Here is a 72,089-nt window from a genome sequence, read left to right on the forward strand (position 1 = left end):
GTCAGGTGGGAGAGATTTTAAGAATCCTCCATATTGGCCGGATTTTAAGAATCCGAACTTTGGCCAGACTCTTAAGGAATCTGAGCATTTGTGACACTTGTGTGGAGAAGCAGGCCAGATTGAATCTGAGCACTTTAACAGAGGCAAGATAGACATTTTATACAGAAGACCGTGGGAACAGAGAAGGGGTCTAAATGGAATTAAGGAGTGGTGGTCTAGGGTGGGGTCAGGTACAGACAAGGAGGGAAAGGATTATTAACTGGGAAGGCCTGGGTGCTCCAGGCAAATGCCAGGGACCTGTGTCACATGGGAAAGTCCAAGGGCTTTTCCTTTTTGGGGTCCAGATCCCAAAGATGTTTTTTTTCCCTTTTAGGGGTTCAGATCCCAATTGATGGTAGAGAAATTGTCTTCTCCAGGGAGCTCAATACACGAATGACATCACAGGCCCAGCGAAAATAATAATAATAGCCACCAGCAATATAATTGAGTGTGGAAAGATAAGCCCTCCACCCTAACCCTTCTCTTGGGCCAATAACATAAGGAAAAAGTCAAGAAATTAATATTTTTCTCTCTCTTTTTTCTTTGCTTCTATGGGACACAGACTATGGAAGTATTCTTAATGTGTTTGCTACAGGCAGGTGCTTGTTTATCCTTTCGCTCAGAGACCTGGGGAGCACAAAGAAAGGAGGGGGGGAACCAGGGTCACATAGCGAGAAACAGGCACATGGAGAAAGAAAGAGTAAAGTCAAGCAGAGAGGGTGGACAAAGCTGAAATCAGAATGCATACAGCATGGACAAGAAATTTAGAGAGAATGAATAGAGGCTGAAGCTTTGCAGTCATTCCAAGAAAACTGGCTTGTGATTTTTTTTCCCTTTAAAAGAAGGCCAAGGAAGCAAGTCTCGAAAACTTCATACCCCTCACTGCTGCCACAACCACCACCCCACAAAAAAATCTATTACAGGTAGTAAAAATTTCATAGTTCACCACGAGGTGGTGCCAAACCCTTATTAACAACACAATACTTAATGGCCGAAGACCAGTTTGAATGATGAAGGAAATATAGAAGGCACCAAGATAAATTGAAGAAAAAATTGAAGACAAACCTCTCATTCCAAACCTTAGTGTCATCAATGACAAGCCCATAGAGTCATTTTTGTCCATTTTTTACCTCGTTTACTCCAAGAAGTTGGTTTGCTCTAAACCAGTCCAATCAAATGTTAAACAAAGCGACTTCCCGTATTGGAAGGATTCTCTCTCATGAGTGCCTTGAGGACATTTATTAATGCAGAGGAAGGCTTAATCTGGTCCTTTAAAATACTTCCTATTGAACCGATAGCTTCCTGGCCATAATGCAATGTGCTGAAAAGTCACCAAGGACAAGACCTTTGTGGCATTAAGGGATGCTTTTCAAGGGGAAGCAATAGGAATGTCTCAACCTCTTTCCAGACAGGATATTAAGTGAGGCCAGTGCCTAGTATTTTAGCCTATGCAGGCTTGAGAAGGGTAAAAGATTGTCAAATGTGGCCCAGAAGGGATAATAAACTAGAAACAAGAAATTAGAGAGCTGCCTCAAAAACCTCTTATCCTTTAAATTCTCTGAGTACATATACAGAATGTATGCCCCAGTTTGCAAAGATAATAGTTAAAAGTATACGCTAATAGAAAGCTTATTGCATCCTACCCAAACTCTTTTGTTTTGTTTTTTCCAAAGCTAGAATTTCATTGGTGTAAAGAACTCCTGGTAAGGGGGTCAATGGTTTAGGGAACTCCCAGAAGGGAAGCTTCTTCTACAAATCTAGATAGCAACTGTTTTGGTATTTCAAATCTTAGAGAGATGCCTAGTGACCCTGAGAGCTTAAGCACACAGGATTACACAGCCAATATATGTCAAAAGTTGATATTTGAATTCAGGTCTTCTTGACTCAATGATTGGCTCCCTATGTACCAGCCCACATTATGCCTGGATACATATTCCTTACCATTTTTGTCAAAAGGTCAGTGATTTCACCAGTATGAATCTTCCCATTGTGATAGGTGATCTCTCAGAAGTGAAGCCTCCTCAAAGAGTTAATTGTTTCTTGCATTATTAAAACACATTCCCTAGAACATCTGCAGCTAGCTAACCTTGTAGAGAAGCACACTTTGTAATACATCTTGTATTGTGCCCTACTCCCCCTTCATCCCAACCTTGTCTATGCTCTACCCCCCCTCTTTTTTTTTTTTTTTTGCTGAGCAAACAGTTCCCTGTTTCACGCCTTTTTGCCCTTTGTTCTTGGGGAGAAGTTACCACATTTAGACTTGAGCTCTGAGGCCCTGCCAATGGAAGGAGGAGACAGTGGATGGGTGAGGGTCCCTCCTTAGGGTCTATATAAACTTGCTTTGAGCTGTGCCTACTTGTACTCCCTGACCGGCTCTATTAGTGCAATGGAGGGGGGGAGGGGGGAGGTACCCCTTCTCATGAGAAAGCAATAAACTCCTCTTTGCCATTCCTAAGACAAGTCTCTGACTGATTATTACAAGGGGGTCAAAAATACCCCACACAGTTTTGGGAGCTTGTCCGGGATTCCCCCTTATTTGCCAAAGGATCTCCTAGACAGTCCTAGGAAAGATGCCTCCCGGCCATTTGCCAGCGATCCTGGAAATGTTTGGGGGTTTCCTTTCACTTTTAAGGAATGGACCCACAGTGATAAGGTCTTGAAAGTCAAAAATGAAAGTAGAACGACCGGGGAGGAAGAGAGACTGAATCAAGAAGGTCAGGTAAATTTGTGCGCACAGACCCAGGTAAGCAAGACCCATGAGTCCTTTTATCAAGGCAGGATCGGTGAGTTCCCTGTGTGACCATAGAACTAGGGTTGAGGCAAGACTGCTGAGTTTTTTTCAAAGGACAAAAATTCAGGCACCTCTTCCTGTTCCCCTAGGCAAAATCATTGAGTTTTTCTCTTGAACAAGAGAGGAAAGAAATTGTGAGCCATAGGGAAAATTCAAAAACAAAGTCTCTCTCCAAAACTCCAGATGATAGTCTTCCAAAAGTCCCATAAGACAAAAGTATCAGGGAATAGATAAGCAGAAAATGATTAAATATTGTTGTTTAGTTTGGGCAGGCACTCAGCTTGGAGGAAATGTCTTCCAGACAAAGTACAGATCCTCTGAGCACTGGATTTGCCAAAAATTTAAACTTACATGTGCACTCTTTAATGTTCTGTCAAATGTCGGCTGTATATGTTGTGCTGATATTTCTGTGTGAAGGAAAGTCTGTGTCTCTGTTTTATCTGGCACTTTTTAAGGTTGTAAATTTAGCTAGCCCCATCAAGAGCAGAAAGGCTGAGCCAGACTGTCCTTGAAAGGCAGGATCTTTAATCTGATTCAAAACCTTTTTTGTAGAAACTGAGAAGGTCTTTCTGCCTCAGATAGGGGAGTGGCAGACCATCCTCAACCTCACCTAAAGGAGAGTCTCTTGTGTAATGGAAATTAGTGGAGTAAAAGACAGGCAGTCTGGAATGAAAAGCTGAGTACTGATTTCATGAGATCTCAAAGCTAAAATCTGTACTTTATGTTTAAATTAAGCAAATATGTCTAATATCAGACAATGTGTTTAAAATTGCAAATTCATTTTAGAATTTCAGTGATTTCTTTTAGAAGCATTAACTCTGTCCTTGTGCTCAGACCACATGTACAAGGGGAAGGTTACTCCCCCCCATCTGATTTAAAAGCTGGAATGAGACTGGGAGAGCTGGTTTGGTGGGCCTTGAAGAGGGGGGAGGGGAGCTCTTTAAGGAAATAGAATAAAAAGAGGTTATGGGAAGTTATAAATAAAGTTTTCTTTTAAATAGCAAAAATATTTGATTTTTATTTTTTTTTATTTTTTTTATTTTTTATTTTTTTATTTTTTTAATGTTTAACAATCACTGCCATACAATTGCGATTTTATCCCTCCCCACCCACCCCCCACTACCTCCCTCCCTCCCCACGACTGCATACAATTCTGTATAGATTCTACATATACTTTCCTATTGAGTATATTTTCACTATAGTCATGCTATGTAGTCAGACTAAGATAAATGAAAGAATCCGTATAACAAATCAGAACATGATACACAAACAGATACACATACACAAACATGATCTGCTACATTATGTGAGTGACTTCCATATTTCTCTCTCTGAGTGTGGAAGGTATTTTGCTTTGAGGTCCACCATTGGGATTTTTTTTTTTTTCAGAAGTTCTTGTGTTATTACAAAAATCTAAGTCTACCAGAAAAAACTCTCACACACTGTGGTTGTTGCTGTGCATAAAGTTCTCCTGGTTCTGCTCCTTTCACTCAGCATCAGGTCATATAAGTCCTTCCAGGCCTAAAATATTTGATTTTTTAAAAAAAAAAGAGGGCTAAAATGTTTATCATTAGTGATTATAAATCCAGATTTGATAAGATTGAAGTTAAAATCTGTCCTGAAGGAATACAGAGCAGCATCTGAGAATGCTCTTCCCATCAGGATTAAGCAGAAAAAGATGTTATTATTCAACACTTATGATTGTAAAGTGTTTAATGCAAAGATGAGTATAAGGATGGGTATGTGTTAGGTGAAACATTGATATAACTGTTACCCAAGTTTCAAATTTGGATTTTGTTTCATATATATATTGGGATTTTAAAGGGATGTGACAGAAATTTGATAATTTGAAACCTATATTTGGTTATAAATAAGAAGACAGAAAAATCATGTAACTAAATTTGATAATTGATAAATCAATCAAATTTGAGATGACCCTATCTGAAAGGATATCAGGTGATAGACACTGTCCACGTGGTGGTAAGGAGATGAATTACTGTGTATTGTTAAATTAATGATAAATTGGTTAAGATGCTGTTTTGAATTTTGTGTAGGAGCTTCCTTGTAGAATTCTTATTGAGAAAATGAGAATCTTATTAAAAATATTTATATGGGTGTGATTTTCAAGCCTGTTCCATCTAAGGATGTATTAAGTATGTTAAAAAGTCTATTTCTGCTATTAAGAAGGAAGTTTTAACTAAGGTTGTTTTTGCTATAAATCAAGCATTTAAGTAAACTTGTCAAATGTGCAAAGACCTTGATTTTAGGTCTTTTCTTGTAATTTTTGTAAATTAGGTTCAAGAGGGATGTGATAAATTGTAAACTGTTCTTAAGAGAGGAAAATATTTGTTGTATGAAGTAATGCTTTGTAAAATCTTTTATATGATTTTTGGAAGGCCTACCCAATTTATATTTGTAAGTTAATTTGTTATATAAAGGTTTTATGGGGTTGGAAGATAAGGGACAAGATAAAGGAGACCAGGGGTTTAATGACTCCAGGAAGCTCTGTGATCATTTTAAGACAAAAAGCCTCCTGGCTCCATCCCCCTTTCCTTTTGAAGTACAGTCATTACAGAAGGACTTCTTAAGATCTAATCTGAACTCGGAGTTCCTAAACAAGGAATTTGTTTTCGTGATAAAAAATCTCTAGTGGTTGGTTTTTAGGACAAATTTAAGATTTAGGATGTGAGTTCTGATAAAATTTTTGATTAGTGAAACCTGTCATCTAATGAAAAGCCTCTGGGACCATTACTTGTTGTGGCCTACCACTCAGAGAGGAATGTGACTGTTAAAGGCAAAAGTTTGCTTCAGGGAACAAGCCTGTCCTCAGCCTGGGATAGGATCCTTCTGGCTCAGTTTCCCCATTGTGTTCCTTTGAAAAGGAATGTTTTCCCACTTGACTATTTCTGAGTCTGGTAATAAAGTGGAGATAATATCTAATTAGGTTCTTGCTTTTCATCTTCATGGGATGTTTCTACAATCCAAGCAGATAGTTTAGATGTAAGCACATTGCAAGTAGTAGAATCTTGCTGTTTTCAGTTAATTGGGTATAAGTTTATGGGCCTCTAGAGAGCCAGATCAAGTACAGAAATCCACGGTGCTTTCAAGGTGAGGTTTTTCCAGGGTCCTTTTAGACAAATGGGACTAAGACTCTTTTGGAGTAAAGGACAATGGTCCCAACTTGGAATAAGGTCTTTAACTATTACAAAATGATGTAAAAGCAATTAGTATTAAAATAATTGACTGAATTAATTACTGAGAGTAAATCAGAGACATCTTCCATTTGGGGAAAAGAATTTGTGTAGTTTCGTAGAGGCAGGTAACCTCTGGTAATATTTTGCATTGATGGAAAAGTTAAAGGTTTCTGTTTGGATTTGAATTCATTTCATGAACATAAGTTGAAGTTAGTGTTTGAACTTATCATATGTGTAGCTCATTCTTTTAGACTGAGCATGGCTAGAAAGATATAGAGAAACTTGGGAAACATGTAAATCTACTAGAGCAATAACTTATGGTTTTAATGGTAAATTTGATTTTATGATTGTTATTTAATCAGGAACTAGAACACGTAGAGAGAGGCCTGTAAGTTACTTAAGATTTGCTTCAAAAGATGTTCCTTAGGCAATGTGAAATTATACTCATATCTGAAACTGATTATTGGAGCTTGCTATTTTAAGATTTTATGGAACTATTAATTGAGTTCTTCTGAGTCTAACTCCAGGTGTGGATAGCAAGAAAGATTGTCTGATCCATTGATAAATGATACCAGTGAGCCTGTGAGATACTGGTATGAACTGCAAAGGGGTGACCTCATGGGAAGGTTGGGAGAGCGGCTGTTCAGCCTGGGTTGAGGTAGGATTCTCCTGACTCAATTTCCCCACTGACACCTGGTAGACTTTAAGCCTGGCTGGATGCCAGCTGACAATCTGCTCCTGCCTGAGACTGACATGAAGTTAGGGAGATGTTCCCCTGAATTGTCCCTACTCTTAATGGGAATTTCCTATAATCAAAAGTTTTGTAAGCATAATACAAAATCTATTAAATAATAGATTGTTGGTAGGGGAACATCTGAGGTTAAGTCCAAAAAAAAATTACGCTATTAGGCTTAGGATTTTAGACCAACAACAACAAGTTAGGGTTCTCTAATTCTTAGTAATAGTATGGAGACCATCAAGTCAAGGGCCTGTGAGGTTAGCATATATAGTCATTCTTTTTGTCTTAGTTGGTTAATGTTAAAAGAAAAATGGTTTGTGGTCTATATTGTAAATGCTTTAAAAGAAGTATCCCATGACCAGAAGTTGGAAGTATTTTATGATGGTATATGTACTGTGTTAACAATGATTATTTCGTATATTTATGTAAGTACTGGAGCCTGTTATTGACTCCTTAGTGAAATCTCATGAAGGGGACTACCCCCTACCCCTTGTAATTTGTCAATGCATCAATCGGCCTCATACCCGAGTGAAGGGACTGGTGCCAGCTCCGACCCAGTGGGCTGTGGCATCACAAGATCCTGGAACCTTAAAATTAACTTTAAAGAAGGGACCAATCCATCCATGACTGAAAAGACTGTTGTGGGTTTATTGTTCTTGTTAGTTGCTATACCTTTCCTTTGCTTTGCTGCAGGTATTTTCCTTTGCCTATGACCTCTAGGCCTTAGCCATTTCTGTTGCTATGCACAAGGTTATAGTGGAAGAAGTATTCCAACAAAGTTGTGAGGAGTCTTCAAATTGTAAGAAATAAGAAGGGGGATTGTGAGAGATGATCTCTCAGAAGTGAAGCCTCCTCAAAGAGTTAATTGTTCCTTGTATTATTAAAACACTCCCTTGAACATGTGCAGCTAGCTAACCTTGTAGAGAAGCAAGCTTTGTAATGTATCTTGTACTGTGCCCGACTCTCCCTTTGTCCCAACCTTGTCTGTGACCTACCCCCCTTCTTCTTCTTTTTTTTTTTGCTGAGCAAACAGTTCCCTATTTTCATGCCTTTTTGTCCTTTGTTCTTGGGGAGAAGTTCCCACGTTTGGACTGTGAGTTCCAAGGCCCAGACAATGGAAGGAGCTAGTGGATGGGTGGGAGTTCCTCATTAAGGTCTATATAACTTGCTTTGAACTGTGCATACTGTACTTGTACTCCCTGGCTGCCACTATTAGTGTGAGGAAGAGGGGTACCCTTTCTCAAGAGAAAGCAATAAACTCCTTTTTGCCTTTCCTAAGACAAGTCTCTTACCGATTATTACAAGGGGGTCAAAAATATGCCACACACCTTCACCATTATTCTTGCACTATTCTCACAACCCCCAAAACTCATACAGCTCTTATGAGACAATGAGAACCCACCTGTCTTTCCACTAGAGAAACCTGTCTCCAATCCATTGTAAGCTTATGGTAAGTCAGTGCTATCGGTATCCTCTCTCACTCAGTAATGGAGTCTGGTACTTGCATAAGTACTTCCTGCTGAGTCTGTTTTCAAGAGATTTAGGAGCCCAGAGACCTGAGTTCAAAACCTAACTTTGCTATTCACTTACTACCTTTATCATCTTGGAAAAGTCACTTCATGACTCCTCATTATTGGGATGTGCCAAATTCATGTAGAATTACATATATACATATACACATGCATATATAAGTAAATATATAATATATTGTCAATCAACATCACATTAGAAAATGTATTAATATCTATGCTGGAAATGCACACAATTACTATATCATATGCAAATTTGTTCAGAATTTTTATGGAACAGATGAGAATCTGTAAAGTCAGTTCAAAGTCTCTTATGGACAAATGTAAAGAGACTATCAAGAAACAATTCCCAAAATTACAAATAGTAAGCAAACATTTGAAGTGTTTGCCTTTATCAATAAATTTATAAATGTAAAGTAAAAAAGGTATGAGAAAGCACCTTAAATACATTAAGCTAGCAAACCGGGGGTCAGGGAGAAGATCACATGTAATGATTAGAGGAGTTAGAATATACAGTGTTCTGGACAGGAAGTCAGAGGACTCCTGGTTTAGGTTTAAATCCTAACTCAGCCCTTTACAACCTGTGTGACCTTGGGCAAGTCCCTTCATCTCTCTAATTGAAGGGGTTGCTACAGATGAATTCTAAGGTCCCTTCCAGCTCTAAATCTGATTCTATAAATGCATTATGCAATGCAAAGTAGGGCCATCTTTCTGGAAAACAATCTGCATATATCCAATAAGAACTATAACATAGGTCATACCATCAACATGCTATTCTCAGTTTTGCAAAAATACCCCAATGAAGCCATTGAAAAGAAAAAAATCGTTTGTGTAAAAATCTGAATGGATGATAGGGGAAAACTAGAAAACACCCCAGCTTCCATTTGGCCAGATCGCTTAGCTTTCTATAGACCTCGGTACATCAATATCATGGAGGGTTCTGTTACCATAAAGGATGATAGACATAAAGAACATACAAATATGAAAAAATACATAGAAAATCATAGAAAATTGAGAAAGTAAAACTATTGGCAACTGGACACAGTGATTACAATTATATAAAAAAGTGCTTATACATATATGCATATTATTTAATAATAAGGAGTACAAGATTATAAAGGGAATTATTGATAAATTACCATGGATACCTATATATTTGAATATATTTAATATAATAAACGCTAAAGAAAAGATTTTGTTGGAGAAAAATGTAGTAAATCTATAAACTATAGGGGGCAGTCACATCACATCAGTATTCAAATTGAGTACTTTACCCAGCTCAGCAGAGAAGTCCTCAAAAGTTGCGTGAGGCTCAGAGAGGTAGTGATTTGTACGTGGTCATATAACTAAATAATAACTCAGATCTTCCCAACTCCAAATCCAGAACATTTATCTTCTACTTGATGCTATCTCTCTCTTCACTGTCAATAGAGCAAATAGAAAAACAAAAGAAACAAAAAACCAAAACCCCTCGATTCTGAGCTAAAACAATCACAAAATGTATTGTTTTCTTATTAACTCATTGTTTTAATCTTTTATTATGCAAAACTGTGAGTTCTGTTTTATAATACAAAAATCATAATGAGTCTGATAAACAGTTTCTAAAGGTAAAGAGTTTGTTAAAAATTATTCCCAAAACAAGTACAGACAAGAATTGATTCAGGAAATACCATCAGCCGATGAGCCTTTCAAGAAAAACAAAACTGGAGAGTGATGACTCAGTTGGAGCATGATAAACTTGGCCTCATCTGGTTTTCATTAAAGGAAACCACACAAGATAGAAAGTGCTACCTGCCACTGTTGCTTCATTAACTTATCATAGCTTACTAAAAAATACTTTCTTATAGAATAAAATTAATTGGCTCTTCAAATTTCAATGTCATCCTCGACTCCTCACTCTCACTCACACTACATATGTGATCAGTTACCAAATCTCATCTATAACCTCTCTCACACATTCACTCTTCTCTACTCACACCGTCATCCACCATTTAGACCCTCCATGAGTCTCTCTTAGAATATTACGAGTCTTTCCCCATGCCAATCCATTTTTCACACAGTCACCAAAGTGATTTTTCTTAAGTACTTCTTGACAATGTCACCATCTTACAATTCCAGTTACTTTTGGGATCAGATATGAAGTCCTTAGTTTGGCATTTAAATTTCTTCACAACTGCCACCCCTACCCCAGTCTTCTTACACATTTCTGCCCTCTGGGCACTCTGAAATCTAGCCATGCTCACTGCTCCACACATTTCCCAGTTTCCCATTTCCCACCCAACTATCCCAATTCTTCTTCTCCTATGCCCATCCATGCCTACGCAATGACTGTCCCTCATGCTCACCTCTGTCTCTTGGAATCCCTGAAATATCCGGCTCAAGTTTCACCTTTTATACGAAGTCTTTTCTGATCCCCCAGCTTCTAGTGCCCTCCCTCCTAAAATTACTATGTATTTATTTTGTATGTGTGCATTTATATGTTTTTATATGAAATTATATAAATCTTACATGAGTGTATGTATACACACTTATTGTATGTGTTTATGTACGTACATATATGTACGTATACTTATGTAACTTTACATAAAGATATAGTTTGCAATTGAACATGGTATGAAACAAAAATATGCTTCTTGCTTCTGGTCAATCACAAGTGCAAACTCGCACTGGGGTATGTTAGGAATGAAGAGACCCTTGGCTGCTCTGTCCATGAATAAGCACTGATGGAACTCAGGGATTTTAATGATAAAGCAGTCCCATTATTGGCCACTGACTTGATACAATCAGCCAAATGTTATCCTTTAGAGTCTTTAGGGAATCCTTCTCTATGGACTTCGCATTGAACTACATATCTCTGTTTTATGTCTCATTGTATATTAATTAGAGGACCATCAAATCAAGTTTTCTCTGTTGTGGCAAAAAGGAATGTGTCAAGATGAGAGACACTTTGTTGGATAATAATTTTTAGAATTAATTTTAGAATTAACTTTTTGCTTTAATAAACATATTGGGACCAAATAGATGACTCATAGGGTAGAATGCAGGGCCTGGAGTCAAGATCTGAGTTCTAGTCTGGCCTTAGACACTTACTAACTGGGTGATCCTGGGCAACTCACTAATCCCTGTTTGCCTCAATTTCCTCACCTTTAAAATGAGCTGAAGAAGGAAATGACAAACCACTCCAGTATCTTTGCCAAGAAAACCCCAAATGGGGTCAGAAGAGTCAGACACAACTGAAAAACAACTGAACTGAACTGAAACATATTGATATTTGTATTCTCTATATTTTTAGTTAACTCTAAAGATGTAGCCTAGGTAAAATATCATTTGCAAAAAACTACTTCTCTTTTTCTCAAATTTTCATCAAAAATGCCCTTTATCCATTTATAAATTGTTTTCTTCAAGACTTTGAAGAGATGAGAAACTAGGCATATACACTAATAATAATAATAATAACCAGAATTTCTATAGTATTGTAAGGTTTGTAAAGCCCTTCATAAATATCTTATCAGCAGACAGAGAATACATAACTTGCCCAGGGTCATAGTGTGAGGCCAGATTTGAACTCAGATCCTCCTGACTCCAAGGCTCTCTATCCTAGATGAAGTCTTCTTAATGCCCTCTTCTTTTCCCATCCCTTTCCAATGCCAAATTTATGTTAAGTAATAAGCAAATAATATGATTTTCCCTGTCTGGAATCATAGATTACCTTAAACATTATTTATTCTAGCTCCCAAGATTTACAAATAAGGAAGATGAGGCCCAGGGAATTCCAGTAGTTCTGGTCCCAGAGACACATAATGAGCAAGTGGCAGAACTAGACCCATAACTTAGGTCTCCTATTTCCTAGCCCAGTGATCTTTCCTATACCTGTCAGATTTGTTATGAGGATATTATGAGATTTAGAAGCTATACATTGCCTTGCCTACTTAAAATAGTAAATCAATTCAACAAGAATCTGTTGAGTATCTTAAAGCATTGTTGAGGACTGGAAAGGTCAAGGAAACAAGACCTGGGGTCAAGTGCCACATCTGACATTTACTGGAAGGGACCTGGAAGGGATAATAAGTCACTTTATCTTTCTGAACTTTAGACAACTCTCCAAAACCCTAAATTATGCATTTTTCTGCTTTGGTGAAAGGCATTCCCACACCCAGGAAATCACAGATTAACAGCTCAAAATAATAGAAGAGATGCTACAAGGCCACCTATTATCATTAAATAAATTATGAGCATAATAGCTAACTGCCACATAAGTTTAGATGAAGACAAGCACTTCAGGATGGTGTGGTCAAATAAAACTTTAAGAAGGAGATGAGCCTTGGGCCTTGAAGGGTGGGTGGGATTTGAAAAGTAAGTAGACCACGAAGGCAGTATGAGCAAAATGGGAAAGTACTTGGGGGTATGAGTAGGGGTGTCTCTGTGTGTGTCTGTCTGCCTGTGTGTGTCTATGTATGTGTTTTGAAGGGAGAGGGGATTATAGAGTAATAAGTTTTTCAGAAGCTAAGACATTTGATGTGAGTAACCAGAGAGCTAAAGACTGGGGGTAAGAAATAACAGGGCCCTAGATCCAAGGCTAAGAAGTTTGCATTGTATCCTGTTGGCAGTAGGTAGCAACTGAGGGAAAAATATCAAAGTGGTGCCTTAGGAAGGTTCATTTAATAGTCTGCAAATCTCTTCTAAATCTTCAAACTCCTGACTCTTCTCCTACTTCCATCTCCCCACCAATGGCCTTGTCTCAAAATCTACAAAGACTCAAGTCATTTGATTGTGAGTTTCTTCAAGTCCTCTGGTCCATGACATTAAACCTCACCCTTTCCACACCTGTTCTCTTCTTCCCCTTGTTCTCAGAAAATAAGGTGGCCCTTCTCCTTATGGAGACTAATCCCCCCCCCCCACACACACACACACTTATGCCCTTAATTTTCTTATTCCATCTTTGTATCTTTGATACCTTGCAGAATGCACTATGCCCAGTAGAACCTTAATAAAAGATTTTTTGCTCATTTGTTTGTTCTTTTTTTTTACACAACATAGGTGTCTTAGAAATGCAATGATTTCAAAAATGCAAATTGAGTTCACTTTAAGTTTTCTACACCTAACACATTTTTTTCCAACAAATACTCTCCATTCATTCTCAAAAACAGTAATAACAAGACCACTTTTATCCAATTAATGCAATGGATTGAAATACTGTTTTAGTAGCAAGAAAATTCAGAGTATTTTCAACATTCTTCTTGGGCAGGGTAGTTCAGTGCCTGAGTTTTCAGCTGAACTGCAACAAGTCATACTGAAATTAATGTGACTAAGCATTGGTTAAAATGAGTTGAATTGATCTGGGCACGACCAGCCAATAGTAGTAGGGGGAGAGAAACATGAGAGGCCTGGAAGGAAGCTATTGAAGTGGTTCTGGGAGCAAACACCCCATCCCTGAAATCTCAACAGGGGTTCCCTGGAGTGGAGGATCAAGGCAAGTCCTTTTGCTTTCTCAAACCCAATGCCAGATGACTCAAATAGCTTTACCTTTGCCCTTTTCTATACTTCATTTGTCACAGGGACTGGGCTCTAGAATGATTCATACCAGAAGCTGAGGGAAACTTGTCAGGGACAGATACAGAGATAACTATGTACCCCCAAACAGGTGCGTGGGAGTAATTCACACCATGCTCAGTCATGTACCTTAGCAGCAACTTGAGCTAGCAGCACAGAAAAGAAAAGGGGGTGATGGTGAGACTTTTGAAATGAATGGTTACTGCCCTATCGCCAGCACTTAGCACCATGCTTTATACACAGTAGGTGCTTAATAAATGTTTATTGATTGACTGACTGATTGATTGCACTGGAGACTACATGACAGCAGAGGAGGTTGCACCAAAATTCAGGGAACCCAAAAAGCACCAATTGTTTGCGTGTATTTCCGTTGCTTGAGTAGGCACTTGTCACTGCAGTTAAACCACAACATCTGTGCTGGGGTCAACAAGGAAAGAGTGCTAAATTCTCAAATGTTGGCTATGTTTTCTCTCTACTATCTTTTTCTAATGGAGAAATGCACTATCCCAGGACACAGCACAAATTCACTGACTAAACAAGTTGGAAGGGGGCTTTCTGAGTCTTCTAGTCCAATTCATTCTTGAATAAGAATCCTGTCTACAGCATACTTTCTTATATATTATAATCTGGTCTGGGGGAGGGAATTCCCCCTCCCAGGAAATCATGACAGCTCAAGGAAACAGAAGGGATGTCAAAAGGCCTACCTTTATCCAAGGGTGTGTTAAACCATCTGGAATCCATTGTTAAATTTTTGTTGTTGTTGTCAGGTCATATCAGTTTTATCTGACTGATATTACTATGACCCCATTTGGGGTTTTCTTGGCAAAGATACTGGAGTAGTTTACCATTTCCTTCTCCAGATCATTTTACAGATGAGGAAACTGGGGCAAACAGAGTTAAATGACTTGCCCATGGTCACACAACTAGTGTCTGAAGCCAGAATTGAACTCATAAAGATGAGTCTACCTGATTCCAAGCCCAGTGCTCTATACAATTCACCACCTAGCTGTCTTTAAATTTTTAGTATACAGATTTATACCTCAGATATCAAGCTACTCCATCTTTTATTTTATTGATTGTCCATAAGTTCACAAAGTGGGCAATACTCACCCCTGGGGGGACCTCTGGAATGATGGGAGGTAGTAGTAGTCGCAGGTGCAATTGGGGGGCATTGAATGAAAATAAGGGAGCAGTGAAAGCATAAGGAAAGAAGAGAAGACAAAAAACTTTTGAAAAACCACTCATACATGTTTCATCCGTTGTGTAGCAGAGTTAAAGTTGTAGTGTAGTAAAATAAACACACAAAATGCAAGTTATAACCGATCAAGTCTTAACAAGCAAGTATTGGCAGGGGAGCAGGTTGTGCATTGTCAGAGTCTAGCATGATCAGCAAGAATATGTGCAATTACTTGTTTACAATAAAAGAATATATACATGACATGACAGTGTGCCATCAAAATTTCAATGCAGGAAAAAAACACAAATTTACAATAAATTATTAAATTTAAGATGTCATTTTAAAAAAATATACATATCTTATATTTTTTTTGAAATGATAGAAATTAAAAAGAAAACATTAAAGGGTTAAAGAAAGTAGATTTCCAAGAGGGGACTGAGTAAATTTTTTTTAAACAGAGCAATAGGCCAAATAGGTTTGGGAACTTCAGTTAAGAAAGTATTCATAATCTATATTCAACTTAAAAGCATGTGTATATACATTCCTTTTCCTTTTCTTCTAGTTATGAAACATTTACCAGCACACCCCAGAACTATTCTCAGGGGTGAGATAGAAGGCTCAAGAAATGAAGTCATCACCAGATCAAAGGCCTGGTGACTCTAGGATAACAATAACGACTGGCGTTTGCATAGCATCTTAAGGTTTGCAAAGTGCTTTCCATCCACAATCTCATTGGAGCCTCACAACATCCTGAATTTACCTCCAATATACTCTAAAGGCCTATGGTAAGAGAGCTCTGTCATCTTCCAAAAGCCCATTCTACTTTCAAATTACTCCAATTGTTTTTTCCTTATACCAAGATCTTAGTGGGCTTCCCTCTCACAGTTGTTGTTGTTTGTTGTTTGTCCTTTACATCTGAAGGAGGATCATGGCATCAGGGAAGTGATGTCATGACTTGCAAGTGAATTGGATTTAAGTGAAGCAGGGCCATGCAAGGTCACCAGCCTCACTTTCTGCCCCAGAGCATCTGGGCCCAGTGGCCAGATATGCATCGGGAGGACTGGACATAACCTGGCTGCCCTCCCTGTAGGTCTTCAAGCAAAAGACTAGATGATCTTTTATCAGGCACATTATAGAGAAGATTATTATCCAACTTGTCCCCAAATGATGACTGAAATCTCTTCCAATTTAGAGACTCTGTGATTCTGTAAAGACTAAATTTGCCTCTTGAAAACTACCCTCCTAGTTCAACCCTCTGGGACCTAACAAAAAGTATTCTAACCCTTCTTTCATTGGAGAACCATCCAATACTTGAACATCCAATACATCATCATGCACCACTAACTCTCCCCTCCCTTCACATCCTTTTTCCTCCAGAATAAATATCTCCAATTCCTCATATGATGTAATGCCAAGGCTCTTTATCATCTTGTCTGCCTTCTTCTGGACACTCTAAGTTAGCGCCCTTAGCTGAGGAGGCCTGAACCATTGACTATAATAAATTAAACTCATTTCTTATACTTTCATCTAAGATTTTTCTGTTTCTAAGTGCAATCCTAAAAATAATTTATTTAAAAGTTGTTATTTCATTTGTATAAATTTAATTTTAAATATTTTATTGGTACCTGGATGTTTGCTAGGTTTCCCAGGAAATAACACTGGCTTTCGTACATGTTTTTCTCTATAATAAAAATGGGATAAAACTTGAATCTGTGATTTCATTAGCATAGGGAGCTCCCAGGGGAAGGCACTTCCTCTTACCAGTGAAGACCATCACCTTCTCTGCAACTTACGATCTTAAAGAGTTGATGATACAGCGGTGTCAAACTCAAGTAGAAATTTATCATGAGGAGTCACATATTGATTTAGAAAATGGTGCCACCCTGCCTCTCTCATAATAGAATATGTTATTTTCCACTTGAATAACTACATGGATTCTTGATTTCATCAATGTGGTTATTCTTTCCAATTATTCAGATTTTAATCCCTCACCCCTTCTCATTCTGTGTACTTCTTATCCAGGTATTTCCACAAATCCTTCATTGGGTGACTTCCACCCAATACAGGGGAGCCCTTCATCTGTTTCTCTAATTATCTCTGGGATACCAACATGGTACTCAGCCTGTCAATGTGTTGGCTTTCATTCTTGCTACCACTTGACCAGTCCACCTCCATTTCTGGTAAAATAATAATAACAATAACAACGTTTACATAGCTAGCACCTACTATGTGCCAGGCATTGTACAAAGAGCTTTACAAATACTATCTCATTTGATCCTCAAAACAACTGTAGAGGGTAGGCACTAATTTGATCCTCAGTTTACAATTGAGGAAACTGAGGCAAACAGAGGTTAAGTGACTTGCCCAAGGTCACATAGTATGTGTCTGAGGTTGAATTTAAAGTCAAGTCTTCCTGATTCTAATCCTCAATGATGAAATTTACATGGCTTTTCACATGTAAGCCCTGCTCTATTACTTATAATATGTTGCAACCTGCTTACATCTACTTACATATGCAACTAGGTGGGGTTTTTTCTTCATTACCTGTTGGGTTACTTCTAAATGTCATTCTTTCAGAGTTAATGGCATTTTGTGAGTCTCAGCAGCATAGCCTCACCAGAAGAAAAATAGTGTTAAAAGATATGAGAGCTTTTGTGGTTACAAACAGCTTGGTATCCTTAGGAGACAGTGCCACACAATTTCCCAAATGTGATCCAGCCTAATCTTTGCCTAGTACTCCATCGACTGACAAGTTTTACTACTCAGCAGAGCAAAAACTCTAATTTCTGCAGCATCACACTGTCTACAAAATGGTCTGCATTGCAGTGCAAAAAGTAAATAATTCAAGTATTTATTAAGTATCCAGGTGTCGGGGACTCTCCATGTCATAAATGCTTAAATGCTATGAAAAGTAAATAAATAAAACTACCTATTATAAGTTCTTCAAAGAAGAGAAAATATAATGCAAGCAAACATTGAGAAGGGAAATAATTCAGACTTTCATCCATCCAACAAACATTTATTAAGTGCATTCTGTGCGCAGATCCCTGCTCTGGGTGATGAAAGGTAGAAAAATGTAAACAAGATGTGATTCCTGCCCTCAGTGAGGACAGAAAAATGTCCCTGTGACAGATAGAAGAACAAGAACATTGGACCCTTTACTGGACACTTCTCAATGTCCCACCTTTACCAGGACCTGCTCCAAGTCCTCATTTCATTTCACAAAGGTCCTTCCAAATGATTCTCTCAGTTTTAATGCACCCACAATAGTGGCAATCACCATTCCCTTTTTAATGAAAAGAAGTTGATTAGAAATTAATAAACTATGGCCAACATGTTTCAATACCTGAAAAGACCAAACAAATGTCAATATATCCACAGTAACCACTCAAACAGCTCCTGTATTGGTCAGGGGTAGGGAATATGTATGAAAGGACACAACTCTCCAGGGCTCAAGGTAAGAGTGTTTATGAAGCTAGTTAAGTAGAAGATCCCTTTGCCAGTTTTTGCTTGGCTAGCGTGAATGTCAACTTAGTATGTCAGAAGGCTGTTTCATAAAATCATATGGTCATACAGTTCAAACCCATCATTTTACAGATGAGAAAACTGAGACCCAGAGAATGAAAATGACTTGCCCATAATTTGTTAGCAGCAGAACTGAGACTAGAGCCTAGATCTAAAAATTTCTAGTCCAACAAACCTTCTGTGATACCAGGATATCTCTGGTAAGGGTTTTCCTGAAGCTATTTCTGCCTACCATATAGTTCCAGGCAAATAGACCACAGATTATCTATCCTTGGCTCTCTTGTTGCCTCTTCTAAGAGTGAAGTCTTCCTCTCTGGCTGCTCCTGGCATCTGGCTGATCTGTATTTCAGCCAGAGTCCTCTATAAAGCCTCTTGGATCCATGAACGGAAGAGCTCTTCTTGATACATCACCCTTGTAACGATGTCACAGGATTCGATGTCTTCCTTTTTACAGCTTATTAACTTCTGGGGTGAATCTGTTATTTTCTGGAAGGGAAAACATTATAAAGTGAACGTTCATTAGCATTAATGAATTTTCCTACAGAATGAAGTCCCAACTGTATCATTAGCTATGGGTAATCCTTAATCAGGAAGAGACCTAAATTGGGGCTCCCCCAAAAGGTCCATAATGATCTACTAATTAATCTTCATGGCTTATCTGGTTTATCTTTAAACTTCTTTCTGCCATCATGCCTCTTTTCCCACTTCAGTAACTTGGGCTGTCACAATTATTCTCTTCCCCTCTCCTCAAGCCCACACTGTCAATCATAAAACTGAGAAAATCAAAACTAGACCTATGTGAAATCTGTACCCTAGAGGTCATCTATTCCAATTCCCAGATTTTGCACATAAAAAAAACTCAAACCCAGAAATGGGAATGATTTGTCCAAGGTCATATTGCTAGGAAGTAGTCAAGATGGGGATTGAACCCAGGACTTCATAACTTTAAGACTAGAACTGTTTCTACTATAACACAACTATTTCCCCATGCTTAGAGATTCTTTTCCTCCCAATTAAGAAAAGATTGGAGAAACCTAGACCAGATCATCCCATCTAAATTTTATCAACAGTTTCCACATTCTACCAGTCAAATCTTTAACTAGAAAAAAAAAAAACTAAAAAATCAACTGACTTGAATTTCTTCTCTCTATATTGCCCAGATCCACCCTGCCGTGGACATGACTATGAGGAATCAAGAATTCATTGTATTGCATGACTGCACATGTATAACCTATATCAAATTGCTTCCTTTCTCAATAAGAGGGAAGGGAAGAAGGAGGGAGAGAATCTGGAACCCAAAATTTTTAAAAATGAACATTGAAAGTTGTTTTTATATGTAACTGGAAAAAAATAAAATGTTATAGTATTTTATTTTTCCAAATTATATGTAAAGACAAGTTTTTAGCATTCATTTTGACAAGATTTTGAGGTCCAAACTTTTCTCCTTCCGTCCCTCCCCTCCCCTCTTCCTAAAATGGCAAGCAATTTGATATAGGCCAAATAAAATATTTTAAAAGAGTTAAACATCTGCTTTTCAGATACAAATACACAAATTTATCAGCCTACAAGTAGGCTGCTTCATTCTGTTTCCAGATGCCCTAGATAGTACTGCACAAAGAATAAAATGGACAATGCCCACTTTAAAAAAATTTTCAAATCGAGGGAATGCCAATCAATTGGAGAATGGCTGAACAAGTTGTGATTTATGAATGTAATGAAATACTATGGTGCTATAAGAAATGACAAAAAGGAGGACTTCAGAAAAGCCTGGAGAGACTTATATGAACTGATGCTGAGTGAAAGGAGCAGAACCAGGAGAACATTATACACAGTGACAGTCACAGGGTGTGAGGACTGTTTCTGATAGACTTAGCCTTTCACAGCAATGCAAGGACCTTAAACATTTTTGAAGAACTCGATGCAAAATGCTATCCACATCCAGAGAAAGAACTGTGGAATTGGAACGCAGAATGAACAGACTATTTTCTCTTGTGTTATGCTTTGGTTTGGTTTGGTTTTTCTCATGGTTTCTCCCATTCGTTTTAATTCTTCTATGCAAGTTGACTAATGTGAAAATGTGTTTAATAAGAATGCATGTATGGAACCCATATAAGATTTCATGCCATCTCGGGGAGGGAGGGAGGAGAGGGAGAAAATTTAAAACCTATGGAAGTGATTGTTGAAAACTGAAAACAAATTAATTTTTAAAAATCTTCATCCCTATTATCTTCACCTTTCATTACTTATCATTAGAGGTATGGAAAGTACGATGGATAGAGTACTGGGCCAGGAGTGAGGAATACCTGAGCTCAAATTCACCTCTGATACTTACTAGTCATGAGACACTTGGTAACTCATTTAACTTCTATTTGCCTCAGTTTACTCAACTGTAAAAGAAGATAATAATAGCACCCACCTCCCAGGGTTGTGTGAGGATCAAATGAGATAATACTTGTAAAGTGGTCAGTACAACACCTAACGCTTAATAACCACTTAAGAAATACTTGTTACCTTTACCTCCTTTTATTCTTATTAGCCCTGGCGTGGGCCAAGATTCAAGCATTTCCTATAACCATAAAGTGAAACCATTGTTTTCTACACACATTGGTGTTATCCAAATCATGCCCTTGTACCTACAGTATCAATCACACTGTTGCTACTCAGACCAGATACCAAGAATCACACAGCATCTGGCTCTGCCTCAGTTATCAGTCAAATAGAACTAGATGCTGATAAATAGTGCTCAGTACTGATTCACTCAAAATCAGTGAGTCACTCCATCAGTGAACATTTATGAAGTACTCACTTGCACCTGCTACTGTGCTAAGCAAAAGGGATACACAAAAAAGGCAAAAGACAGGCCCTGCTCTCAAGAAACTCACAGTCTAATGGGAGACACTACATGCAAACAGCTATGCACAAACAAGATGGGGACAGGGTAAGTTGGAGATAGATTTCAGTGGGAAGGCAATAGCATTAAAGAGGAATTGGAAAAGTCTTTTTTGCACAAAGTAGACTTTTAGCTGGAACCTGAAAAAAGTCAGGACATCCAAGAGATGGAGATGAGGAAGGAGAGCATTGAAGGCACAGAGGATAACCAATGAAAATAGGTAGTCAGGGGATGGAGTGTTTTGTTCTGGCATCAGTAAGAAGGCCAGTGTCACTGGCTAGCAAATTACATGAAGAAGAGAGAGAAGGGTGGGTGAGGTGTAAGAAACCTGGAAAGGTGGAAAGAGGGAAGAGTCAAGTTATGAAGTCACAAGATGTTAACACTAGAAGGGATCTTAGAAAACTGCTATCTCAAATTTCATTTTACAGGTGAGGAAACAGATCCAGAAAGATAAAGAAACATCCATAGGTAGTAAGTAGAGGAGCTGGGATTTGAACCAGCATCCTTTGGCTTCAAGGCCAGGGCCCTTTCTGCTACACTCCACATTCTCCTACTCCTGCTAGTAAATGGAGTACAATGGAAACAACATTCAGGTGAGTCTTTACACCTTTAAAGACCTGTTTCTTCCTTTGAAATATGAGGGGTTTTAGACTAGATGTTCCCAAAGCTCCTTTCTAACCCCAACAATCTTAGCCTGAATCAAAATTTCACCTCATCTGCAGCTACCTAGACACTTGAATTTATTGCTTTCTGATTATTTTAAATACTAGGGAGAGAATGAAATAAACCAAAAGGGAGCTTCTTTATAAACTATAATCTTCCATTCATCCAAGTGCCAAGTAATTTGCAATCATTCAAACAAAGCAAGACAAGAGGGAATAATCGGGATCCCACAGTCCTACCACCCACAATCAAACAGGAAAAAATCCTGAATAATAAAACAATTTTCCTCTACGTTAAAGAAAAGAAAGATAAGAAATAGTGCCATGCCATCATATCATTATCTGGCATCAGATAACATGGAGTCCCACAAACATCTTGTTTTCTCCCTACTGTTTGTGCATGTGCAGGCTGACTGTCATAATATACATATGCGCCCCAAGCATATGTTCCAGATGAAACCTAGTCCCAGCCCCATTGTAAAGAAAATAAGTAAATACATAAATACCAATGTGTCTGGAAGGACAGCCACAGGGCAGCAAGAATACCGAAGCAACTGACTCATTTTCCAGATGAACAGAGGCAGACCCACCAGAAACAGTATAAAACCAGCCGAGGAGACCACGACAATAGTCAGCATCGGGGATTCGTCTAGAAACAAAGAGACAAAAGACAGGTTTATCAGAGCTTACTGAAGACATTTCTTGTTCCAATCCTAGAACATTCCACAATTTAAGCAACAACAGTAGCAACTAAGACTGCTGGTGAAGGCCAGCTTTATTCATGAGTGGGACAGACAATTACATTTTTATAGTACAAATTCAGATGTTACCTTGACAAATTCCATCATTCAAATCATTCCTTTGACTTAAGGAAGAGTTTACAGGGGGCAGCTAGATGACTCAGTGGAGTGTCAGATTCAGTCAAATCAATCAGTCAGAACTTTAGGTCAGGAAGACTCCTCTTCCTGAGTTCAAATATGGTATCTGATAGTTATTAGCTGTGTGACCCTGGGTAAGTCACTTTACTCCACCTCAGTTTCCTCATTTGTCAAATGAACAGTAAAAGGAAATCTCAAACCACTCCAGTATGTTTGCCAAGAACACACCAATAAGGGTAACAAAGAGTTGGACACGACTGAACAAGTAGTTTACAGAAAGTCTTATTAAAATGCAAAGGATGTAAAAGGGGATGGAGAGCATAAGCTATTGAGGTTCATCAGTATTTGCATGTGGGTTAGTTTTTCATTTTAACAGAGCCTGATAAAATGTTCACATGGTATAGAAGCTCCATTAGAAGGGAAGGGAGAGGTACTAATTACTAGCAAGGACAGATCTAAGTGGCGTGACAGTGTAGGTCCTGGGCATGCAGGGAAACTGAACAAAGAGTTCCACTTTATCAGATGTCTTCAAATAAAGGCATGTCATGTTGTGGGAAATTTTTTTTTTTCAAGAATGGGTTGGATGGAATGGTTCCTTCTAACTCTCGAATTCTGTGAAAGCAACTAGAGACTTTGTAAGGTCCTTGATTCGTATTATAGAAAAACAAATTTCTGGATTCAGAGCAAAAGAAAAAAAATAAAGGTCTATATGAACCTTGCAAATCAACACAATGCAAAAGAACACAAATGGTCTAAGTTCCTTGAGCTCGTTCCTGTTACTATCACTAACTAGCTTTATATAATGTGGGACTTGTCATTTCCTCTTCAGGAGCTCAATTTCCTTATGCAGAAAATGAGGTTGAGAGTGTTAGACTAGATGAATTAGACCTAAGATAATAGTTTCAGAGGGACCAATTAGATAGTGCAGGGGACAACAGCCTTGGAATCAGGAGAACTTGAGTTCATATCTGGCCTCAGACACTTATTAGCTGCATAACCCTGGGGAAGTCACTTAATTGCCTCAAAAAAAATTTTTTTTAAAAGATAATAGATTTAGAGCTGGGAGCTCTAAGTTGTGTACTGGAGTTAGTTCAAATGAGACCTCAAGAGCGAATTATTACATTTTTCATGTTAGAATTTATACCTCAGAAGTTGGCATATTTATAAATCAGATCTTGATTTATTGTTTTATTGATTGTCTGAATAGACTTGAGAAAGTGTTGGAGAAGATATTCATAATGCAGATTAAATGTAAAAGTATGTTGAGTGAATTTTTTTTTTTTGAGAGCCAATTGCTAAACATTTACCAGTTCATCCCTGGCTGGAAAGGACAATACAAGTCATCTAGTTCAGTCCTCTCATCATACTGATGAAGAATTTGGGGTTCATACATTTGTCCAAACCTAAGTACTCTGCCTCCAATTTCAGAAATCTTTCCACTGCACCACTTTTCTTCTGTTCCTTCCAGCTCTGAATTTTTGTGAAATAAACCAACATGGAGAGTGTTGCAGTGTAGCTAAATATACCTAGTCACTCTTTCCACTGATTGGCATTTGTCCAAAAATTTAACCAATGAAACTGATGACATCTACATCTTTAAAGGTCATCAAGATGAAATTGCTGGAGAGATCCTGTCAAATAATGATCTCCTAAATACCTACTTTATGACCTGGTTAAAAACCAGGTCACCTCACAAAGACTACATTAGACAAGCATGAAGCCAGACTACAGATCCAGCCACAGAGAGTAGCCATAGTCAGCTACTTAATAATGCCTCATTCTGAAAGTTACACCCAATGATTTGGCATAATTGGGAAAATTACTCAGTCTTCCCTGGTTTTCCCAAATGAAGTGAAATGAATTTTCCTTCCTAACACACTTTGACAAAATCTCTCCTTTACCTAAATCACAACCTACCTTGAATTAAAACCATTTGAATAAATGTCATAACCTTCCTATTAGAATGTCAGTTCCTTGAGGGCAGGAACTGCTTAATTTTTTTATCTTCATATCCCTAGCATCGAATACAATGACTTGGACATAGCTGGAATCTTAGAAATGGGAAATTGTAATTTGATCAACAAAATTAGTCTGACCTTGGGTATGGAAAGAGAAATATAAATGTGGCTAGATTATTCCTAAAGCACATATCCAAAAAAGTTAGCCACTCATCCCAGGTAAGTGGTGATGTTTTTTACCTTGTGCTTTGATACATTCCATCTGATTGAAAGCACTGCTTCTCTCAATAACTTCCACGATGGTCTGGGCTTTCACACAGTACTCAGCTCCTGGCTCCATAGTCTCCAGATGTACTAAACTGCCACCTTCCCTCACAATCTTGTAGAGTTCCTTCTAGAAATTTGAAGTGCATATAGTTATATTCTGAGAATGATGGATAGGGGGAAAATGTCTCATTTCTATTCCAGGAATATAGGAGAAAAGGAAAGATTTTATTGACTTGCTTTCCAAGGACCCATTGAATAATATTCTAACTCTATCAGAGAGTGGGTTTAGCCAAGAGACTTATTTTTAGTGGTTATAAAGCCAAAGACATTTGTGCACCCTGGTCAATGAACTTCCATGTGTATTTTAATGGAAAGTACTGAACTTGAAGTCAGAATACGTGCATTCAGGTACTGGCTCTATTGCTAACAGGGCTACGTGAGTATGAGTGACTCACATTAACTTGGTGAGCTCCAGTTTCCTAATCTGTAAAATGAGAGGTTAGACTAGATCATTTACCAGGTACCTAATTGCCTGTAATATTCTGATATTAACAACAACAATGTAAAGAAAAACAAACTTTGAAAGACAAGAATTCTGATCAATATAATGACCATCTATAATTCCAGAGTAGCAATGAAACACGGTACTGGCATCCTACCTCAAGGTGCAGAAAGAGACATACAGTTTTGGATAAAGACAGTGTGGAATTAGTTTTTCTTGACTATACATACACACACACATATGTCATAGGCTGTTGATTTCTTTTTTCTAATGAGGAAAAAGAAGAGAGTGACTAGGAATACGGTTCTAAAACAATGAGAAGAGAATGAAAAGACAACCCAAAGGAATCACTGACAACTAGAAAGACTTTGAAAGCTATGTATCAAAGTTATCATATACTTTGAAGGGCAAGCAAGTTGTACGTAATATCAATTCAGTTTCACATATATATATATATATATATATATATATAAATACATATTGAAAAGTATCCCTCATTGTTCTGTTCCCACCTCCACTCCTGTCATTTGCACCCAAGATAGCTGTCTACTTTGGCTATTCCAGCCTCAGCTCAATTAGCTACTAGTAGGAAAGATTCGGACCAAAATTTGCTGCTTGAAGTCAACAGAAAATCCTCACATGACTCTGATGGATGTTATGGGAGCCAGCAAAGTATCACAGTGGATACTGTATGGGAGCTAGAGTCAGGAAGACTTGAATTCAAATCCGGTCTCAGGTATTTACTAGCTCTGTGATTCTGGACAAGTCAATTAAATGGTGTGCCTCAGTTTCCTCAACTGTAAATATATAATATAAATATAATAGTACCTTCCTCACAGGGTTGTTCTGGGGACCCAATGAGACAGTATTTGTAAAGTGCTTAGCACAAAGTAGGCCTTTAATAAAGGTTTGTTTTCTCTTCCCTTCCCCTCCATTTACCCCTTAAGATTTGTAAGCTTCTTGAGGGTAGGGATTATCTTTTGTCTTTTTTTTTTTTTGCATACCTAGAGCTTAGCATAGCACCTGGCACATAGTAGGCACTTAATAAATGCCTACTGATAAATAGTTCGCATGAAAAAGAAAGCCAAGAGAAGGAAGGTGACTGAGAGGATGCTAGCTTTCAAGATGAAAGGAACCTTAGAGACCATCTAGTACAACCCTCTCATTTTAAAGAAAAGCTAAGTCTTGCCATGAGTTATATAGCCAGTAATATCTGAGAGAGGATTGAAACACACACCTTCCTGACCTAAACTCCAATGTTCTATCTATTACACTAGGCTGAGAAAGGAAAAGTTATGGGGCTTCCAGGAAAAGCTCCATTCCAAAAAAATATAGATTGCTTGCATGTGTTCTCATCACACATTTCCTGAAACAAGTAATTCACATCACCAGTACCCTCATGGGGTTCTGAACAATACCATAGTATTCATTCATGCACCGGATTGTAAAAGTGAGTACTCAAGACCAGCAGCTTTCAGCAAGTTGGGTTTTCTCTTCATTTTTTGGTTATATCCTTCCTTCAGGGGCTTCTTCTGGCTGGTGTACTGGTTCCCCTAGTTAGTGTCTGGCTCTCCCAAGTCAAAACTGCCCCAATACACACATTTAAGACTTATCTCAGATTTGGTGATTTGTAACCCAATTTTAGCACTCTAGTAGACAGCCAGGTTGTAATGCCAAACTTCTCTCCCTTCAGAATCTTAATTATCATAATAAGACCTGGTTTTCAAAGGCCTGTTCCTTTTCCCACCCTTTTTCCCAGCATACGCCCTGTATCAGTTTTCACCTGTGGGTATAGATGTCCCACCTCCAGGTGCATGTTAGCAGATCAAGGCATTTATAAGTCAATTTCAATGAGATGAAAAAGATTGGGAAGTGTTTTGCCATGTACCCAACTTGTTAGGGCACAGTCACTGAAGAGTAACACTAATGAATAATAAAAAACTAGATCAAGTGAATGGTACAGTTCAACAGCAGCTGGTAGTTAAGGATGAGGAGGTGTCATCCCTCCCTTTTTCACAACCTCCTCCCAAGAGATTTGTGCTGCCTCTACTGACCTAAAATGGATTCCTCATTGAAAGGCTAAACCACTCCAGTAATAAATGCTACATTTCAGTTCTACAAATATTCATTTCATTCATTTTGTTTTTGCAAGGCATGCTGCCACCCAAACAAAGGGGATCTCACAAAAATATGCCTCACAGAAGAGGTTGGCCTAAGGTCCTGGTAAACCAAGCAGTAATAAAGATCAAGGTACACTGTGTCAGAGTGCCAGGAATATCCTGCCTTAAAGAAATGGTATGCCTCAAAAATTCATTCTGCTGGCCAATGACCAACCTCTTCAGCAGCCTTTCACATAGTAATGGATTTCAAAATTTTCTGTACAAAGGTGCCAATCTCTGAGCCAACATGCCCTTTTGTCTTGAGCTTAGCATCTCCTTTTTTTCATTTTGAATGAGAATTCATCGCTATGGTCTTCTCCTCTACATCTTATTATGCTGCATAAACTCTGTCCATGTTTTGTCATGAATGCTCAGTAAGAGCTCCTCAGCATACTGAAAGCCTGGTTTGGGATTTGTTGTTCATTATTATTATTTCTACTGGGTTGTCGGGTGTTAACTTCATTCATGCCTGAAGAGTACTACTGTACCTCATGGGGTTATCTATCAGAGTCTGCCTTATCATGTTGCATTACCACCATCCCCAGCCCATTGCAAATGATGGTGGTGGTGGTGATGGTGATGGCTGTGGTAATAATAACAACAATAATAATAGCATTTGTCTAGTACTCTGAGGTTGTTGCCAAAGCACTTTATAAATATTATGCCATTTTATCCTCAAAACAATTCTGAGAGGTATTCGACTCACTAGGGTGGCACAGTGGATACAGTACTGTGCCTTAAGTCATGAACACTCATCTTCCTGAGCTCAAATCTGACTTCAGGACCTTGATCCTAGGCAAGTCAGTTAACCCTGTTTGCCTCAGTTTCCTCATCTGTAAAATGAGCGGAAGGAAATGACAAATCACTCCAATATCTTTGCCAAGAAAAACCAAAATGGGGCCATGAAGAGTTGGACAGGACTAAACAATAAGTGTTATTATTATCCCCATTTTATAGACGAGGAAACGAAGGCAAACAGAGGTCAAATGACTTACCCCAGGTCACAAAGCTGGTAAATGTCTGAGTCCATATCTTGAACTCGGTTCTGAGTGATTCCACAGACTTTAGGACTCAAAGTCCAAAAGATTATCTATCATCCTGCTGAGCTGCACGAATGAGGTAAAAACCTTCCAGAACAGCTCTTGTTCCAGATCTGTTTCCCTCAGAACAGGACTGATTTGTCAGGATATTGGTAGAACCAGAGAACATCAAATTAAGCAGAATGGCAAAGGCTTTCCTTAGGTCAAATATAGGAAGTCTAACCTGAGAATTGGGGCTCTTCTTCCAATAAGTAACGTTGAATGCAAAATATGGTCCCATGTCCTCAAATTCCACTATTAAATGATATCCATCCTTGCTAATTTTCATTCTGGGAGAGGTAAGGACAGCTGTGAGAAAGATAAAACAAAAAGTGAGTGATAGTTTCCCCTCCTACAGGAACAATCTTAAGCTCTTCAGAAGACTGGGAGAAAGGAAACAGATCCAGACAGGTTTATTTCTCAAGAAATATCAGCATACAATGTCTTTAGTGGTAATAGTGAGGGTTACATACAGAGAGCATGTGCCTGGGAGGAGTATCTTCATACTTCTTGTATCTTAACAAGATTAACTCAAGCTCACAGAATCTAGGATAGACCTTGATCCTTTTACATTAATAATGAGCGAGTGATTGATAGCTAATTCAAATAACTGAGGTATGAACATTTTGTTTTTTCCTGCATATCCATACTTATTGTAATCTCTTTCTCTCTCTCTTTCTTTTTCTCTCTCTCTAATTGGGAAAAAAGGGAGAGGAGGAGAAGAGAGAAAATAAATGCTTGTTAATTGGAAAAAAATAAGGGAGAATAGAAAAAGATGGAGAGAATTAGAGCTGGTAGAGATGCAAAAGCAGAAGCTACTTAGAGAGATGATGGCCAAGTTCCCTGGAGAGTGCCCTGTGCATGTCTGAGACCCCAGAGATGGTAATGAAAAGGCCACAGGGCAGTAGCCATTATCAGTAGCAGACCAGCAGAGAAATTCCTAAACCCACTGGCGAACTTCTAGTGCAACAGAGGAATTCCTAGATCAAGCTAGCTAGATATAGCAGGAATTAGATCCAAGGAGCACCAAGGGACAAAGTTATCATGAAGAGCCAACTTAGACTTTGCCTTTTACAGATCTTACGAGTTATACAGACTATGCACCACCATATTGACCCCAAGTCTCTATCAATTCCCAGAAAGACCAGGGTAGGTACCTAGGGGAGGTGGAGGCCTAACAGAAGGGTAAAGGGATTGCCTAGACAGTTTATGGACTTAGGTGTGAATACTCAATAACTTCTATCCTAAATGTCTTCTACTTCCCTTTGCACAAATAAAAAAAAGCCTATTTGTCTTAAAGGTTCTTCCAGAGAGCAGGCATTTTAATGACTCTAGTTATGTGGAGTTATTTTTTGTTTTTGTTAAGAGATATTAAAACACTATCCCCAGCTACACACACACACACACACACAAAAATTAGCTCAGCTTCCTTGGGTTGCCTCTTGGCTCTTCCTTAGTTCTTCTATCCAGAATGAATAGCCTACATTTTCATAATACTGTAAGGTAATTCAACATTTTTGTATCTGTTGCCCAATTCAGGTCACTGTGACCAGCTCACATTCTTGAAATTTCTGTTCTCTTTCTGCACCCTATTCCTCTCTGGTTGAGAAGGAGGTGGGGGGAAAAGCCCTGGGCGCAAAGTTTGGAAATAATATTGGTTTCACTGGGTTTTAGTCTACAGAGAAGGCTCAAGTTAGAAGGGCCTTCCTCTCTCCACAAAACTTAAAAAAAAACAAAAAAACTTTAAAATGCAAATAAGATTCATAAGATTCTCCAAGCCTTCAGGCAATCTGTTGATTGCCAAGACTAGATGTTGATCCCTAAATTGAATTTAGCAATCAAATATACACAGGTTTTCTTTCTTTCTCACATTTTCTCTAGCAAAATCCAAGCTCAAGAGGCTACTAAAATTATCTTTCATCTGACTTTTGAATTTTTTCAAAAAAGAGCTAGTAGGCAAAAGTTTAAATGTAAAAGCAACTCAGAAAATAATCTTGTCACTCATTGTTCTGCGTAATGAAACAGTAGGAAGAAAGGAGAGCAGAGCAGTTTCATAGAGAAGCAGCTGGGACAGTGTCACCACTGTTCCAAGTATTCCTCCAAGAAGTTGAGAGTCAGTCACTCTAATTTAGCTGCAAACAGTGGTATGCTGGTATATGTTTAACAATGGCTTTCCAGAATCAAAGTTGGAGGACGTACTTTTAAGTATAATGTACATTATTAACATTTTCTTGACTTTCTTAAGGCCAGGCAAACAGGGGCTCCAGCACACCCCAGGGAGTGATTCCAACTGCTAAGGGGCTTTCCCCCTCCCCCAGTCACACAGCTATTAAGTGTCTGAGGTCAGACTGGAATTCAGGTGTTCCTGACTCCACGGCCAGTTCTCTATCCATTGTACCACCTAGCTGTCCCCAGTCCAGACCCTCTAGATGAAAGTCCTCCCTTCTCAATTGAAAGGAGTGCATCTTCCCAGGTCTTTAACCATTTAAGGTCTCTGAGATTCAGACTGCCACAAGAGCTATTATATGTGTGTGTGTGTATATATATATATATATATGTATATTATCTCATTTCGGTCAATTGACAATCATGTATTAAGCATGAGGAGAGTACCAGTAACTCTTCAGAAGTGGCTTCAGAAGTTATTATATATTAATGAGAAAGACTGAGAGGAATACAGTTGAATGAATAAATTTATGAATGAATGAATGAACTTACTATGTGCCATACACTGTGCTAAGCACAGAGGATACAAATCCAAAGTACAAAAATAAGATAGCTCCTAAGCTCAAGAGGTTTAGATTTTAATAGGAGACAACCCCAATAAGAGAGGGATGGTGAGAGAAGGGTACTTAGGTTTAGAATGCCACAGAGATAGTGAGAGGAGCCATAAGGGAAAAGAACGGCACAGCCCTTCCAGTGATGGTATCATTAATTTGGTTATGGTTCCAGAGCTGGAAGAAGAGAAGAGAGAGCTAGTGGAAGCCAGTGAGAATATGGAAAGGAGAGAGAGAGATACAATGAAGTATAATGGATATATTTGACTCACCAAGCAGGATAGCATGGGCTCCAGGGCAGGAATTAGCAATATAAAATACATGTATAAAGCTATTTTTATTTTACTATATATCCAAGCTTTGGAAACTATGAGTAGAGAATTTGTGGGCACCATTCCTGAAGCTTCAAGGTGAAATAAATAGATAGATTAAATAGATCGATCATAGATAGATAATCATGATGATGATGATGATGAAGAAGAAGAAGAAAATAGATGGCAGATAAATAGATGAAATATGGAATAAATGAATGAAAAGAATTTACTTACTTGCATTGCGATTGAAAAGCTCTTTCAGGGTGCTCCAGGATGAACTCCGAGTGCCCAATGTTGCCTTGACCCGAAAGTTATAAGCCACAGTGGCTGTGATGTCATCTGTCACATTACATTCCAGGGTACTAATGGAAGAACACCAACTGCTGGGGATCCAGATGGAGCTAGTATAATATCTTTCATATTCTCTGAGTAAAATGATTTGTTAATAATTTTATGTGAGTTTTAGAAAAAAAACATTTTCAGAAAGCACCATTTTCACTAATCTATGCAGTTTTCATGAGACCTACCTTTCTCAGTCTTCTCAGATGCTAATGTCTTTTACTCTTTCTGATGACTTTCCATCTACTCTTTAGATATCTTATCGCATACTGCACAAATGCTAGTTATCATTATCATTATTAGTAATTATTATCTTGTTAATTGCATGTTGTATCCCACATTAGACCATAAGCTCCTTAATGGAGAAAACTGTGCCTTTGTCTTTAGTTGTAATCTGAGCTCTCAGTACAATGGTTGGCACATTGTAGGCATTTAATAAATGTTTATTGATTGACTGAAATGTCCCTAACTGAACAGGGACATCCCCTCTCCTCAACCATTTCTACTTCCTCCTTTGATATCCATATCATTATATCAACAGAGGGACAGCTAGGTGGCCCAGTGTATAGAGCGCTGGCCCTGGAGTCAGAAAGACCTGAGTTCAAATCCAACTCAGATATTTACCAGCTATGTGACCCTGGGTAAGTCACTTCACCGTGTTTACCTCAGTTTCCTCATCTGTAAAATGAGCTGGAGAAGAGAATGGCTAAGCACTTCAGGACCTTTGTGAAGAAAACTCCAGAAGACTTGGATACAACTGAAAAATGACTAAACAACAAATACTAAGAGAATATAAACAAATCAGCCCATCACTGACTGAATGCCTGGTACACACCTAGATCTCCCCCAAAGGCATAAAATTGCAGCAAAAAACTAAATAAATCATCAGAGAAGGCAGAGATAAGATTTATCTCTATCTCTTATCAAGCTATCCAGGTGTCTTCAAACTAACACTGAGCTTTCAGCCAATATGCCCAAACTAAATTTAAAACCTAATATTTGTACAGAGTAGATTTATCATCCCTTCCCCTCACTCTGCTGATGTCCTTCTGGCAATGTTCAAAAGCTCTAGGCCTAAGGCTGCCCATATTGAGCCAAGAGTTGAGAACAAGGTAGACTGCCAATACCATGGAATCATGGATCTAAAAACTTGAGGGACTTTGTGGTCGTTTTTGTTCAGTTATATGTAACTCTTCATGACCCCTGTTTAGGGTTTTCTTGGAAAAGATACTGGAGTGGCTTGTCATTTCCTTCTCATTTTACACATGAGGAAACTGAGGCAAACAGTGTTAAGTGACTTACCCATGGTCATGCATCTAGTAAGTGTCTGAGGCTGGATTTGAACTCAGATCTTTCTGACTTGAGGTCCAGCACTCTATCTACTGTGCCGTCTAGTCCCCTAGGTACTTCAAAAGTCATCTAACATAGCCCCTCACTTTAACATTGAGGAAACTAAGACCCAGCCTAGTTAAATGATTTGCACAGGTACTGAGTTACAGAGGCAAGATCAAAATCTACATCTTCTAAATATAAATTCAATGTTTTGTGGGTGTTTTCCCCACTATGTCCAGGTGTTTCCAAAATTCCAGGAGAACCTTTGGGGTATAAGGTGTTGCAAAGGACTGTGTGAGGAGGAAGATATCATCTAAGTGATTTCTGAAGGAAAAACATCTGCCAAAAAACAACTTACCCCTGGTACTCAACTGAATAATTCACTGTTTCTCCAGAGACATTCACCGGACTCCAAGTCAAGATGTGCTTCATGTTAATAGAATGCACAGAAAGGTCCAGAGGGGCTGGCAGATTGACAGCTTCATCTAGGATTGGCAGACAGACAGACATGTTTAGAGAACTGGATTTAATATCGGATGACCTGGATTCAGATCCTGACTTTGTTCCTTGCTGTATGACTTTGGGTGAGCCTCTTTCAGCCTCAGTTTTCATATTTGTAAAACAAGAGGGTTGGATTAGATCATCTCAAAGAGCCCTTGAGGTTCTACAACCTATGATATACTAGGATTTAACTAAACATCAAGGATTCAAAGTATGTCTAAATTTAGAGTCATGGACCCTATGGGCCAGAAACAACATCTAAAGCAGGTTGAAATTATCTCCCTTTCTTCTTCTTGTTGTTCAGCCATGTCTGACTCTTCATGACCCCATTTGGGGTTTTCTCAGCAAAGATACTGGAGTGCGTTGCCATTTCCTTCTCTAACTCATTTGACAGATGAGAAAACTGAAGCAAACAGGGTTAAGTGACTTGCCCAGCGTCACACAGCTCCTAAGTGTCTGAGGCCATATATGAACTCAGGAAGATGAGTCTTCCTGACTTCAAGCTTGTCGCTCTATCCATTGCATCAAGCCTGCCTCTAAAACAATCTGTAGACAATGAAAGTACTGGTAATGAGCCACCTGAACAAAGAAGACAGGATTTCTAAAAAAAAAAAAAAGGTTCTTTCTACTCCATAATTTGTGCTCCTACTATACGCTCTAACTCATTCTTCTATTTCTAGTAAGAGTGACTCAGGGTTTCATGCACTCCATCCTTACAACCAAAGCATATTGGCTAACCTGCAGCTTGTATAATAATACATTTCCTTTATTCCTCAAACCCTTTAACTTCTCCTTTTCATCCTCCCTATCTCCCCATCCCTTTTCTGGCCTAATATCATCAACAGCACAAGGAAGTTTCTTTGGAGTGAGGATTTTTCATTCAGTTTATTTGCATCCTCAGCACCTAGTAAAGTGTTTGGCACATTGTAGGTGCTTAATACATACTTACTGATTGACTGATTTAACTTGATAATAGAGAGTGATAAGAGTGATAGTCATAATATGAATTCCTAAAAGAAGACTGAATATGATCTAAACAACAGCAAGGATCAGGTACAATCACACCAAAAGAGAAGCCAGATTCTTACATTCACATTCAAGAGAGTATTTAGGTGAAAATTTATGTATGTAACAAGATTTAGAAAGGTATGTATTCCATTTGTGTATGCCACATGAGTTGTGAAATTTGAAAACTTCACGAATGTAAGATAAATTTGCAGCTAAGTAAAAACTAGTGTATTGTAAAAGACATCACATACAAACCCGTATTATATAAGGCTTTACTTTCACCAGCACGTTTATTACGCTGTCTTCAACTTTTCTTTAAAATTAGATTTAAAATTTTTTTTCAATTAACAGTCATTTATTTTTTTCTTCCATCCTCTCCCAATTGAAAAAGGAAAAAGAAAACCTCGGCAACAGATTTGTTAAGCAAAATAGACTGACAAATGAGCCATACCCACAAAGGATGTCTAATTCTGCATCACCAGTCAACCTCTCAATTTCTTCAATATTAGCCATTCTTTTGCTTATATCACTTTGCCCTTGTTTTCATTAACTCTAACTACAGCTAGGTTACACAGTAGATTGGGTGCTAGTCCCATCAAATGGGGACATAAAACCACCTATCTCCCAGGGTGGTAGTGAAGATCACATGAGATAATCTTTGTAAAGCAACTGGAATACAGTAGTGCTTAATAATTGCTTCCTTCCTTCCTCTTTCACATCTTCAATTAAGCTAAAAAAAATTAAGCAACAAATTAACAAAAATGTCAAAAGGTGGCTTGTCAGGAAGGCAGGCACACGAGTATACTGTTAATGGAACTACAATTTGTTCCAGTCATTCCAGAAAGCAAGTGGAATTGTGTGTGTGTGCATTTTACATATATTTCATTTTTCCCCCAATTACATGTTAAAATACTTTTTACATTTGGTGATTTTTCAGATTTTGAGTTCCAAATTCTATTCTTCTCTCACTCCTTCCCCTACCCTCTCCTTAAGACAGCAAGTAATCAGATATAGGCTATACATGTGCAATCGTGTAAAACATTTCCATATTAGACATTTTGTACAAGAAGACTAAAATTTAAAAAAAGAATGAAAGAAAGTGAAAAATTGCATGCTTCAGTCTGTATTCAAATAATATCAGTTCCTTCTTTGGAAGCAGATAGTATACTTCATCATTAGTTCTTTGGGATTGTCTTGGATCATTGTATTGAGGAGAATGGCTGAATCATTCACAATTCTTCATCATATAATATTGCTGTTACTGTGCACAATATTCTCCTGGTTCTGCTCACTTGAGTTCACACAAGTCTTTCCAGATTTTCCTAAAATCATCCTGCTTCTCATTTCTTACAGCACAATAGTATTCTATCACAATTATATGCCACAGTTTGTTTAGCCATTCCTCAATTGACAGACACCCCCTTTGATTTCTTATTCTTAGCCACACAAAAAGAGTTGTTATAAAAATTTTTGTACAAATATGCACTTTTTCCTTTTTTTATAAATCTTTGGGATATAGACCTAACAGTAGTATTTTTGCAGCAAAATTTATAGCCTTTTGGCCATAGCTCCAAATTGCTCTCCAGAATGTTTGGATCAGTTCAAAGCTCCACTAATAATGCAATAGTGTCCCAGTTTTCCTACGTTTCCTCCAACACCCATCATTTTCCATTTTTTGTCATATTGTCATATTAGCCAATTTGATAGGTGTGAGGTACCCGAGAATTGTTTTAATTTGTATTTCTCTGACCCATAGTGATTTAGAGAATTTTTTTCATATGACTATAGATAGCTTTGATTTTTTTATCTGAAAACTGCCTATTTACATGCAATTGGGGAAGACTTGTATGTTTATATATTTGACTATTTCTCTATATATTTGAGAAATGGGGCCTTTATCAAAAATACTTGTTGCAAAGTGGGTTTTTTTCTGTTTTTTTTTTCCATTTTTCCCAGTTTTCTGTTTTCCTTTTACTTTTGGTTGCATTGGTTTTGTTTGTGCAGAAGCTTTTTGATTTTTAAGTAATCAAAAGTATCTATTTTACACTTTGCAATGCCATATCAATTTTTTGGGTGCTAGATTCTTTTCTTATCCATAGATCTGATAAACAATGTGTATATTTTTAAATAACTAAACTGTACATACCCTTTGACCCAGAGATGCCACTACTAGGCATTTACCTCAGGAGGGTCAAAGACAGAGATAAAAGTCCCACATAGCAGTATTTTTGTAGTAGCAAAGACCTAGAAATAAAGTAGGTACCCATTGGTTTATGAATTACTAAATAAATTATGAATGTAATTGACTATTAGAGTGCTACAAGAAATGACACCTACAAAGATTACAGAAAAGCATGTGATGATTAATATGAACTAATAAAGAGTGAAATACACAGAACCAAGAAAAAGACACCCATAATAAATAACTACAACAATTGTAAAAAGAACAAAAAACAAAAACTGAATGCTGATGAAACTTGATCCCAGAGAAGAGCTAAGATAGTGTAATTCCCTCTCTTTTTTGCAAAAGTGAAAGATAATGCTTGTGAAATATTGTGTATATGTCAGATACAATTGAGCTATTATTTGGTATTGCTGAATTGTTTTTCTTCTTTGTTCTTTTTATTTGTAATAAGGAAGAGCTCAGTGAGTAGGACAGGAGGAGACATTCAGAAATGAAAATTATGGGAAAAATAAAGTATATCAATAAAAATTTGTTTTAATTTCAAAGGTCTAGAATTTTGCCAGGAGTTGAAGTCTGACTCATTGTTCTGTAGTTCATAGACTCCAACCTTTCCCTTTAAGAAAAACAAAACAAAACAAAACAGGACATTTGATTTTTTTCTAGTCCTCTGACATCTCTCCCATCACCTGCAGCCTTTTCAAGGTTACAGACAGTGGCTTAGTAATGGCATCAAACAGTTCTTTCAGAACTTAGGATGGAATGAATCCAGGACTGGAGGCATGAACGCACATCAGTCATAGCTAGGTCCTCTCTGCTAGTATTTGTGTTCTGTCTCTCCCAATTCAAAGATCATGCTTCCTGGAGGAAGGAAAAAGGACTAAAAATAGGAATGGAGAAATTCAGCCTTTTTGACATTGTTTGGAATCATCATATCATGTACTCCCAAAGAGTACCTTTATCCCTTCTCTGTTCTTCTCCTTGCCCCTAGAACAGCTTTTTTCAAAATTCTCTTGTACGTAACCAATGTGAAAATATATTTAATATGATTACACATGTATAGCCTATCTCAGATTGCATGCCATCTTGGGGAGGGAGGAGCAGAAAGAGGGGGGAAAATTTGGAACTCAAAAACTTATAAAAGTGGGTGTTGAAAAGTAAAAATAAATTTTAAAAAGGAAATCAAATTTTAAAAAAAATTTAAAGAAAATTTTTTATAAAGAAAAGAAAAAATCCTTTTGGATTATCCGTACCAAAGTAGTCATCACCACTAACTTAAGCTCATTCTGAGCTCTAGCGACCCTGAGAGGAGCAGGTCACCTTTCTGTATTCATCCTTAGTTCCTTTGCCCTTACTTCCAACTTCTGTCAATTCATTTTGAAAATCCAAGCTGGTCAGCAATTCCTAGTAACTTTCCCTATTCTTTTTCATTGGAATTGTTTCTATTTGTATCTTCAGAATTTCCTTTTTTGAGAACTACACTTTACTCAAAATGGGGAAGACCAGTGCCTTGGGATTTAGGAGACATCAGTTCTGTTACAAGTTCTATTACTTCTCTTCTGTGGACCTTGTTCTCTTCCAGACCTAACATTCTGTCACCATATCTATCCAAATAAGTAGTCTTCAGTCCTCCATGCAAATGTTCCAACAATTTGACTTCATAGGTCAATTTCTTCTGGCTTAATACCCCTTTCATGAAATGCTTTTGAAACCCTTTCCCACTTCAAGAACCATGTGTCATTAAAAAAAAAAAAGTACTGCATTTGGAGTCAGAAGCTCTGAATTCAAATCCTGGAACTGGAATTAACAATTTCTGTTGCCTTGTGTGAGTTGCTGGGTTTTTTCTCTGTCTGGACTTCAAATTCCTCTATAAAAATCAGTAAAAATCTACTGAGAGTCATCTAGATGGCACAATGGATAGGGGCACCATGGCTGGAATCAAGAAAACCTGAGTACAAATCAAGCCTCAAACACTTAAAAGTTATGACCCTGGGCAATTCACATCACTTCTGTCTTCCTTGGTTTCCTCATCTAGAAAATGGGATAATAATAGCACCTAACCTCCCAGGGTTGTGGTAAGGATCAAATGAGATATTTTTAAAGAATGAACCTTAAAGAGCTATGCAAATGTCAGCTATTAATATTATTAAACATATATTAGCACATTTCATTTAATAAAAATTATGCATATTATTAATAATAGTAGCTAGTAATAATGAGATTGGGCTAAGATGATTTCCAGTGTTTCTTCCAGCTCTAAACCCCACAACTATCTTTTGGTGTATACTATGCATGAAAATCATCAGGTCTTTAGCTACCTTTTTCACTTTCAGTTTTCTTTTGGGTGAATATTCATTCATAAGCCTGATCTTTGCCCTTCCATAGTTTATAGTGCAAGCAATAAATCATCCCAACTCAAATCTAATATTTCAACTCCCCAAATTTTGGTTGTTTAAAAATAATTCAATTCCAATATGATTCGCTTCCTTTATTAATAGAAAGATCTTTCCATTGATTCCTTCATATGCACAAAATACTTTCCTCTTTATAATCAGCCTCATTTTTTAAATTCAAATCCCATTCAGTTCACTTTATTTCAGAATTCTGTAAACTACTGTTTCTAGCTTTCTGTGTCCTCATATAATATATGCTTCAAATTTAAGTTGTGTTTTATCCAAAGTTGTATGAATTTAATTAGTCCTCTAAGACTTCCTTTTTTTTTGTTTTCTTTTTTTAGGAGAATAATTTATTTATTTGTTTTTATTTATTTATTTGTTTTCAATTTTCTATAATCACTTCCATAAGTCTTAGATTTTCTCCCTCCCTCCTTCCCTCACCTCCCTGAGATGGCATGCAATCTTTTATGGGCTCTACACATGCATTCCTGTTAAATACATTTTCACATTAGTCATGTTGCATAGAAGAATTAAAATGAATGGGAGAAACCATGAGAAAAACCCAAACAAAACAAAACGTAACACAAGAGAAAATATTCTGCCTCACTCTGCATTCCAATTCCATAGTTCTTTCTCTGGATGTGAATGGTATTTTTGTCTCAACAGTCCTTTGGGAATGTTTTAGATTCTTTTTTGTTTTTCTTCTTAAAGCCTCTCTTTCTATTCCTTCCCCGTGTTTCAAGGTCTGTGCTTTCCTGTCTCTCATACTGCCCTTTTTTTTTTTTTTTTTTTTTTTTTGGAAAACTCAGAATTTTTGTTGAGTCATTTTTCAATTGTCTCTGATTCTTCATGACCCCATTTGGGATTTTCTTGGCAAATACACTAGAGTGGCTTGCCATTTCCTTCTTTGGGTTATTTTACAGATGAGGAAACTGAGGCAAACAAGGTTAAGGGACTTACCCAAGGTCACATAGCTATTAAGTGTCTGAAGCCAGATTTGAACTCAGGAAGATGAGTCTTCCTGACTCCAGATCTGGCATTCTATCCACTGTGCCACCCAGCTGCCCAGAACTCAATGCAAGAACAAAAACATTGAAGAGGGATGGTATTCCAGGTCAGGGGCCATGGTGAGCAGATTGCCAAAGCTGTAACAAGAAAGTGTTGGAGCAAGGTTAGACACAGACCAGATCCAGGGGAACTGTGCCTGACTTCCCATGGCATGCTGAGAGACACAAAAATGAGTGTGGGAGTTGCTACTGACTGACCAGGGTCATACAGACCCAACAAAAACCAAGAAGAGGCATAAAACAGGATGGTATGTTGTCTTAAGATTTACAATTCCATTCATGATGCAAGAACTACATTAAAATGCTCTGTGAATTTGTAGTAACTTCAAACCAAACTAGTGCAGGGGAGGGGAATATAGCACTTCCAAGTAAGGACTTGCCCAATTGCTTTGCAAAGTACCCAAAGAGGAGTCCTTTCTGTGTTCCTTGCTGTCTGAAATGACCCTTTTCTATTATATGAATGACTTTGTTAGCTTAAGTGCTAGCAGGGAAACCAAGAATCCTTTCAGAGACCCAAGTCAGAGTATGATGTTCCCAAAGGAGCCTCTCACTGAGACATGTCATTGAGATTATTATTAGACAGATCAAGCAGAAGCATGCTGGTACCATCTCCTAAAGACTTGAACTGATTGTTAAATTTTTCAATGTGAGCATTTAAACCTCAGAAATCAGTAAACTAAACATTAGTTCTTGATTTTTGTTGATGTTGATTATCTAGACTTAATAAGTGATGGAGAAAATTATATAAGCAAATTAAATTTAAAATTGTGTCATATGTACATTTGTTTCAGAGAACCAGTTGTTAAACATTTACTACCACTGTCCCCCAAAACTAAATCCAATCCGTCATTTCAAAGGAAAGGTCTAACACATAAATTACACTGAAAATCATTATAACTCTCATTTATACGGGGCTAAACATTTAAAAAACGATTTCCTAACAAAAAAGCCTGCGATACATGTACATAGGTAAAAAAAATTATTGTCCCCGTTTTATATATGAGAAAATAAATGTAAGAAAGGGTGATTTACCTATAGTCTTACAACTACATAAGTATGACTGTCACATTTTGAACTCAAATCTGCTGATGCCACGTCCAAAGGCCTTTCCTCCGTACCACACTGTTTCCCAAAACCCCACTGCCCCTTTACACAACTAGCTCCCTGCATTCAACTGGGCAATTCTCATTATGACTACACCAGCCATTCCATTTCTCCTTTGATGGTAACTTAGTTCAATCTATTTTATTCTTATTATGACTCTTTCCTGGGTAATTTTATTTTGTACTTACATTCCCTAATCAAGTTCTAAACTAATCTGATATTTTTATTAATCATGTGAATAAATATATTACAATTTCTCTTTAAACAAGTTGCCATATCTCCTCTATTAATTATCTGATTCTTAAAGAAAAGAATGCAAGCTCCTGGCTCTAAAAGAATAATCTCCACAAAGAATCTCTAATATCAATGATTCTTTTTCTTCTCATCTTAAACAATAACAGCAACAATCAATGGAGCACTGGGCTTTCAGTCAGGAAGACCTGAGTTCAAATCCAGCCTCAGACTAGATTGACTGTGTGACCCTGGGCAAGTCTCTTAACCTTTGTCTGTCCCAGTTTCATCAACTGTAAAATGAGGACTGTAATAGTAGCTACCTCCCAGGATTGTTGCAAAGATCAAATGAGAAAACATTTGTAGAGCACTTATCACAGGATCTGGAATATACTAGTATTTTAAAATGCTTGTTTCTTTCCTGTTTTCCTTACTTCCTTCTTCCTAATTCTTCCAAAATAAACCTATTTTTTCCTCTGCTAAAGCTGATGATAAATTACTTAATTTCTGGGATTTAGGGTCACAGATTTAGAAATGGAAAGGAACTTAGAAGTCATCCAATTCAACCTCCTTATTTTACACACAGAGAAAATAAAGGTCAGAGAAATAAAGTGACATCCCCTTTGTCACACAGGTAGTAAAGTGATGAAGCCAAATCCTTCAATTCCAAATCACAGCACCATCTTGCCTCACTTGGATTATTATAAATCAATCCTTAGTCATTCATTGTGATTGATCATAAAATCCTCTCATGAATAATCCTTTGCTTCTAGCCACCCCCAGAGGAGGTACTGTATTATACAGGTCCCCTTCCTCTTTGGTAATCTGCATTAAAGACAAAATAGAAAAAACCAATAACGCCAGTGGTAGGTCTTTTCCCCTCTTTTCTCTCTTCTTTGCTTGCCTTCCTTGCCCCAAGCTTTCAGCTTCTTCTCATCAGACCTCTCCATTTATGCTTCAAGATGCATACAAGCCCTTTCATTCTCCATGGACTTCACTCTGTCTCTCTACACTTTCAAAAGTCTCCTTCTGCTATGGTTACTTCTGAAGCTCTCATTTTTCCATCAAGTTCTTCTGGCCCCTGGTATGAACCATGTTCTCATTGTTTCTCTCTTCCCTCCAGGAGCTTAGATTGTTGTGTTCATGTATGTTCACAAATGCAGCAGCCTCAGCTGATCCTCCCTCAGCGGTAACATTAACACCATTAACACATTAACATCACCTGAGAAATCATCACACACTCATACATTCAGAGATTCTCCATTTACCATGATGAGAGAGATCCAATGATTTCTCACAGTGACCAGTCTGAAGATAATGAACAGCTTACTTTGGTCTTTAGAAAAATATAACCCACCAGGGTTATTTCACTATTATTCTAACTTGCTATTTAGTCTTGAGTATGGAATAAAAAGTAATACTCATTTACACAGTATTTTATTCAAATTTAAAAATTCTTTCACTAAGATAAACAAGTCATTTTATCGTATTTATTATATTTGCTATATCCTTTGATAATGAATGACCATAGCAATTTAGTATTAGCAGAAATGTTGAGGCCCTTAGTGGACAGATATGAAAACATAAAGCCACAGCATCAGTGATACTTCTCAGCCAAGTAGCTTCATAGCATCCATGTAGAAACCAAAGGTGATGACCCTTCGGGGGCAGACAGATCAGGAAAGATCTTGAAAGCAAAAATTTTGGTCAAATTTAAGTTGTGGGTACTTCAGGGGGCCAACGGAAATGGATCAACTAGAATGTAATTGATTACTTAAAAAGATCAGTTATAGTGCCAACGGGCAGCCAGCGATATGAGTGATTGAAACACCAGATATGATAACAACACTGAGGTTGCAATGCTGCCTTGGATCTCTAATGTCAAACAAAATAATTTGTTAATGTTTTAGAGGACTAAGCATTGTGGGACACTTTAAGGAATGGAAGATGGAGCATTTGCTTCCAGGAAATTTGTACTTTATATGGGAAGAGAAAACATTGATACATGAAAAGTGAATGAGGTGAGAGAGTTCACAGAACAAGATGTAGATATAGATGATAAGTTTTACAAAGTCTTATCCCTAGTAGGAAACATGGTATCACAGAAAGAGTCTAAAGACTTGAGTTCTGGCCTATCTCGGCTGTTAATTAACTCCATGACCTTGGGCAACCATTTCCTTATCTTAAAATACAAGGGATTGGACTAGATGACCTCTATATTCCCTTTCCAGATCTATGAGTCTTAGGTTCCATGGTTTATATACCGTCATATGTTTAAGGAGAAGGTTTATTATAGTTTCAGAAATTATCAATTTTCTGAGTAGGTTGAGAGGGTTTTTAATTAGATGGATATAAAGATATATAGATATATGTATGTATATGTGTGTATACTGAATTCCTGCCTCCCACTAATGCTGCTCCTAACTCCTCCTTCATAAAATCAACCAACCAAGAAGTATGTATTTGAACATATTGAACATATATTCTGCAAACAATATCAAAGAAGCATGGATGTTCCCAAAAGGAGTTTATACTCTGGGCAGATGCACATGTGAAACTTTGTCTATAATAAAGGAAAAGGCATTGAACTTGGTTGGAGTCAGGAAACTAGGGTTTGAATCCTTACTTTAGCACTTCTTGGATGTATGACCCTGGCCAACTCACCTCTGCCCTCTCTGAGTCTCTGGAGTGGTAATAATTTTATTGTACTACCTGCCTCAGAGGATTGTTGTGAGTAAAGCACAAATGCTCCTTAAAATGTCATAAAAAATATGATGCATTATTAATACTAAGTAAGTATTCAGTAAAGAGGTAGCTAAGGGGCTCAGTACATAGGACTCTGGGCATGGAGTCAGGAAAACCTGAGTTCAAATCCAGCCTCACACACTTATTAGCTGTGTGACCCTGGGCAAGTCACTTAACCTCTGTTTGTTTTAATTCACTGAAGAAGGGAATGGCAAACCAGTATCCTTGCCAAGAAAACCCCATTGATAGCATGGTCCATGGGATCATGAAAAGTTGAACATGACTGAACGACTGAGCAGTGTAATTTATATCATATTGCATATATATATATGAATTAAACATTATTAATATAAATAACTGATTAGAAGTTTAAGAGAGAGAGAATTTATGAAGACTGAAGCAGTCAGAGAAAGCTTCTTGGAGAATAATATACTTGAACTAGGCAATGAAGAATTCAGAGGGTAAAAAGGAAGTAAGGAAAACATTCTAGGCAATGAGTGATACAAACAGAGATAAGAACGGGAAATAATACTCCATGTGCTCAAGACTATGAGGAGCCTGGTTTGACATTTCATCTGGAGAAATAAGGTTGACTAGATATAGCACTGGGCCAGATTATAGATGGTCCTGGAGAGTGTAGACTGGATGTCACAATCAACAAAGTTGTCCATTTGGAGCAAAGATGTAGCAGGATACAATGATATTTAAATTTTCAGGAATCAAGAAACATGGTCTAAAGGTTACAAGTGGTACCATTTCTGAACTACTGTCCCATGTAAACCCTGAGATTGTCCTTACTTCAGAGGAAATAAACATACTGTTACAGGTTCAAGTCAACACTGAAAAGGCAGATTTAGAGAAAGAAACCCCTCTTAAACAAGTTGTGACATGAAAACAAATCGAAGGCAATTGAGGCTAGGATTTCAGAATGATGAAACAAGCAGGAACAAGCAAACTGGAACATAGCAACAAGGTCTGTAGTAAACTTTGCTGGCTGAGAAAATGCCTTTCACCTAAAACTGATTTTTTTCTAAAGTATTATATTCTTTCCTCTTGCTTTTTATGAAATGATCAAAATTCGTGTGAGAAGTAATTTTTTACTAAGTTTGGAACTAGTTTCATACTAATTAGCTTTTCCTTCCCATATAGAGTTATACTGAAGTGAGAATTTATAAACCCATAACATATTGTCCTTCTTGAAGCACATACATTTTAAGATTTAGAAACTGGAACACGAGAAAGAAAAAAGAAGCAAAACTTGGTAGGATTCCTTCAGCCTTTTACAGCTCCTGATTTAGGACATAAGCATCTTCCTCTTTGGTCACTCTTACCTTTCAAGTTTGCTAGCTGAAAGTTGGAAGATAGATAGAATTCTAAATTAAATTCATATTTATCTTTTGGGGATTGTTTTATGTTATTATTATTTTTAAAACATAGACACAAGATTTTTTTTTTTTATGGAGATACCTCCATATCAAGCGTTCCAACCCAAGGAAAGGTAGTTTTCCTTGTTTTTCCCCACCACCACCCCCATACTCAGGTCCCAAATAACTACTAAGTTACCTGTAAGCAAAGCTGGAATCCAGGTACAGAGAAGCCACACAACCAGGTTAGCCAACGCTTCTTTCAGAACCATTCTGTGGGTCCAGGGTTAGCTTGGCTCTGAATGTTCTTTTCCCAAATAAAGTGTCTTGTTTTGTTTAGCCATTATTGGTGCAGTACACAGATTTCTGAAGTAAAGCTTGGAATTTTGGTAGTGTCCAAACTGTTCTGTAAAGAAAGATCGGACTGGTGTAACAAGACAATGCACTGCCCCTCCTACTTGTTAGTCATCTAGTCACATTTCATTAAGGGGAGTGTCTAGAAGGAGTTCCAGACCAACTCCGCCCAAGCCTGTTTGATGAATCCCATAAGTGCCCTTCAGCCAGAGACTCCTCAAGTTGTATCTTTTATACATAAAGGCTTTTTATATTATGAATTTCCCCCTGATCCAGATTGTTCAGAGCAATTTCCAACACTACACCTGGCATGCTTTTTCCTTTTCAATCAGAGACAATGAAAATAGGGCATAATTTTTCACTTATTTTAATAACCACGACCAATCATAGTTACAGTCAAAGAACCTGAGTTCAAATACCAAGTCTGCCACTTACAAGCTATGTGATCATGGGCAAGTCACTTAACTTCTCTGGACTCAGTTTCCTTTTTTGTAAAATGACAGGTTAGATTAAGATGACCTAAAGTCATTTCTAGCTATAAATCCACAAGATTCTATTATCCTTCTCAATTCCACCTTGAGTTCATTTCAGTCAAGATAAGGCATTAAAAAAGGAAAAATAGAAAAGGAGAAATAATAGAAATCAGAAGAAAAAAATTCATGGTTTACTAACTGTCCCCGTGGACTTCTAACTCCTTGAATTACATAAGTTCTCAGCATAAGTTCTCTGGAGCCTTTGAATCAGACTATTAGTAGTGTAAGAGACCTCAGAAAACATCTAATCTGATTACCTTATTTTATAAAAAGGAAGCTGAAACTTAGATGGCTAAAAAGGAACCGAATAGGGCAAAGGAATAAGCATTTCTATGGCATCTACTATGTATCAGGCATTGTGCATAGCACTTTACGAGTATTATCTCATTTAATCTACTTAACAACCTTATGAACAAGGTGCTGTTATCTCTATTTTAGAGTTGAGGAAACTGAGGCAAACAGAGGTTAAGGAATTTGTCCAAGGACACAACTGCTAAGTATCTGAGGCTATATTAGAACTCAGATCTTTCTATCTCCAAGTTCAGCCTTCTATTGCCTAGCTGCCAAGGAACTGGTGAAGTGATTTACCCCCAGACCACAAGGCCAATTAGGAACAGAGTTGGATTGGATCCCAGATCTTCTGCTTCCCACCCAGTATTGGCTCTTCCTACTGCATTCAAATACACTCTTAAAATTTTTTATGTCATTTTTCATTTCTTCTGTCTCAGTGATGAGAATAATAAATCACTCAGTCAATTAAATCAACACCACAAAGTTGCATTTAAAGGGTTTATTGTATAGAAAAATAGATAGGTACATAGGTAGGTAGGTAGACAGATAGGTGGATGGATAGATAGATGTTGGGGGTGTAAGCTCAGTTCCATGTGGACAGTCTCGGGCGGGTAAAAGGTGAGGACTTCTAAACCTTAGAGTTCTCATGAGGCCCCCCAGGGAACAGCAGGGAATTGAGGTGTGAGACCGAGATATCTCGTGCATTTCCGCCTCTTCCCGTGGGAAACGTGATGGGAGAGAGCATCCCCGCCCTCGAGATTGGCCCAGATCTGGGCACACCTATTGTTATCTAACAGGCACGGTATTGAGGTGCAAACGATGCGGCAGGAGAGCTTAAGTAGGGTCAGGAAAGCCCGAAGGCGCTCTTAGCGCTGAGGGGCCCTTAGAGGACAGAAGGCCCCTCTTCCTTCTCTCCTCTCTTTGCTCTTCCCTCTCCCCTCTCTCCCCACTTCCACTTCTGCTTTCATTCTCTTACTGTAAGATCTTTGCCTCCTTGGGAGATTTCTCTCTCTCTCCTAAGGAAGAGTTCCCCCTGCATATGTAACCAGGACCCTGAATAAAGCCTAACCCTTGTTCGACTCCGGAAAGTCTCTTCTCTCATACGTTTATCCGGTTTGGCCAGCCGAAGACCTGTGATAGGTAAGGTAAGACTCGGGTAGCCCTCAGGCCTCTAGGCCTGGCAGATAGATAGACAGATAGACAGACAGACAGACAGACAGACAGACAGACAGACAGACAGACAGACAGACAGATAGATAGATAGATAGATAGATAGATAGATAGATAGATAGATAGATAGATGGATAGATACATGGATAGATCATCTGTCATGTTTAAGATACTGTATTAGATGCTAAAGGAAACAGAGAAGTACACATTCCCACTCTCAAGGCAGTGACCATCTAGAAGAATGGTTAACAAGAGATATTAAAGGAGCATTTCTGGCCCTCATAGAACTTGATTCAATTCAAATGCGTTGTCCCAAAGCACCAGTTGCCTATTGAATATTTCAAATTTGATATTCTGGTGACATCTCAAACTCAGCATGTCCAAAATAGAGCTCATTATCTTTCTTCTCCAAACCACCCCGCTTCAAAAATTTCCTACTTCTGTCGAAAGTACCACCATTCTTCCAGTCTTCCAGGTTCATCATTTTGGTGTTGTCCTCATCTTCTTACTTTCCATTATTTCGTATATCAGTAAGTCAACAAACATTTACGAAGCATTTACTTTGTGCCATGCTCTATAAATTCTAGGGATACAAAGACAGGTAAAAATATGGTCCCTGTCTTTCGAAGTTCACCTTCTAATTGGGGAGATAGGCAAATAACTGTACACACAAGACTTAGAGTAAATGGAACATAATATCAGAAGGAAGACACTAGGGGTAGGAGTCTTACAGGTAAGACCTGAAGAATGTCTTTTGAGCTGATTCTTGAATTCAGGATGCAGAGGTGAGAGGGAAGATATGAGCAACAGCCAGTGAAGGCACAAAAAGAGTTGGGAGATGGTGCGTCATCTGAGAAGTACAGCAAGTAGACCAGGTAACCTGGATCAGAGACTTCATGGAAGAGAATAAAATGGAAGAAGACTGGAAAGGTAGGAAGGGGTCAACTTATAAAAGGCTTTAAATGTCAACCAGAGAGTCTTATATTTTATTCTAGAGATATTAAGGAGGTATTGGCATTTGTTTAGTGATGGAGGTGACATAGTCAGGCTTTAGCAAAATCACTTACTTTGGCAAAAAGTGGAGAATGGAATAGAGTGGGAAAAGCCTTGAGGCAAGATGACCAATCAGAAGGTAATAGCAATAGTTTGGGTATAAGGTGGCAAGAAATTGCATGAGGGTGGCAGTGGTGAAAAAAGGGTATGTATCAGGAAATGTTGTGAAGATAGAAATAATAAACATGGCAATACAGGATGTAGGAAGAATATGAAGGATTGCAAGCAACTACCCAAAAAAACTTGGGTGAGGGTGAATGGTGATGCTCTCAACAGCAGTAGGGAAACTGGAAAGAAGGAATAAGAAGATAAGTTATTCTGTTTTGAATGTGCTGTACCTACAAGCCAACCAGATTAAGATGTTCAAAAGGCAATTGGTGGAATAGAGCCAGGATAGAGGAGCAGTAGAAAGCAGTGTGGTGAGCTACCCTCCATAAATTCCTTCAAACAGAACTAGAAATGCACTAGACAGAATCCGGATGGGGAAATATAGAAAAAGTCACAGTGAGTCATTTCTCCAGTGCAGATAAAAAAATTTGCAGACAATGGGGATGGGGTCAGGCAGGTCATACCATGCAGGGCATATGCCAATGTTCAGAGAAAGGCTGTGCATCAGAGGAAGAAAAGGTTCTAGATCCATACCAGGGCACCGCCAGACCCATAATGGATCATTATGACAAGAACAAGTGTGAAATGATAGCTTTTTCACCCACTACCAGGCTCCCAGTCACAGATGCAAGGTAGAATGAGAAGAGGACCTGTGCATGGCAGTGATGTCCACAGGTGGAGAAATTCTAAATAGCGTATTAATAAAGGTGGAATTTCAGTAGCCAACAGTAATAGGAGCAGCAGTAGTGGTATGGCTCAGACTCCAGACTTAGAGCAAGGTCTCACTTCTAGCACCTATCCAAACCTGCAAAGGAATAGCCAAGGCAGGGACGTCAGACCAAAAGGGAGTTTACAATTCTACCACTTTGAACCACCAGCGCTTTCCAGATGGTTTATAGGGGTGGCGTCTAGCAGCAGTCTACTCTCACACATACCCAAACTCAGTTCAGAAACTTGCAGGAAGGGAGCAATCAGAGGTTGCCTTGGATCAGACCATTTTGAGAGCACTGAAAACGTGCAGGTTCCTGTCTCTGTCCCTGAAATTCTGGGTCTCTCATATATCCAAGGTAGTAGCAACAGGACCAGTCAGTCCATACCTTCCTTCCAGAAGTGTGGCAGAGGCCAGCCCTAACATCAAATCTAAAGTCAAGATGGAGGCTGGATGAATGGCAAAAACAAACAAACACACTATAAGAGCTATTATGATAGCAGGGATTCTCATGACATAAACCATGAAGAGACTAACTCCAAAACATCTATAAGCAATAACTCAGCTTGGGTATAAACTTAACTAGAATTCCTGGAAGAGATGAAGTAAGAAGAATGTTTTTAATTTAATCAAAATAAAAGCATTAGAGAAAAATATTGAAAGAGAAATGAGAGTTATAAAAAAAGAATTGGAAAGGAAATACAGCTTAGCACAAAAGACACAAAACCTTGCCCAAGCAACAAATTCCCTGAAAATTAGACTGGACCAACTAGAAACAAATGATTTCATGAGTCAAAAAGAAATATTAAAACAAAGTCAAAAGACTGAAAAAAATAGAATAAAATGTAAAGTATCTCATATCAAAAACAACTGACCTAGAAAACAGGAGGAAAAAAGTTAAGAATCATAGAACTACCCAAACAAAACCAATGCAACCAAGATTAAAAGGAAAACAGAAGATGAGGAAGCAATTTGTATAAGTGTCTGATAAAGACCTCATTTCTCAAATATAAAGAACTTGAGTCAAATTTATAAGAATTACAAGTCATTCTCCAATTGATAAATGGTCAAAGGATATGAACAAGCAGTCTTGAGACAAAGAAATAAGTTATCTATTGTCATATGAAAAAATGCTCTAACTCACTATGGATTAGAGAAATGCAAATTAAAGCAACTGTCAGGTACCACCTCACACCTATCAGATCAGCTAATGGGACAAAAAAGCTTCCTTCGTGTATATGTGTGCGTGTGTGTGTGTGTGTGTGTGTGTGTGCATGTGTAACACAGAGAAAGTCATTTTGGCTGACTCTTATGTTCAATGAGATTGGAAGGATAGGTTTGAACCAGGTTGTGAAGTTGGCAACTAAAAGATCATTTGGAACTTTAAATGGGGCAATTTCAATTGAATGTTGAAGTTGGAACTCAGATTGCAGTGGATTTAGACATGAGTGAGAGGAGAGAAAGTAAAGGTATATAGCATAGATGGCTTTCTCAAAGAGTTTAGCCAAAAAAGAGGAAGAAAGATATAGGATCACAGTTAGAGAGAATGGTTAGATAGAGTGTATTTTTTGTTTTTTTAAAGGTTAGAGAGCTATGGTTATACTTGAAGGCAGCAGTGAAGGAATTAATAAATAGGGAGAGAAGTGAGGATGATAGAGAGTACAATCTTCTGCAGAGGACAGGAGGAAGTGGGTTCAAGGGTATATATGGAGGGGTTTACCTCGAAAAGGGGAAAGGATCACTCTTCCTGTTGTGAGTCAAGGATGAAAGAAGAGATAGTGTGGGAAGGTGGTTAAATGATATCAGTTGAGGAGGAGAGGAGAATAGGGAACTCATGGCAAAGGTCTTGAAGACAAGTCTTGCTATTTCTACCTCCACAAGGTCTCTTGCATTTGAAGGTATCTCTATAATCACATTGCAACCATTCTAGTTCAAGCCCTCATCACCTCTCCTCCATATTATTGCAATAGTTTTCTTGCCTCAAGTCTCTCTTTGCTCTATATCCATCTTTCACACTGTTGCAGAAATTATTTTCCTTAACTACAGATCTGACCATGACATTCCCCTACTCAATAAAGTACAGGAGTTCCCTACTACTGCTTCTAGGGTAAAATACAAACTCCTCTGTTAAGCTTTCAAAGTCCTTCACAACCTGTCTCAAACCTGTCTTTCCACCTTACCGAACATGAAAGTCAGCCAAAAATGGCTTTCTCTATGCTACACCACCCACCCACAACACACACACACATGCGCGCACACACACACACACACACACACACACACACACACACACACACACACACCCCTCTCCATTTCCCATTTCAGTAACTCTATGCCTGCAATGGACTCTCCTCAACTCTGCTGCATAAATTTACTCTTTATTCCAAAATGTCAATCAAGAACTATTTATATGAAGTCTTTCCAGATCCTCCTCATTCATTAGCGTCCTCTCTCTTGAGGTGAAAAGATGAAGAATGAACTTCACAGCCCAGTTCCCACAGAAGGGATATTTTTTTCTTTGTTGTTACAATTTAGAATTTGATAATATCATACCTGAGTGAGTTGAAGCTTTTGGAAGATCTGATTGTAACATATATGTGTGTGTGTGTATGTGTATGTGTGAATACATACACATATATAAATATTTATTTCCCAATTACATGTTAAAACAAAATTTTTAACAATTTTTTAAAGTTTTGAGTTCCAAATTCTATCCTTCCCTCCCTCCCTGTGATATAGGTTACACATGTGTGATCATGTAAAACATTTTCATAGTGGTAATTTTGTACAAGAAGACTGGAATAAAAGAAAAAAGAAGGAAGGAAAGAAGGAAGGAAAGAAGGAAGGAAGAAAGAAAGGAAGGAAGGAAGGAAGGAAGGAAGGAAGGAAGGAAGGAAGGAAGGAAGGAAGGAAGGAAGGAAGGAAGGAAGGAAGGGGAAAATAACATGCTTCAGTCTGTATTCAAACATTTATCAATTCTTTCTCTGGAGGCTGATAGTATACATCATCCTGAGTCCTTTGGGATTGCCTTGGATTATTATATTGCTGAGAATAGGTGTCATTCACTGTTGTTCATTGTACAATGTTGCTATTACCATGTACAACATTAACTTTTTATTTTTTTAATGTATATTTATTTTTCAGTTCTCAACATTCTTTTCTACAAGAATTTAAATTCAAAATTTTCTCCCCATCTCTCCCCATCCCTCACCCCAGGACAGCATGCACCCCATCTACCCCTTTATCCAGTCTATCCTCCCTTCTACAACCCCTCCTTCTTCCATCCCCTTCCCCCCTGTTTTCCTGTAGAGCAAAATAGATTTCTATACCCCATTGCCCATATGTCTTATTTTCCAGTTGCATGCAAAAGCAATTTTTAACATTCATCATTAAAGCTTTGAGTACCGTATTCTCTCCTTTCCTCCCTCCCCACCCACCATCATTGAGAAAACAAGCAATTCAATATAGGTCATACATGTGTAACAATGCAAAACACTTCCATAATAGTTATGTTGCAAAGGACTAACCACATTTCCCTCTGTCCTATCCTGACCTCCATTTATTCCTCTCTCCCTTGACCTGTCCTCCCACAATAATGTTTGCTTCTGATTATCCCTTTCCCCAATGGGCTACCTCTTCTATTATCTTCCCTCTCCTATCCTCTTGCCCCTTGCCTTCCTTCAGAGTAAAATAGATTTCAGTATCCATTTGAGTGTGTCATTCCCTCCTTAAGCCAAATCCCATAAGAGTTAGGCTCGCTTATTTTCTTTCACCTCCCCCCTCTTCCCCTCAACTGTAAAAGCTCTTTCTTGCCTCTTTTATGTGAGATGATTTGCTACATTCTATTTCTCCCTTTTGCTTACTCCTAGTACATTCCACTCAATAGGAAATTTTATGTTTTTAGGTATTCTCCCTTCATATTCAGTTCACCTTCTGTCTATGTATTTTTATATACATACACACATGTACACATACAAACCTACATATATATACACACATACATATCCATGCATACATATATATTCCCTCTAAAAACCCTAATACTGAAAAAGGTCTCATGAGTTACAAATAACATCTTTCCACGTAGGAATGTAAACAGTTCAACTTTAATGAGTTCCTTAAGATTTCTCTTTCCTGTTTACCTTTTCATGTTTCTCTTGATTCTTATATTTGAGAGTCAAATATTCTATTTAGTTCTGGTCTTTTCAACAAGAATGCTTGGAAATCCTCTATTTCATTAAAATTTAATTTTTTCCCTGAAGTATTATACCAGTTTTGTTGAGTAGGTGATTCTTGGTTTTAATCCTATCTCTTTTGACCTCTGGAGTATCATATTTCAAGCCCTTAGATCCCTTAGTGTAGAAGTTGCTAAATCCTGTGTTATCCTGATTGTATTTCCACAATACTTGAATTGTTTCTTTCTGACTGCTTGTAATATTTTCTCCTTGACTTGGGATCTCTGGAATTTGGCTACACTATTCCTAGCAGTTTTCCTTTTGGAATCTCTTTCAGAAGGTGATCAGTGAACTGATAGGAAGCCCAGCAGTGCTGTGGAAAGGTCACCAAACCTGGAGTTAAAGGAGTTGAGTCCCAGCTTCAGTATTTGCCATTATCTTTTTCTGTCATCTTAGCCAATCTGTTGGATATGAAATGGCACCTAAGAGTTGTTTTACTTTGCATTTCTCTAATCTTTAGTGATTTAGAGAACTTTTTCATATGGCTATTGATAGCTTTGATTTCTTCTTCTGAAAACTGCTTGTTCATATCCTTTGATCATTTGTACATTGGGGGATGGCTTTTATTTTTATAAATTAGATTCAGTTCCCTATGTATTTAGGAAATGAAACCTCTATTAGAGAGACTTGCTATAAATTTATTCCCCAAATTTCCTGATTTTATTCTAATTTTTGGCTGCGTTAGTTTTGTTTGTGCAAAAATAAAGTTTGGAGAAGTTTTAAAGGTCATCTAGTTATTCCTTATTTCATAGGTGAATAAACTGAAGAATACAGAGTATAAATAACTTGCCTAAAGTAGTTTAGGCAGTAAGTGGTAAAGCTGGGACTCAACTCCTTTAACTCCAAGTTCAGTGACCTTTCCACAGCACTGTTGGGCTTCGTATCAGTTCACTGATCACCTTCTGAAAGAGATTCCAAAAGGAAAACTGCTAGGAATAGTGTAGCCAAATTCCAGAGTGCTCCCTGGGATGGTGCTTTTGGCATCCCCTTCATTTCCCACTCCAGAGAAAGGCCCCAGTCACCCCCATTGACTGTGTCATGTTCTAAGGTAATTTTCAGTTTGTACATTCTACAAGTCTGCTGTAAACAAGTATGTTTTAGAGATAGCCTTGTTTCCTTCTTCCATCTTCATTTCCAGTGGTCCCTTGTTAGAGATGGGGTTGCCAGAGTTAATTAACATACAGTGTTTAAATGCAGAGGACTGAGAATCTAACAACATGGGCTGTATAGCCAAAGCACTGTGACTAACTTGACCTTGGATACATCTCACTTAATTGTTTAGAGATTTAATTTCTGCATCTGAAATGGGGACAGAGGTACCTTTGCCTACCTCACTGAGTAGTTGTGAGGATCAAATGTGAAAATGAAGGTGAACAAGTTTTAGAAAGGGGAACAAAAAGATCCTTTTTGGTTTCTTATCATTGCTTCTTTTTATGTTTCTCTTCACTCTTATGCTTAAACTTCCAAGTTTCTCTGCAGCTCTGGTGATTTTAGTTCTTAATATCCTTTCCAATTTTTTCTTCCACAGCTTTCATTTCTTTTCCATTTTTTTCCTCTCCAAGAGTTCTCATTTCATTAATTTTTTAAAAACTTGCTTTAGTGCATAGGTTCTCTGTGCAGCAAGCTCATAGAAAGACCCCATAGATTCTTTGAATAGGTCCTTTGTTTTGTGAAAGTTTTCAGGAGTTCTAGGCAGCTTTCTTGTATTAGTTCTTACATTATAGTGTTTAGGTTTCTTGACCTCTGTGTTTTTCTGCTCTATTTGTCTCTACATATCCTATCTTTGAAATTAATTGGGGGCAGAGCCAAGATGGTGGAGTAGAAAGACGCACATAAACATAGCTCCGAACCCACAACCCACAGAACGGCTAGAGGGGACCAACTCACGGTGAATTCTGCATCCAGAGGCCACGGAATATTAGAGCGAGGGAGATTTCTGTTCCGGAGAGACCTGCAAACCTCTCGCGGGGGGTCCTTCGCGCTGCGGACTGGGCGCCGGGACTGGGCACTGGGACTGGGAGCAGAGCAGCCCTGCAGCGTGAGGAAAAGATCCAAGCGGGCTATGGGGACAGGATCTCCAGCGGCCACGCGGGTCCCTCCACCCACAGAGGGACGTGCAAACCTCTCACAAAAGGTCAGTCACGCTGCAGACGTGGAGCCCAGCCCAGACCTGCGGCGGCCGAGTCTCCGAGAGGTACAGATCCAAGCAGGCTTCAGGGACAGGATCTCCAGCGGCGGCACAAGCCCCTCCACCCACAGGTGATGGGGCTCAGTGAGAGAGTCTCTTTGGTGGGTCAAGAGGGGAGTGGGGTGCCCCCATGGCTCGGGCCCCCCTGGGAGATAGAAGCAGAGAGGCGGCTGCAGATAGGGGCTCCCCAAGCGGGCAGGAGCCTGGATCCATTGTGGAAGGTCTGTGCATAAACCCCCTGGGGGAACTGAGCCTGAGAGGTGGCCCTGCCCCTACCTGACCACCTGAACTTAATTCTCACACTGAATAGCAGCCCTGCCCCCGCCAAAAGCCCTAAGGCGGGAAGCAGCATTTGAATCTCAGTCCCCAAACGCTGGCTGGGAGGACCAGGAGGTGAGGTGGGTGTGAGGAGAATATTCAGTGGTCAAGTCACTGGCTGGGGAGAATGCCCAGAAAAGGGAAAAGAAATAAAACTATTGAAGGCTACTTTCTTGGAGAACAGACATTTCCTCCCTTCCTTTCTGATGAGGAAGAACAATGCTTACCATCAGGCAAAGACACAGAAATCCAGGATTCTGTGTCCCAGCCCACCCAAAGGGCTCAGGCCATGGAAGAGCTCAAAAAGAATTTTGAAAATCAAGTTAGAGAGGTGGAGGAAAAACTGGGAAGAGAAATGAGAGGGATGAAAGAGAAGCATGAAAAGCAGATCAGCTCCCTGCTAAAGGAGAACCAAAAAAATGTTGAAGAAATTAACACCTTGAAAACTAGCCTAACTCAATTGGCAAAAGAGGTTCAAAAAGCCAATGAGAAGAAGAATGCTTTCAAAAGCAGAATTAGCCAAATGGAAAAGGAGATTCAAAAGCTCACTGAAGAAAATAGTTGTTTCAAAACTAGAATGGCACAGATGGACGCTAAGGACTTTGTGAGAAAGACAGATATCACAGAACATAGCGAGAAGATTGGAAAAATGGAAGATAATGTGAAATATCTTATTGGAAAAACAACTGACCTGGAAAATAGATTCAGGAGAGACAATGTAAAAATTCTGGGACTACCTGAAAACCATGATCAAAAGAAGAGCCTAGACATCATCTTCCATGAAATTATCAAGGAAAACTGCCCTGAGATTCTAGAACCAGAGGGCAAAATAAATATTCAAGGAATCCACAGAACACCACATGAAAGAGATCCAAAAAGAGAAACTCCTAGGAACATTGTGGCCAAATTCCAGAATTCCCAGGTGAAAGAGAAAATATTGCAAGCAGCTAGAAAGAAACAATTCAAGTATTGTGGAAATTCAATCAGGATAACACAAGATCTAGCACCCTCTACATTAAGGAATTGAAGGGAATGGAATAGGATATTCCAGAAGTCAAAGGAACTAGGACTAAAACCAAGAATCACCTACCCAGCAAAACTGAGTATAATACTTCAGGAGAAAAAATGGTCTTTCAATGAAATAGAGGATTTTCAAATTTTCTTGATGAAAAGACCAGAGCTGAAAAGAAAATTTGACTTTCTAACACAAGAATGAAGAGAACCATGAAAAGGTGAACAGCAAAAAGAAGTCATAAGGGACTTACTAAAGTTGAACTGTTTACATTCCTACATGGAAAGACAATATTTGTAACTCTTGAAACATTTCAGTATCTGGGTACTGGGTGGGAGTACACACACACACATGCACACACGCACACATACATAGAGACAGAGTGCACAGAGTGAATTGAAGAGGATGGGATCATATCTTAAAAAAAAAAATGAAGTCAAGCAGTGAGAGAGAAATATTGGGAGGAGAAAGGGAGAAATTGAATGGGGCAAATTATCTCTCATAAAAGAGGCAAGCAAAAGACTTATTAGTGGTGGGATAAAGAGGGGAGGCAAGAGAAAAACATGAGGTCTACTCTCATCACATTCCACTAAAGGAAAGAATAAAATGCACACTCATTTTGATAGGAAAACCTATCTCACAATACAGGAGAGTGGGGGACAAGGGCACAAGCAGGGTGGGGGGGGAGGATAGAGGGGAGGGCATGGGGAGGAGAATGCAATCCGAGGTCAACACTCATGGGGAGGGAAAGGATCATAAGAGAATAGAAGTAATGGGGGACAGGATAGGATGGAGGGAAATATAGTTAGTCCTATACAACACAACTAGTATGGAAATCATTTGCAAAACTACACAGATTTGGCCTATATTGAATTGCTCGTCTTCCAAAGGGAAGGGGTGGAAAGGGAGGGAGCTAAAGAAGTTGGAACTCAAAGTGTTAGGATCAACTGTAATGTTCTTACCACTAGGAAATAAGAAATACAGGTTAAGGGGTAAAGAAAGCTATCTGGCCCTACAGGACAAAAGAGAAGACGGAGACAAGGGCAGAGAGGGAGGATAGAAGAGACAGCAGATTGGTCACAGGGGCAATTAGAATGCTTGGGTTTGGGGGGGGAGAGGGGATAAAAGGGGAGAAAATTTGTAACCCAAAATTTTATGAAAATAAATGTTAAAAGTTAAATAAAAAAAAAGAAAAAAAAAGAAAAATGCATATACTCTAGCTCTTCCCCCACAGCCCATAAAATACCTGTAAAGAATGACTCTCAACAAATTCTAGAGCAGCAGAAGCCACAGAACAATGGAGTGGAGGAGATTTCCAGCCCAGGGTGAGCTAGAAGGCCAACAGGAAAGGTCTGTAGCACCAGACACTGAGGAGAGACCAGCCCAGTCTTGACCATGCCGCACAAGGAGGAGGACCAGAGCAGGCCTCGGGGGTGGAACCCCCAGCAGCAGCAGTGGTGGCTCACAGACCCCTCAAGCCACAGGGGCAAAAGGTCAGTGAGAGGGCTTTATCAACTGGATGAGAAGGGAGCAGGATCCCCCCCATAGCTATGGCCCCAGGATGCAGCAGCAGAGGCCTCAGTGAGCAGCAGTGGCTCCCATGGCAGGCAGCAGTTGACATCCATTGTTGGAGGCCTCATGGTAAAGCCCCTGGGGGAATTGAGCAGCTGATTTGATCCTCAGCCTTGAGTGACAGCCCCATCCCAGACTAAGGCCCCTGGGGGAATTGAGCAATTGATCTGGACCACAGACCAGAGTATTGGCATGACAGAACTGGAGGTGAGGCTGTTGTGGAGAGGAAATTCTACTACTTGCAGATTCTGGGTACAAAAGTCTCTGGTTGTTCTCAGATCAGTGCAGGCTTAATTGTGCCACCTTGGAGGAACTGAGATCTTACAGGTCCCCAGAGTATACCCTACTCTTGACAAAGAATCCAAAAATCAAGTAACTGGTTGGGAAAATGCCCAAAAAAGGGAAAAAACAAAACTATAGAAGGTTACTTCCTTGGTAAACAGAGATCTTCTCCCATCCTTTCAGATGAGAAAGAAAAATGCTTACCACCAGAGAAAAACATAAAAGTCAAGGCTTATGTATCCCAAACATCCAAAATAAATATGAAATGGTCTCAGGCCATGGAAGAGCTCAAAAAGGATTTTGAAAATCAAGTAAGAGAGGTAAAGGAAAAATTGGGAAGAGAAACGAGAGAGATACAAGAAAAGCATGAAAAGGGGGTCAACAGCTTGCTAAAGGAGACCAAAAAAAATGCTGAAGAAAATAACACCTTTAAAAATAGGCTAACTCAATTGGCAAAAGAGGTTCAAAAAGCCAATGAGGAGAAGAATGCTTTCAAAAGCAGAAATAGCCAAATGGAAAAGGAGGTTGAAAAGTTCATTGAAGAAAATAGTTCTTTAAAAATTAGAAGGGAACAGATAGAGGCTAATGACTTTATGAGAAACCAAGAAATCACAAAACAAAACCAAAAGAATGAAAAAATGGAAGATAATGTGAAATATCTCATTGGAAAAACAACTGACTTGGAAAATAGATCCAGGAGAGATAATTTAAAAATTATGGGACTACTTGAAAGCCATGATCAAAAAAAAGAGCCTAGACATCATCTCTCATGAAATTTTCAAGGAAAACTGCCCTGATATTCTAGAACCAGGGGGCAAAATAAATATTGAAAGAATCCACCAATCACCTCCTGAAAGTGATCTAAAAAAAGAAACTCTCAGGAATGTTGTAGCCAAATTCCAGAGTTCCCAAGTCAAGGAGAAAATATTGCAAGCAGCTAAAAAGAAACAATTCAAGTATTGTGGAAGTACAACCAGGATAACACAAGATCTAGCAGCTTCTGCATTAAGGGATCGAAGGGCTTAGAATATGATATATCAGGAGTCAAAGGAACTGAGATTAAAACCAAGGATCACCTACCCAGCAAAACTGAGTATAATACTTCAGGAGAAAAATTGGTCTTTCAATTTAATAGAGGACTTTCCAGCATTCATGGTGAAAAGACCAGAGCTGAAAAGAAAATTTGACTTTCAAACTCAAGAATCAAGAGAAGTGTATATATATATATATATATATATACACACACACACACACACACGGAGAGAGACAGAGAGAGAGAGAGCACACAAGGTAAGTTGAATAAGAAGGGATAAAATCTGAAAAAATAAAATTAAGGGGTGAGAGAGGAATGGAGAAAGGGAGAAATGGAATGGGGCAAATTATCTCTCATAAAACAGGCAAGAAAAAGCTTTTTCAATGGAGGGATAAAGCGGGGAGGTGAGAGGGAAAAAGTGAAGCTTACTCTCATCACATTTGCCTCAAGGAAGGAATAAAATACACACTCATTTTGGTATGAAAACCAGGATCTTACAATACAGGAAAGTAGGGGAGAAGGGGATAAGCAGTGTGGAGGGGATGATGGGAGGGAGGGCAAATGGGAGGAGGGGGCAATTAGAAATTAACACTCTTGGGGAGGGACAAGGTCAAAAAGAGGGAATAGAAGAAATAGGGGGCAGGATACGATAGAGGGAAATATACTTTCTCACACAACATGACTATTACAGAAGTCATTTGCAAAACTACACATATAGCCTATATTGAATTGCTTGCCTTCTCAGTGGGGATGGTTGGGGAGGGAGGAAGGAAGAGAAGTTGGAACTCAAGTTTTAGGAACAAATGTTGAATATTGTTCCTGCATACAACTGAGAAATAAGAAATACAGGTAATGGCATATAGAAATTTATCTTGCCCTACAACACAAGAGAGAAGATGGGGATAAGGGAAGGGAGGGATGTTAGAAGGGAGGGCAGATTATTACAAAGGGTAATCAGAATGCATTGGGGTGGGGGGAGGGGAGAGATGGGGAGAAAATTTGGAATTCAAAATTTTGTGGAAATGAACGTCGAAAACTTAAAATTAATTAATTAATAATTTTAAAAAGAGATTAATTTGTTTTGCTTGTACAGAGATCATGTTTTCTTTTAACATTAATGTGCATTACTTCTCCCAGATTTTTCTTCACATCTGAGTATTTGCATTCTCAGTAAGTTGGCCTCCTATTAATTTCTTTGGTGAAATTTGCCACCCAGGATTCAAGTTTTTATATTGTCTACTATTTCTGCTGTGTAGGCCATAAATTCTATTTTTCTGATTCTTATTTCTCTCTTTCAGGAACATATTCATTCAAGAACATACTGCTTTATTTCCATGTTCTCTTGGGAAACCAAAGTATCCGCATCATCAGGTGCTGATTCATTTTCTTTTGCCTCATGATATTTATTTAGAGATGTTTGGACTCAGTTAAATATCCTGGAGGCTATTTTCCTTCTTGTTATTACTATCTTCTCTGCTGTTTTATCTGTTTCTGCTCATGGTTTTTAGCTGAGTTTTCTTCCTTCTTAGATCTTTTTCAATTTCCATTCCCTGCCCCACCTTATATTCTCCTATTTTGACTCCTTTTTCTTTGATGGTGTATCCCCTTAGCACTGGACCTTAGCCTCTTCCTATGATAGGAAATTCACATTTCACCAGACTCAATGTCTGCCCTAAGTGACTTCAGGGGGGCCAGAACTGGCCTCAACTAGATTCTAGTCTCCTTTCCTTCAAGTTTGGTGGAGTCTTAAACATACACTGCTACCCCTGTCCAGCTCCCTCTGTCTCTAAGTACTGCTGCAGTCCATCACACTGCTGCCCAAGTCATAGCAAGCTTCATGCTTTCCTATGCCTGTGTAAAGTAGCAGTACAAGGTATGGAGAGTTGAGTTTTGTTGCTTGTTGCCACAGAATATAGGATAAGGGCTGGATCAAGAGGATGTGGTAGCCAAGACAACACAACTACTGAGTGGATCTCATTAGAGAAACCCATGGATGCCTTGTGCAGGCCTCCAGAGCACAGGGTGGTGGATATGAGGTACTGAATGAGTATCTTAGGGATTAGCTTTCTCTGCTATTTTCATCAGGTTGCTACCTTCTTAGGTTTCTTGATGTCTTATCCTATGAGGACAGCTACAATTATTTTTACCTCTGCTTTCCTGTTTTGGAAAGGTTTGAAAGGTCAAGAGGATTAGAGAAAATGTCTATTGTGCCATCCTGTTGGTCACATGACCCAAAAGTCTTTATACTTTATAAGCTGTCTTCATGAGTTATTGCTCTTGTATTGATAATGCACTTTTGCTTATTGTTAGTGTAATTTTGCTTCTTAATGGGAAGATCTTTCCCATCCATTAATAGGTCCATGTGACCTGCTTAAGTCACATAGAAGCCTGAGTCACATGAGTCTAAGTCACCTGGAACAGGAAGGGGGTGGAGCAGGAAGAAGCAGAGCTAGAGCAGAGCTAAGAGGAAACTAGTCAGAGAGCAGTCAGAACTGAAGGACTCAGGCAAGCAGGCAGCTGTCTGTGAGTGAGAGAAGGGCATTTTGTTTAAAGGATCCTCTTTGGGATTTGTTTAAGGGAGCTGATCTGTGGGAAGCCTAACAGAGGGAAGGCTTGGGGCTGGTGTTGTTCTCTGCATTGCTATTGTGTATGGATTCTTTATGACTATGATGACTTCAGTTTTCTGGTGTCTGAATAAATGTTTTGGTTCTGTCTTCCATGTGGAGAGTCTGTTGTATTTCAGGATTCAGAATTGCACTGGGACATGCATGGCTACTGTAGGTACTGTGAATATTGCATTGGTGCTACAGCCCTTAAAAAAAAAGCCTGGCCCAATGGCTTGTTCTGCTAGGGTTGTATTCCAGTTAGGTAGGTCCATGGTTTGAGGTTTGTGGGGGTGGGAGGAGCATTGCCTTTGAGAATCTAGGCTCTCTTACATAAGTCAATTAAGTAATAAGTCAATCAATAAGCTACTAAGTGTTTGCTAAGTGCCAGGCACTATGCTAAGTGGTGGGAATATTAAGAAAAGCAAAAACAAGTTCCTTGCCCTTGAAGTTAACATTCTAATGGAGGAGACAACATAAAAGCAATTATGTACTCATAAGATGTTTGTCTATCTAGATATAGATATGGTACATGATAGGTAATCTCAGAGAGAAGATTTTGGATTGTGGGGAGAAGTCTTATAGTTTTGTAGAAGGCAGGCTTTGAGCTGAGTCCTGAAGGAAGCCAGGGAAGGCAGGAGGTAAAGACAAGGAGGAGCGTTCCAGGCCTAGGGTGAATACCCAATGGAAAGGCAAGGAGTCAGAAAATGTGAAGAACTTCAAGAAGGCCAGTGTCACTGAATCAGAGAGTACATGGAGTAAAGAATAAGAAGATTTAACATGTAGGAGGAAGTCAGGTTGTGAAGGGTTTTAAAAACCAAACAAGATTTTATATTTGATCCTGGAAGTAACAGGGAGCCACTGGAGTTTGCTAAGGTGGGCAAAGGGGTAACCTGGTCAGATCTGTGCTTTAGGAGAATCACTTGGAGAACCAAGAGGAGAATGAATCGTAGGGGTGAGAAACTTGAGGTAGAAAGAAAAACCAGCAGGTTATTGTAATAGTCTAGATATGAGGTAATTAGGGCCTTCACTAGAATGACGAGAGTGTTAAAGTAGAGAAACAAACTAAAAAACAAATCTTGCAAAGGTAGAAACAGCAAGACTTGGCAATAGGTTGGATATGTAGGGTGAGAAGGAATAAGGAATCAAGGAGGATATTAAAGTAGTGAACCTAAGTGACTAGAAGGATGGTGGTGCCCTCTGTAATAATAGGGAAGTTCAGAAGAGGAGGAGGATGTTGTAGAAAAAATAATGAGATCTATTTTTAACATGTTGAATTTAAGATGTCTAAGGGACATCCAGATTGAGATGTTCAATAATTATTAGAGATGTGAGACTGGAGGTTGTATCAGTAAGCATCCAGACATACATAAGGGGGCCTGGTATCACATGTTCTTAGATCTGCATTTATAAAAGGAAAAGCAACTTTTGAGGGGTCAACAATCACTTTAATTACATTCAACATACAGGGAAAATATAAGCAGAGAAATAATGATCAACAGACAAGGCTCTTACTGATGAATCAAAGCAATATCTATACACTGTACATACATCTCTGGATCAAAGCAATATTGCTACATACTTTACATACATCCCTGAATTGAGAGAGCCTTTACATTTGAGCAGTCAGAGGGTCTGAACATATAACCACTCAGAGTCTCAACTAGGTAATCATAAGGTCTTTCTTATAAGCAAACCCCCAAGGCAAAATACCAACCGCCCAGTATATATAATGAAGATTCAGCTCCTGATTGGCTCAGAGTCAGTAGGAATGAAACTTACATGATTTAGCACAGTTATGAACCATCAGGGCTCAAAGGAGACTGAACCCTCAAATGGTCACAATTTATCCTGAGCCTGGAAAACAACTCCAAAAAGAAAACAAACAAGCAAATCTCACTTAGCTTGCTGTTACAGAAGTTAGAGATAAGTTAGGGCTGTATAAATAGATATGAGAATCATCTGTATAGATAAGGAAGAACATTAAGCAAGAGAAGGAGGTCAAGGATAGTCCCTTGGAGAACTCCTACAAACAGTGTTGTGACGTCCATGAAGAATCAACAGAGGAGACTGAGGAGTGGTCAGATGGTAGGAAAAAGATAGGAGAAAAACCAAGAGAGATAAATGTCATGAAAACCTATAAGGGAGGGGGGCAGAGCCAAGATGGCAGAGTAGGAAGATGCACATACTCTAGCTCTTCCCACACAGCCCATAAAATACCCATAAAAAATTACTCTAAACAAATTGTAGAGAAACAGAAGCCACAAAACAACAGAGTGAAAGAGATTTCCAGCCCAGTGTAGCCTGGAAGGCCAACAAGAAAGGTCTATCACATGGAGTGTGGAGTGGAGTTCAGCCCACAGAGCCCAACCCAGTCTTGGCCACACTGCACAGCAGGGATCGGACTGGAACAGGCCTCTGGGGCAGAATCCTCAACAGCAGTGGCAGTTCTCAGATCCCTCTACCCACAAATGCCAAAGACACTTCAAAGGTCAGTGAAAAAGGTCTTTCTCCTGAGTAAGAAGGGAGCAGGGTCCTCCCCTAGCCCTGGCCCCAGGTAGCAGTGTCTATTTTTGCAGCCCTCAGCCTAAAGCCCCTGAATGAATTGAGCCACTAATCTAGGTCTCAATCCTGAGCAATGGTCCGGGGGTGAGGAAGAGTGCTGGCTGGTGTGGTGCAGCTGGTGGAGGCTTTGGGAAGGGATTCTATTTCCAAATCATAGGCAGAAAAGCTTTGGTAGCTCCCAGACCAGAGTGCAAGCTAGGAGATGAGTAAACTCCTCTCCCTTGATTATGCCACCTTGAGGAACTGAGAACTTACAGGTCCCCAGAGTATACCTCCCTCTTGACAAAGGACTCAAAAGTCAAGTAACCGACTGGGAAAATTCCCAAGAAAGGGAAAAAAGTAAGCCTATAGAAGGTTACCTTCTCTGTGAACAGGTATTTTCTTCCATTCTTTTGGATGAGGAAGAACAATGCTTACCATCAGAGGCCTCCAAAATAAATATGCAATGGTCTTAGATCATGGAAGAGTTCAAAAAGGACTTTGAAAATCAAGTAAGAGAGGTGGAGGAAAAATTGACAATAGAAATGAGAGCAATTCAAGAAATTCATGAAAAGTGAGTCAACAGCTTGCTAAAGGATACCCCAAAAAATGCTGAAGAAAATAATACCTTTAAAAATAGGCTAACTCAATTGGAAAAAGAGGTCCAAAAAGTCAATGAGGAGAAGAATGCTTTAAAAAGCAGAATTAGCCAAATGGAGAAGAAGATTCAAAAGCTCACTGAAGAAAATAGTTCTTTCAAAATTAGAATGGAACAGATGGAGGCTAATGACTTTATGAGAAACCAAGAAATCACAAAACAAAACCAAAAGAATGAAAAAATGGAAGATAATGTGAAATATCTCATTGGAAAAACAACTGACCTGGAAAATAGATGCAAGAGAGAGAATTTAAAAATTATGGGACTACTTGAAAGCCATGATCAAAAAAAGAGGCTACACATCATCTTTCATGAAATTATCAAGGGCAAAATAAATATTAAAAGAATCCCCCAATCACCTCCTGAAAGAGATCCAAAAAAAGAAACTCTCAGGAATGTTGTAGTCAAATTCCAGAGTTCCCAAGTCAAGGAGAAAATATTGCAAGCAGCTAGAAAGAAACAATTCAAGTATTGTGGAAATACAACCAGGATAACACTGGACCTGGCAGCCTCTACATTAAGGGATCAAAGGGCTTGGAACAGGATATTCCAGAAGTCAAAGGAACTGGGATTAAAACCAAGAATCACCTACCCAGCAAAACTGAGTATAATACTTCAGAGGAAAAAATGGTCATTCAATGAAATAGAGGACTTTCAAGCATTGTTGATGAAAAGACCAGAGCTGAAAAGAAAATTTGACTTTCAAACACAAGAATCAAGAAAAGCATGAAAATGTAAACAGGAAAGAGAACTCATAAGGGATTTACTAAAGTTGAACTGTTTACATTTCTACATGGAAAGACAATATTTGTAACTTTTGAGACTTTTCTCAGTATGTGGGTAGTTGGAAGGATTATACACACACACACACACACACACACACTTAGACAGAGAGCACAGGGTGAGTTGAATAAGAAGGAATGATGATCTAAAAAAAATAAAATTAAGGAGTGAGAGAGGAATATATTGGAAGGAGGAAGGGAGAAATGGAATGGGGCAAATTATCACTCATAAAAGAGGCAAGAAAAAGCTTTTTCCATAGAGGAGAAAAGAGAGGAGATGAGAGGGGGAAAAGTAAAGCTTACTCTCTTCACATTTGGTTTAAAAAGGGAATAACATGCTCACTTTGAAAAGAACAGTTTCACTTGAATGATAAGAATGGAAACTAGACTAGAGGGTTTAAAAAAGAGTTGTTGTTGTTCCCCCTTTGTACTCAAAGAGGACCAATGACATCATGATGTTGGGGTCAAGAAACAGTAGTTCAACTGCTGCTAATCAGTCCAATATGAACTTGAAAGGTCCTACCACAAGGTGGGCACAAATAGTCCATTTAAACATTTGGGACAGAGATGTCTCTAGATTTTGCATATCTCATGTTTCCTTTGTACTACTGTAATTCTTCTTTGCTGGTAGAGCATAGAGACTTCTTTGAGGGGGTCACACTATGCTGGGTAATCCTATGCCAGTGTCTCCTATGTCTCACAGCTGATACTAAAGTCCTTCAGAGAGACCTTGAGAGTGTCCTCCTACCACTTCTAACCTCTGTGTGAGTGCTTTCCTTGTGCTAGTTTTCTGTAAAATAATCTTTTAGTTAAACATATGTTGGGTATTTGGGCTACATTCCCAGCCCAATCAGAGATGCACTTTCTTCAGTAGAGTTTGGCAGTTCAGCTCAAGAAAGAACCTCAAGGTTGAGAACCCTATCTTGCCAGATAATCTTCAGATCTTTCTAAGACAATTCAAATGGAAGTGGTTTAGTTTTCTGGCATGGCACTGATAGACTATCCAAGTTTCTCAAGCATACAACAATGAAGTCAGCACAGCAGCTATATAGACCTTCAGTTTGGTAGACAGTCTAATATCTTTTCTCTCACACACTTTATTTTGGTGCCTCCCAAACACTGAGCTAGCTCTAGCAACATGTGCTCCAACCTTATCATTTATGTGTACATCCATAGAAAGTATACTGCCAATGTAAGTGAACTTATCCACAGCATTCAAATTTTCTTCATTTGCTGTAACCAGTAGTTCCATGCACACATGTTGCAATGCAACCAATGGTTCCACTTGCGGTTGATACAGTACTGGCTGATGGAGAACCTCTGTTTTCTCAGTGTTGATTGTCAGGCCAAAATTAGCACAAAAAAAAGTAAGATCTTAGAAAATGGAGGCACTGGGTGCAGAGGGCTTTTTCAACGTAAAAACATTTAGGGCCAGGAAGAGTATGGGGAGACATGGGATAATAGGTAACAAGGATGATAGAATCAAATGATGAGGGGGTTTTAGCGACAGAAGAGACATGGGCATGTTTGTAGGCATCAGAGAAGAAGCTAGTAGAAGATTAGTGAGAATGGGGATAAAAGGGCAATCTGAAGAAGATGGGAGGGAATGGGATCAAAAATGGATGTAGAAGGATTTTCCTTGGCAAGAAAAAAAAACTTTTCTTCATATGGGAACAGGATTAAAGCAGGAGATGGTAGGGGGGAAAGTCTAAGTGATGTAAAATGAGGAGGAGGAAGAGAAAAGAGGAAGAGCTGGGTAAATGGCCTGAATTCTTTCAGTTAATTATGAAACAAAGTTTTCAGTTGAGAGGGTGGGGGAAGAGATGCCATGAGAGGCTTGAGAAAGGATGAAAAAGTATGAAATAGCTGCTTTGGTGAGTGGGGTAATGAATTGATTAGGGAGATGTAAAAGAATTGCCTTGCCAGAGTGAGGCCCAGTTGAGATTACATAATATAAACTTGGAGTAAACTTAGGAAGAATGGCTTTATCATATTTTCTAACCCTGTCCAGCAATATGTAAGTAGGAGTGAAGGCAGCAGATGAATGGTGGGAGTAATTCAAGGTTGAGGCTTATCAAGACATGATTGACAATAAGATAAAGGGGCAAATGTCTCAAGTGTAGAAGATAAAGGAGAGTTGAGCTGGCTCACTAATGGGTCAAGATAGGGAAGGGGAAAAGGCGTAGCTAGTGCAGAGATGATGCTGTGGGAAAGAATAGAGGGACAGAGGGATTGGAAGTCATAGTGAAGATGAAAAACTGGGTTAACGATCAAAAGGCAGAGGGAAATATAGATAATTAAAGATTATATTTAGAAGACAGAATTTCAGAGTTCATGAACATGGAAGTGGAAAACCTGTGGTTGATGACAGACTAAAGGGTAAGACCATCTCTGTATGTAGTTGAAGTCGAGCAGAGTGATACGGCATCAGAGTAGGTCTTTAGGAATGGTGTCTCTGCTCATAAAAATAACAAATCTATTACTTAGAGATAAGGCCCATGCCATTATCAAATCTTTTGCCTATTATTTAAAGAAACATGGATGTTTTAGACTTGGAAGGGAAAACTTTAAAATGTATAGAATTGGGAACCTCTTCAAGCAACTGTGGCCCAATTTTAAAGAGCCAATGTTTTCATATATTTCCACTGTGACAAACCATTCTCATGAGAATAACCACAAACTTTTTTTTTAAAGTATAAACATTTAAGCTCACTAGGGTACTCTAGCAGAATGAAATTTTAAAATACTTGCTGAAATTACTATTACAAGAGCTAGTTACATTCTAAACAATATAGTGCTAAGGAAAATGTCTTGTCAAGGTATAAATGTCCTAAATAATAATATCTTACTTTAAAATGCTTGCCTGTGGTAATATGGCTAATATGAATTTTTGTTCAAAAATTTTTTTCAAAACCCTCTCTGCAAAATCTTGGGTTTTACTAGTTTAAAAAAAATTCAGGGGTGTAGAGCCAAAATGGTGGAATAAAGGAAGCGACTTGCCTGAGCTCCCCTCAAACCCTTCCAAAAACCTTTTTAAAATTACTCTAAACAAATTATAGATCAGTAGAACCCAAAAAAAGACAAAGTGAAACAAATTTAAGTTGAATATGAAAGGATGATATCTAAAATATAAAACTAACAGGTGAGCGAGGGATGTACTTGGAGAAAGAGAAAGGAGAAGTAGAATGGGGTAAATTATCTCACATAAAAGAGGCAAGAAAAAGCTTTTATAGTGGAGGGGAGTGAGTGAACCTTACTCTCATCAGAATGGGCTCAAAGAGGAAATAACATACACACTCAATTGGGTATACAAATCTATCTTACTTACCCTACAAGTAGGAGAGGCAAATCAAAACAACTCTGAGGTACCACATCACATCTATCATATTAGCTAACATGACAAAACAGGAAAATGATCAATGTTAGAGAAGATGTGCAGAACTGGAACAATAATTCATTGTTGATGGAGCTGCAGTTTGCTCTGGAGAGCAGTTTTGAACTATGCCCTTTGGCATACCCTTTGACCCAGCAACATCACTTCTAGGATGGTATCCCAAAAAGATCATAAAAATGGGAAAAGGACCCACATGTACAAAAACATTTATAGCAGCTCTTCTTGTGGTGGACAAGAACTGCAAATTGAGGGGATGCCCATCAACTGGGGAATGGCTGAACAAGTTGTAGTTTATGAATGTAATGGAATACCATTGTGTTATAAGAAACGATGAGCAGATGGACATCAGAAAAACCTGGAAAGACTTATATGAACTAATGCTAAGTGAAGTGAGCAGAACCAGGAGAACATTATACACAGTAACAACCACAGTGTGTGATGACTGTTTTTGATAGACTTAGCCCTTCTCAGCAATGCAAGGATCTAAAACATTTCCAAAGGAGTTTTGAAGCAAAATGTCATCCACATCCAGAGAAAGAACTATGGGATTGGAACACAGAATGAAGCATACTATTTTCTCTTTTGTTACATTTTTTTTGTTTTGTTTTGTTTTTCTCATGGTTTCTTCCATTAGTTATAATTCTTCAGTGCAACATGACTAATGTGAAAATGTGTTTAATAGGAATGTATGTGTAGAGCCCATGTAAGATTGCATTCTGTCTCGGGGAGGGAGAGGGGAGGAAGGGGGAGAAAATTTTAAACTTATGGAAGTGAATGTTGAAAACTAAAAACAAATAAGTTAATAAATTTGGGGAAAAAAATAGGAACTGAAAAAAATTTTGAATCATGTTTCTCTGATAAAGGCCTCATTTTTCAAACATAGAGAGAACTAAGTCAAATTTACAAAAATAAGAGCCATTCCCTAATTTATAAATGATCAAGAGATATGAT

The 72,089-nt window shown here is 38.6% G+C and overlaps 1 protein-coding gene across 1 annotated transcript; it reads right to left on the reverse strand.

Moving 5' to 3' along the window:
• Positions 1-18,010: 18,010 nt before the first annotated feature.
• Positions 18,011-46,730, reverse strand: IL20RB (interleukin 20 receptor subunit beta). Its single transcript, XM_072613569.1, has 7 exons — positions 46,499-46,730; positions 34,060-34,186; positions 32,265-32,455; positions 29,124-29,248; positions 25,173-25,326; positions 22,603-22,745; positions 18,011-19,030 (listed from the first exon to the last, which is right to left on the reverse strand). The coding sequence occupies exons 1-7, from the start codon at positions 46,569-46,571 to the stop codon at positions 18,905-18,907; spliced, it is 939 nt and encodes a 312-aa protein (XP_072469670.1). The 5' UTR covers positions 46,572-46,730; the 3' UTR covers positions 18,011-18,904.
• Positions 46,731-72,089: the final 25,359 nt, after the last annotated feature.

This window comes from Notamacropus eugenii, chromosome 5 (assembly GCF_028372415.1).
Source record: "Notamacropus eugenii isolate mMacEug1 chromosome 5, mMacEug1.pri_v2, whole genome shotgun sequence".
Taxonomy (NCBI): Eukaryota; Metazoa; Chordata; class Mammalia; order Diprotodontia; family Macropodidae; genus Notamacropus; species Notamacropus eugenii.

Excerpts from the sequence above, each read along its gene's own strand:
- IL20RB (XM_072613569.1), bottom strand. The coding sequence starts at position 46,571 with ATGGTTCTGAAAGAAGCGTTGGCTAACCTGGTTGTGTGGCTTCTCTGT. Across the intron at positions 32,456-34,059 it reads TATTCAGTTGAGTACCAGGG|AGAATATGAAAGATATTATA; the intron begins GTAAGTTGTTTT and ends CATTTTACTCAG. Across the intron at positions 19,031-22,602 it reads CTGTCCTTCCAGACACATTG|AAAATAACAGATTCACCCCA; the intron begins GTATTTATGTAT and ends TTTCCCTTCCAG.